Source organism: Eretmochelys imbricata, chromosome 1 (assembly GCF_965152235.1).
Source record: "Eretmochelys imbricata isolate rEreImb1 chromosome 1, rEreImb1.hap1, whole genome shotgun sequence".
NCBI classification, from domain to species: domain Eukaryota; kingdom Metazoa; phylum Chordata; order Testudines; family Cheloniidae; genus Eretmochelys; species Eretmochelys imbricata.
Genome location: NC_135572.1, coordinates 6,085,990 through 6,157,357, shown reverse-complemented (window position 1 = coordinate 6,157,357; position 71,368 = coordinate 6,085,990). Strand labels below are relative to the sequence as shown.

Sequence of the window (71,368 nt, the reverse complement as noted above, 5' to 3'; positions counted from 1 at the left end):
GGGAGGGGGAGGAGTAGGGACTCTGGCTCCCCGCTCCTCCCAGAAGTGGCTGGCTCATCCCTGTGGCCCTTGGGGGTTTCCAGGGGGGCCTCTGCCCCGCCTCAAACGCCTACTCCACAGCTCCCATTGGCTGAAACCATGAAACCCAGCTCCCTTTCTTTGAATCCCTCATCGCCTATCCCCGCTCTCCGGCGTTCTGTTTGTAACTGTTTCCTGTTTCCACAGTTGTACTTCAGAGAATACTGACATTCCTGGCCCAAGGCCTGGGCTAAGCTGTTGGTAAAAGCGCTGCACATCAAGAATAAGGAAACTTATTTCTTTTATTCCCATCTCTGACTTCAGTGTGTGAGTGTGACATCAAGTTTCAGGCCCTTAAACTGAGAGATCTCTCTAATGGGGATAGACTCCCTCCCCACCCCTCTATTCCCTCCCCATACTTCCACCCTGCTGCTCTGGTGGCTTATAATTAGGCTTGGTAGAATTCAGTTTTTAGTTTCTTATAACTTTGCTGGGTAGTATCAACTGTTTGTTTTTAAGCTTTTTGGTATTTTTATAAATTTTAATTTTCACAGTTGTTGCCGGCACCCAGTGCCAGAGGCGAGCAACAGCAGGGGGTTCGCTGCCCAGTGTGCATCACCCAATAATCACAATGGGGTGGAGAAGCAGAAAAGTTTATTCGAAGCTTCAAAGAAGGTACAGGGAGATTAGAATCTCAATTCCTGCACACAGAGCAGGAAGTTACACAGGCTTTTATACATCCTTTCTTCAGCATACTTATCCAATAGCAAGCTGCCCTAAGTATCCATATAGCCAGCCAATCCAGTTACCAGCTAGTTCCCTTGTTCTCTATACCAACTGTTAAACCATACATAAAGCTGCTTTATTCAGCATTGTTCTTCCATATCTGTCTTGTTTGGCCTTGTTTAGTTTCAGGCAGTCTGACTCTGCAACATATTGTTGCAGATCCTCAGCATAACTGCTGCGAGTGCCTCCAGGCGGGGGCTCAAGGACACTTGGGCCTAGAGCGAGGGGGCTTCATCAACACTCGTGGTCTTCCATCCCCTCGAGTTACCTAGTGGCCATGCCCCAGTGTCCCCAGCACAGTTGTGGGAAATTAATGGGGGGAGGTCAGATACATTTTTAATGACAGTAGAAGTTGAGATTCAAAGAGTTCAAGCTTTTATACACAGAGAGACAAGGTGGGTGAGGTAATATCTCTGTTTGGGTCAACGTCGGTTGGTGAATGGAGGGAGGGATAGCTCAGTGGTTTGAGCATTGGCCTGCTAAACCCAGGATTGTGAGTTCAATCCTTGAGGGGACCATTTAGGGATCTGGGGCAAAAATTGGGGATTGGTCCTGCTTTGAGCAGGGGGTTGGACTAGATGACCTCCTGAGGTCCCTTCCAACCCTGATATTCTATGAATGAAAGAGACAAGCGTTTGAGCTCCACAGAGCTCATAGGCACTCAGACCCGGAGAAGAGCTCTGTGGCCCTTGAACACTTGTCTCTTTCACCAACAGAAGTTGGTCCAATAAAAGATATCACATCCCCCACCTTGTGGCTCTCATATCCTGGGACCAACAGGACTGCAAAAACCACAAGGTGCCAAGATATAACAAAGTAAATATCGCAAAAAGAAAAGGAGTACTTGTGGCACCTTAGAGACTAACCAGTTTATTTGAGCATGAGCTTTCGTGAGCTACAGCTCACTTCATCAGATACATACCGTGGAAACTGCAGCAGACTTTATATATACACAGAGAATATGAAACAATACCTCCTCCCACCCCACTGTCCTGCTGGTAACTCAGAAATGATTTGTTGAGTTATCATTCACTAGTCCATTTGTAACAAGCCTAACTCAGAGTCTAAATTACTGGATTTCGACTCTAAGACTATGTCTACACTTTTGTTGGTATAACTTATGTCACTCAGGGGGTGTGAAAAAAATACACCCCCGGAGCAACATAAGTTTCACCAAAAGAAGCGTCCGTGTGGACAGCGCTATGTCGGTGGGAGAGCTTCGTCCACCAACATAGATACCGCCGCTCATTGGAGGTGGTTTAATTATGTCAACGGGAGACCTCTCCCATCAGCACGGAGCAGCTACATGAGTGATCACACAGTGCAGCTGCAAGCTCACAAGTGTAGACATGGCCTGACAAGTTCTCAAGCAGCATTTTTCTGGCTTCCGCTTCCTGTAGATTTCAATTATGATCAATGGAAATATGTTGGTGGGTTTGTGTGGGTACAGTAAAATCAACAGCTAATTTCTACGTTATTATCTGCAAAAACCACAGAGTTTTCAGGTGCGAAGTTATCTTAGGTAACAGCCTAAGTCTTCAATTCAATTCAATTCAAGAGGGGATTCACTGCAAACCCTCTCTCAGGGATTATATTTCTATTTTTCCAGAGGCTCCACAGGAGTCCAGATGCCCCAGAGACATGCTGGCTGCCTATGGATCCTGGCCTGACACAAACCTCCCCACTGGACTTTCTACTGCAGGTACCTTGTGCAGTGCTTAATTTGTGCCAGGCCTTTCATTACAAATTAAGCCCTGGGAGGAGGCAGTGGGGCCCAGGTGCAATGAGGGGGTGGGAGCCCAGGGTGCCGTTTTCCTGAAGGCCAGCCCTGGCTCTGTCCAAGTCTATAGTTAAGAAAACAAGTCCAATATTTTTGAAAACTTTGAGATACAAGAATAAAAGACATGACCCAACACGGAGTTCAGCAGGGCAGAATGTGGGTAAAAATGTACCTCTCAAAAATACAGTAAGGGCCACATTTTCAGCAGGTGCTTATCAGCGTAGTGACTCTGACTTTAATGGAGCAATGCCAGTTTACACATGCTGAAGATCTGGTCCTTAGGTCCTACCAGCTTCCATTTGTGATCCTTTGTTTCTCTTTGTTTTCTAACTGCCATGCTTTAGTCTTAGGAGAGTCTCACAATTCCTCTGACCAGCAAACACTACACCATGGAGCCTGAGATGAGGAAGAGACCATCTAAAATGGTCTAACACAAAGTTGCCATTTCCTGACAGGCCTCACTGGAGCCCACAATTTCCATCTGGTTTATTTCTAAGGGGATAGCATCCCAGTCGCAGCATTCAGCACCGCTGCCCTGCCTTGAAGAGCAGGCGGACCACCTTTTCCCAAATTAGCTTCGTTTTCACTGCATAGACGATGGGGTTTAACATGGGTGGAAGGAGCACGTAGAGATTGGCCAGTAGGATGTGAAAGTTGTGGGGGACGTTGTGGCCAAACCGATGTGTGAAAAAGGTGAAGAATGCTGGCATGTAAAACATGGATATGACACAGATGTGGGAGCTGCAGGTCCCAATAGCTTTGAGCCGGGCGTCCTTGGTCGGGAGCCTAAAGACAGCCCTGAGGATGAGAACATAAGACACAACAATGAGCACAACATCCAATCCTGGTGATAAAAGAGTTGTAGTAAATCCATACCAGATGTTGACAGCTATATCGGCACAGGCCAGCCGGGCTATGCCCATATGCTCACAATACGTATGAGGCATAATGTTGTGTCCACAGAACGGTAGCCTCCAAAGGAGAAGAAGTGTTGGGAACATCACACAAAAGCTTCTAGCTAGAGCCGCCAGCCCTATTTTGGCTATTACTGAATGTGTTAGCACAGTCGTGTATCTCAAGGGATCACATATGGCAATATACCGATCATACGCCATGGCCAGCAGGATTGTTGACTCAGCAATAAAACTAATATGTGTAAAGAGCATCTGGGTCAGGCAGGCATCGAAAGAGATTTCCTTGGAATGTGCCCAGAATATACTCAGAGTTTTGGGCACTGTAGAGGAAGACAATATTAGATCAGAGACGGCCAGCATGGCCAGAAGAAGGTACATGGGCTCGTGGAGGCTTCGCTCCGTTACGATGACAAATAGTATGGTAAAATTTCCGAAAAGTGTGACGATGTACATCAGGCTGAATGGGATGGAGATCCAGATGTGCAGCTCCTCCATGCCTGGGATGCCAATCAGGAAGAAGGAGGCAGGATGAAAGCTGGTTTGATTGAGAGCTGACATGATGTGACGAGGCTTCCTGTCTGAATTCACCCAGGGTCCCTTCCCTATAGACAAAAAAAATATCATATGCCATCAATAATGAGAAGTACTTTGGATTTCTATAGCACCTTTCCTCTGGGGATCTGTGACAAAGTGGAAATGTTCTTAACGTTTTCTCTGAATACCGTGTGCCTCCGTTTCCCCTATGTGTTACTCAAGTATCTAGGTGGTGGGACAGGAGTGTGTGATCGTTGCAGAGACCCCTAGAGGGCAGATGTAACTGCACACTGGCTGCCTTGGCACAGACAATGGGTGACACTCTGTATCCTGGCAACTGATAGCCAGAGCCCATCCTCTGCAGGGAGCCAGCTGAAGGTGTTGGAGAACAAAGGGAGAGGTGTAGGCCAGGTGACCTGTTTGCCCAGGACAGATACAAAGCAGGGAGGCAGGGCAGCTGGGAGTGATGGAGCCCATCTCCTGGTTTGGGACTCAGGGGCAGAACCCAGGGCTCTGGATCCCCCCTCAAGGTGGACTTTGCTGTAACTTCCTGCTTTTTTGTGCTAAAAAGATCTGTTCTATGCTGTGTTTCCAACGACTAATTAACCCTTCTGTTTTACAGTGGTGGCTGGGTCGCTGCTGACTGCAAAGTTGGTGTGCAGGGTCCCTTTGGGGGTGTGTGAGGCTTCCCCAGGTATCCCCTTCAGGTGGACTCGCTGCAGGGCGCTCACGGGGTCAGCAGGGGCCTGAACGCTCAGAGGTCAAACCCAGGAGGCGTGGAAGCAGAGCAGGCTTCTTGCCCTGGTGATAGGTGCCCTGAGGGAGACGCTGCCCCAGAGTCCTGTTTGACTTCATTCAGAGCGACGCCAGAGCACCCAGCCTGTCACTCCGTGACAGGATCCCAAAGTGATTTACAAATATCGTTGAATTAGCACTCACAACCCACATCTGAGCTGAGGAGCCATCGATGTACATGTTTTCACTATAGAAAGTAATAAAGGCAATGCAAATACGTGCATTTTACGGATCGGGAAATTGAAGTACAGAGAAGATCATCGACTTGCCATGTGCACTGAGTAAATCAGTACTAGAGAGCAGAATAGAACCCAGGAGTCCTGACAGTTTCCTGCTCTAACCAGACCGGCTATTATTATTATGAATTTGTTTTCTAGTACCCAAAAGTCTACCTGCCAGGTGGCAGAAGATGATTACATCTTCTATTACATCTACAGGACAAAGCCCTGGCTGGGATGATTTAGTTGAGGATGGGTCCTGCTTTGAGCAGGGGGTGGGACTAGATGACCTCCTGAGGTCCCTTCCAACCCTGATATTCTATGATTCTATGATTACATAATAGTGGTGCATTGGGACTGATTGCTATTTACTGTGCATAACATGTTAATTCTGTTACCTATTCATCCACCCACCCTCTTTTGACTCATGTTTTTGCCTGTTTCTTCTGCCTCTCATGCCTTATCTTTGTCCCAGAGGGTGAGCCCTTTGAGGCTGGGACTGTGGTTGTGCAGAGCCCAGCCCAGAGGAGGTTTGATCATTGATCCGCAGCTCTCGGGACTGCTGTAATACAAATAATGACAATAATGCAAGCGTCTTTGCAGTACATATAGCAGACAAGGACCATGCCCTAAAGAGCTTGCAGTCTCAGACACCAAACCTGTAAAGGCCAGAAATAGAGGGAAAAAAATAGCTGAACTTTGAGGGCCAAATTCAGAAGCAGAGGTGTAAGGAGGTATAAGTCTGATGAGATGTGTCAGTTACACCGCTCAGGGAAAGTGAGCCGGCAAAGCAATTCAGGGGCTTAACATTTGCCCACCCCCAGTTTGTGCAGTCGGGGCTCAAACAGCAGCCTGCTGTCTAAAGAGCTGCCTGGTGGTTTGCATCACTGCCCTGACTGAGTGCTCTGCAGCTCTTTGCATGCCATTGGTGCAGACATTTAATCTGCCCCTTGCATTTCATAACATCTTCCTGCGTGGCCTCTGAATGTGCTCAGCTGACCAAGCCTGTACATCACACTGGCCAAATGTCACATTCCCCTCTAGTGACTGGGCCACTGGAGGATAAAAGCCTACTATTGCTCCCACCTAACAGAGTTACCTCTTCAGTGCAGATGGTAACCGTTCTGATGAGCCAGGCAGGGAGGTGTTACACCTACTTTCCTTTAATCCACACTCCAGTCCTTTTTGGTCTTGTCTACACAGGGGAGTTAATTTGCACTGAGTTAGTTCACACTAAGTGGTGCATATTAGATGGTACACACTGACTGTGTGCACATTGTCAACTGTTTTCTTATTCAGTATGTATCTCGATGGCTGGGCAGTGTAAATGCTCAGCATTCTGGGTGAGTATCCGATGGTGCTTTGCTTCACGGCTGGGCTCTATGTATTCTGGGACTTTTCTCTTTGCAATTGTGGGATTCGTAGCAGCACTTTGCCAGAAGGGAGTGGAATCCTTAGACCTCCTTCCACCTGCTTTGCCAGTTGTTTGCACTGTACCCCATGGTTGCATGCACGCCTCTAAAAAACAGCAAAACCACTAATATGGACAATATTTAATTAAACTAATAAAGTTCTGGTGATTAAAAACTGGGGTATAGAGAGATTTAGGGACTCACCCAAGGCCACACAGGATGTCAGTTGCAGAGTCTCGACCGGAGCTCGGACTGTCCAGGCTCCTAGTCCCTTGTCTATCCATCAGCGCAAGAGACTCTGCTGCTATTTGCCTGTTGCATTGAAAGAAATATCCTATTCCTATCCTAACTTTACAGTGAGGACAAAAAACAAACAAACAGATGATGTGGTCATATTATACGGTAACACTCTTTCCATTCCACTAGAATCTCAGGAGGACACTAAACAGAAGATACTAACTACCGCAATGTTTAAATCAACAGCTCCAGATAACTTGCCACCAAGAGTTTTCAGAGCTGGCTGAGCAGTTCACCGGACCATTAATATTGATTTTCAAGATGTCTCAAAATGCCAGGGAATTTCCAGAAGACTGGAAGAAAGCAAATGTTGTGATAATATTTAAAAAGGGTAAATGAAATGACTGGGTAATTATAGGCTTGTAGGTCTGACAGATCCCGGGTGAGATAATGGAGCAGCTGATATGAGATTCAATTAATAAAGGAGGTTAATATAATTAATGTCAATCAACATGGGTTTACAGAAAACAGATTCTGTTGAACTAACTTGATATCTTTTTTTGAGTTTGGTTGATAAAGGTAATAGTGTTGACGCAACAGACTTAGACTTCCATAATTCATTTGGCTTGATACTTCATGACATTTTGATTAAAAAACTAGAAAGATAGAAAATTAACACTGCACACAACAAGTGACTAAAAACCTGGTTAACAAATATGTCTCCAAATGTAATGTAAACAGGGAATCATCATCAAATGCTTCTAGTGGGATCCCACAGGGATCAGTTTTTGGCCCTACGCTATTTCACATTTTTATCAATGGCCTGAAAGAAAACGTAAAATCATTGCTGATAAAGTTGGCAGACAATACAAAGATAAGGAGAGCGGTAAGTAATGAAGAGGTCACGTCAATGATTTGGTGACTGATTTGGTGAGCTGAGCGCAAGCCAACACTATACGTAAATGTATATATCTAGTAACATAGCAGGCAGGCCATACTTACGGGATGGGGGACTCTATGCTGGGAAGCAGTGACTCTGAAAAAGATTTGGGGGTCGTGGTGGATAATCAGCTGAAAATGAGCTCCCACTGCAACGCTGTGGCCAAAAGGACAAATGCAATTCTCGGATGCATAAATGGGAATCTAGATTAGGAACAGAGGGGTTATTTTACCCCTGTATTTGGCACTTGTGCAACAACTGCAGGAATCCTGTGTCCAGTTCTGGTACCACAATCTAAGCATGATGTCAATACATTGGAAAGGATTCAGAGCAAAGCCACAAGAATGATTACAGGATTAGAAAACATGCCTTATCATGATAAACTTTAGGAGCTTGACCTATTTAGCTCAGCGGTTCTCAAACTATGGAGCAGGGTGCAGGAATGTGTCAAGGGAGGCACAAGCTCTGTGGGCGCTTTTTAAAGAGCTCTGGCTGTCAGCCCTGGGTGGCTGGGGCTCATGCAGAAGGGCCGTGCACACCCAGGAGGTGAGGATAAAGGGGATAGACAGAGCCCCACCACCCAGGCTCTGGCTATTCTGCCCCCCAAATCACTCAGCCCCCAGGTGGCAGGACTCCAGCTGTCAGCCCTGGAGGTGGGGTAGCGGGGCAGCAGGAGTACAGAAGTAAGGGTGGCAATGGAGTGCTAAGCCTGCTGTAGGGTGACCAAATATCCTGATTTTATAGGGATCGTCCTGATTTTGGGGTCTTTTTCTTTTGTAGGCTCCTATTACCCCCCACCCCTGTCCCGATTTTGCACATTTGCTGTCTGGTCACCCTAGTCTGCTGTGAAAAATTTCATATTGCCACCCTTGCGAACTGGTGCAGCACTGCCCTTGTAACGCCGACAGATCCCAGGCATCGGTGGGCAGGATCGAACCAGGGACCTCAGTGCCTGAGCCTCTACAGCATGAGCTCAAAGCCAATGGGCTGCTAGCTAAGGCTGTAAAGCAAACTCATTAATCTCGTTCTCTAAGTGGTCTCAGTGCCACTAGATGGGACAGAGCACCATACCCAGGAGGTGGGTGGGTTACACCTTCACAGCTGGGCACCTAGCCATCAGCCACTGCTCTCCACTTTGCCTTCACAGCTGGCGGGCAGTATATGTACTGGGAGGAGGGCATGAAGGACTACAGACACGAAGAAGGGGAGCCCGATCAAATGAGGTTGAGAACCACTGATTTAGCTTCTACTTTGAACTGGAACTTCCAATGGTCCCAAAATTTGACTGGCCGTTTGGGGCAAAAAGGGGCAACGTTATGAATCCGTCCGGAAGCAGGGACTGAGTTCTCTCTTGCATGGGTTTGTGCAGCACATGGCACAAAGGGCACTAAGCCCAGTTGGCACTTTTGGTGATATAAATGTTAAATGATAATGAGCAGGTCAGAAAATGGCTGTGTGTCCCCCTGAGCGGGCAAGTGACATGCCCCCCAGCTTTGGGCCTAGAAGCTGCATCTCCCGAAGGCATTACCCTCCCATCTGCAGATCCCTGCCTCTCTAATCACTATCCCCATCCCACTGAACCCTGCTGAATGCCGGAGACCTGCCCTGAACCCAAACGTTTCATGCAATCGACTCACCAGGCTCCTGCCCCGGCCGGGGATGAGGAATCTCTGCCTGTATCCGGGTGGGGAGTGGCCGGTGGTGAGGAATCTGCACTGACCAGGGCTGAGACACAGGGATATTTATACTGCCACCCTGGGAATCCCAGCAGGTGGCTCAGAGCCAGTAGGGAGCCCAGGGTCAACATGACTTTAACCCTGACTCAGGTGGTGAAGTGGAGCAGCAAATTAACTGTCTGAGCCTGAACTCCCTTTTCGCCTGGCTGCAGGATATCTCCTTGGATTATATCATGGAACATGAGGAGCAGGCCCCAGGGCCATCCCAAAGCATTACATCGTGCTGTGCTTCACATCAGGCATGATGCAATGTACGAGCTTAAAGTGAGCAGGTTATATTGCCTGCCTCCAGCTGGGCCCACAGGGAGGATAATGGACCAAATGTTATCATGGCTTGCAGGGGATGTTGCTATTTTTTCATCTCATGTGCTAGAGGCCTGTGATTTGGAGCCAAAGGGTGCCAGGTTCTAGTCTCAGGTCCCCAAGTGTGTACGTGCTATTGTGTCTGTTATCTGCCGCATGTCATTTTGTTACCATGGGCGTGTTGGTACGAAGGTTCAGCTTGAAAGTGAATGTCCTGAGGACTCCTTCTGCTTAGGAGACACTGCTGTGAGAGCAGAGATGATAGAAACAATCCAATGGAGAGCCAGGGTGGGAAATGGAGAACTGAGGGCTAGGCCACGCGAGAAACAAATACAGAGAGGTTGTGCAAAAGGAGCAGAGAGCAATTCTGATGAAAAAGGAAAGAAGCCCAAATCTGGATTCCTAACATTAGGCATCTAAAATCTGGTAAAAGAGGCCTGGTTGCCATTAGCTCGAATGTCATACTTCTTACTTTCTCAAATTGAATCAGAATTCGGTGAGTTTAAATTTTCAGGAAACAAAATTGCAAAATTAGATTTGCCCAAAGAATCAAGCTGTTCACAGAGCACTGAACTCCTTGCAGTTTGTTTATTCCTCGCTTATATCAGCAGTAAAAGGCTTCTAACAGCTGTGTAAATGTTTAGCAGAACAGGATTCTGCCCGTAGATGTAGAATCACAGAATCATAGAAATGAAGGGCTGGAAAGGACCTCAAGAGGTCACCTAGTTCAGCCCCCACCCGTGCTGAGGCCAAGAAAACCTAGATCATCCCTGACAGGGGTTTGTCCAACCTGTTCTTCAAAACCTCCAGTGACAGGGATTTTACAAAAAGAAAAGGAGTACTTGTGGCACCTAAGAGACTAACCAATTTATTTGAGCATGAGCTTTCGTGAGCTACAGCTCACTTCATCGGATGCATACCGTGGAAACTGCAGAAGACATTATATACATACAGAGACCATGAAACAATACCTCCTCCTACCCCACTGTCCTGCAGGACAGTGGGGTAGGGGGAGGTATTGTTTCATGGTCTCTGTATGTATATAATGTCTTCTGCAGTTTCCACGGTATGCATCCGATGAAGTGAGCTGTAGCTCACGAAAGCTCATGCTCAAATAAATTGGTTAGTCTCTTAGGTGCCACAAGTACTCCTTTTCTTTTTGCGAAGACAGACTAACACAGCTGTTACTCTGAAACCAGGGATTTTACAATCTCCCTTTGAAGCCCATTGCAGAGCTTAACTGCCCTTAGAGCTACCAGGTTTTCCTAATGTCTCACCTAAATCTCCCTTGCTGCAGATTAAGCCCATTAAAATTTGTCCCACCTTCAGTGGACATAGAGAACAATTGACCAAAGTCCTCTTGATAACAGCCCTTCACATACTTGAATACTGTTACCTGGTCCCATCTGAGTCTTCTCTTCTCAAGACTATATATGCTCAGGCTTGTTTTAACCTTTCTTCACAGGTCAGATTTTTAAAAACTTTTATCATTTCATGTTGCTCTCATCTGGAATCTCTCCAATTTGTCCAATTCTTTCTTAAAGCGTGATTCCCAAAATGGATGCAATACTCTAGCTGAGGACTCACCCGTGCTGAATAGAGTGGGACAATTCCCTCCTGTGGCTTACGTATGACACTCCTGTGAATACCCCGCAGAATGATACTAGCCTTTTTTGCAGCTGCACCATATTATTAACTCATATTTAACTTGTGATCCATTATAGCCTCCTGGCCCTTTTCTGCAGCATGACTGCCTAGTCAGTTATTCTCCATTGTGTAGTTCTGCATTTGATTTTTTTTCCTTCCTCAGTGTAGTACTTTGCACTTCTCTTTATTGAATTTCATCTGGCTGATTTCAGATCAGTTCTGTAATGTGTCAATGTCACTTTGAATTCTAATCCTGGCCTCCAAAGTGCTTGCCACCCCTCCCAGGTTGGTGTCGTCTGTAAATTCTATGAGCACACTCTCCACTCCATTATCCAAGTTATTCATGAAAATGCTGATTAGTGTGGGACCCAAGATAGATCCCTGCAGGAACCAAGCAGATACGTCCTCCCAGTTTGACAGTGAACCATGGTCTTTGAGTGCAGTTTTTCCACCAGTTGAGCACCAACCTTAGAGTAATTTCATCGAGAACACATATCTCTAGTTTGCTTATGAGAATGTCATGTGGATTGTACAGAAGCACCCAGAGGCCCCAAATAAAAAAAAGGCTGCCTTGTTCTGGAGGCTGTCCAAACATCTAGTAAAAAACAGTCCTTGCCCAGAAGACGACAAAACAAAGAGCGGGAGGGGAAGTGACGTGCCCAATGTCCTGCAGCCGTTCAGTGCCAGAGTGAGGAATAGAACCCAGGCCTAATGCCCTTAGCCACCCTGATTTCCAGCCTCCTTTTCCCTGGTGTGATTCTCTGGCCTTAACAAATGCAATCTGACCGCCCCCCTCAGCTCCATTCAAAATACTGCTGCAAAGATCTTTCTCCTAGCCTGTTGCCCTTACCATGTTGCCGATCCCTGCATCTGTTCACCGGCTCCCACTTCGTTGTGGCATCAAACACAAACTACCTGTCTTCACTTCGTCAACCCTTCGCTGGCTGTCCCCATCCAGTGACAGAGATGGCAATTTCCTGCATTATCCTTGGAAAAACCGTACTGAATTGGAGTTTGTCGTATTAGAGGCAAAGGTTCTGTGTGATTGTGGAGTGCAATTGCATGTAACCTCTCTAGGGGAGAGATGGGATGTGGACCCTGGAAAACGCTATGAACTTCAAAGGAGTATACTGAACAATGGGCCAGATAAGAATGGGTTTTGGGGGCAAACAAGGCTAAATGGCTTTCTGGGGATCTCTACCAGGAGGTGAATGCAAATTTCCCTTCCCCGATTATGTGAAAACCCAGCCCTTTGAAGCCTTTGAAGGCTCAAGGACAAAGTCCCAAGCTATATAAGGGAAAGACTGAGCTATTCATGGGGTGTGAGTTCTAAGCTAAGGCTGTTAACTGGTAAACCCTTTGTGGGCTTTGAAGTGATCACACACCCCACCTTCCCTGCCCCAGTTCATAGCCTTCGAAGAGGAAGCAAAGCACAGATGCTGGCCTGTTTTAATTTATGCCCCTTTCTTTTGGAGCCGCTTAGGCTGGATTTCCACTTCCAAATCACATGCATCAATTCCGTGGGTGCTCTGGAGCTAGAGCACCCACGCGAAAAAAAGGTGGGTGCTGAGCACCCACTGACAGCCCCCCTGATCAGCACCTCCCCCTCCCTCCCAACACTTCCCACCCCCTGCAATCAGCTGTTCCACGGTGTGCAGGAGGTCCTGGGAGGAAGGGGAGGAGCAGGGGCAGGAAGAGGTGGGGGAGGGAGAGGAATGGGGGTGGGAAGAGGCGAGGCGGGGTGGAGGCTTGGGGGAAGAGGTGGAGAGAGGGCAGGGTCCGGGGTGGAGCAGGGGTTGAGCACCCATTGGGAACTAAAAAGTCAGCGCCTATATTCCAAATGATACTTATTTGGCTTGACTAATCCCTTGAACCTTTCAGAGTAGCAGCCGTGTTAGTCTGTATTCGCAAAAAGAAGAGGAGTACTTGTGGCACCTTAGAGACTAACCAATTTATTTGAGCATAAGCTTTCGTGAGCTACAGCTCACTTCATCGGATGCATACTGTGGAAAGTGTAGAAGATCTTTTTATATACACACAAAGCATGAAAAAATACCTCCTCCCACCCCACTCTCCTGCTGGTAATAGCTTATCTAAAGTGATCACTCTCCTTACAATGTGTATGATAGTCAAGGTGGGCCATTTCCAGCACAAATACAGGGTTTAACAAGAACGTCTGGGGGGGGGGGGGAGGGGGTAGGAAAAAACAAGGGGAAATAGGTTACCTTGCATAATGACTTAGCCACTCCCAGTCTCTATTCAAGCCTAAGTTAATTGCATCCAATTTGCAAATGAATTCCAATTCAACAGTTTCTCGCTGGAGTCTGGATTTGAAGTTTTTTTGTTGTAATATAGCAACTTTCATGTCTGTAATCGCGTAACCAGAGAGATTGAAGTGTTCTCCGACTGGTTTACGAATGTTATAATTCTTGACAAATTATAACATTCATAAACCAGTCGGAGAATACTTTGGATACTTTAGATAATAGCTAATGCTCCCCAGGTCTTCACTAATCCCCAGTGACTAGAGGCGGAGATTTTGGGAGCCGTGGGAGAGTTGGAATGGGATCTTGGATTGCAGTCGCAAATTTACTTGAAAATTGGGGAACAGTTTGTGCCCTTTTTAGTGGATACGAGAGCAACCCTTTCCACTTTTGTTCCGGGCTCTCTTTCTAATACCAAGGTCTGGGTAGAGGGTATTGAGGGCAACCTGTGCCCGGCTCCCCTATCCTGCCCCGTCCCTGTGGAGCTGGGCTCTTTAAAGTTGTCACATAGATTTGTTGTCATGCCAAAAGGCCTCACTGACCTTCTTGGGCGGGACGTGCTTAGCAAGCTGGGAGCCCACATATATTGTGCCCCCGAAAGATTTCGCATGTCCGTCCCGCACTTGGCGGTTGCTTCTCTTATGGCCTCGGTTACCCCGATTCCCGATCTCCCCACAGAATTGTCCAGCGTTCCACCCAATTTGTGCAGCGTGAGTTCCACCAATGTGGGCCTCCTTAAATCAGACACTCCAGTCAGTCTGCAGGTGAGGGATGGGTCGCCTCCCTCCGTAAAACAATATTCCTTGCCGAAGGAAGCGGAGGAAGGTATTTCCCTTCTTATCTCTAGCTACTTAACCCAGGAGGTTTTGGTTTTGTGTAGTTCTCCTTGTAATGCTCCTATCCTTCCTGTGAAAAAGCCAAGACTGGGCCCGGATGGGCACCCAATTTATCAGTTCGTTCAAGATCTGTGTGCGATAAATAGTTACGGTATAACCCCCCACCCAGTGGTCCCTGATCCGACTACTGTCCTGACACTGATTCCCCAGTCGGCTACTTCTTTCACGGTTGTAGACTTGTGTGCTGCATTTTTCAGTATTCCTTTGCACCCTGACTCCCAATATCTGTTTGCGTTCACTTGGGGGGGCCAGCAGCTAACCTGGATGCGCCTCCCCCAAGGGTTCTCAGGCTCCCCCACTATTTTTTCCCAAATTCTAGACGATGATTTGAAAGACATTGTTTTGCCCAGCTCCTCTGTTCTAGTCCAACATGTGGATGATTTGTGGACTGCTAGCTCTGATTATAATGCATGTTTAGCTGATTCTGTTACTCTGCTTACTGCATTAGCTAATAAGGGCCACCGTGCATCTCCATCCAAGCTGCAGCTGTGCCGAACCCCAGTGATCTATTTAGGTTTTGTGATTCAGCCTGGAGAGCGTTTACTCTCCCCTGATAGGGTGCAGGCAATCCAGGATTACCCATGCCCGATACAAAAAAGTGGGCTTTCCTGGGGGCTGCGGGGTTCTGCCGACCCTGGATAGTGGCCTTCGGGGAATTGGTGAAACTGTTAGTCCAGGCCACCACAACTCCTAACCCCGATCCTGTTCTCTGGACCCCGGAGATGGAAGCTGCTTTCACGTCCACAAAGAAAGCCCTGATCTCTGCACCCGCCGTGGGACTCCCGGATTACAGTAAACCATTTTTTCTCTTCAGTCACGAGCAGCGGGGAGTGGCCAGCGGTGTCCTATTGCAGTACCTAGGGGATCGCCCACGCCCCATAGCTTACGATTCCATACAATTAGACCCTGTCATTCGGAGATCAGTCTCCTGTGTGCGGTCCACAGCCGCTGCAGCCCTTATGGTGGACCGGTCACGCCCTATTGTTCTGGGGCACCCTTTGACTGTCTGGGTCCCCCACGAGGTTGAGGTTCTCTTAAAACACCATACAACACAGGCGCTGTCTCCACTGCGGGCACACAAATACAAGTGGATTCTGCTGGCCGCTGACAACATCACCCTTTGCCGCTGCAACATCCTCAACCCTGCTACACCGACACCCCTTCCGGAGGATGGCACGCCTCACCATGTATGTATGGACGTCGTCACTGAGAGCGGTAAGCCTTGCCTGGATTTATGCGACCTCCCTCTGAAAAACCCGGACCTGTCCCTTTTTACCGATGGCTCCTCCTTCTATCTGGAGGGCCAGCGGGTATCTGGCTATTCCATCACTACTCAAACAACCGTTGTAGAAGCAGCCCCCCTTCCACCTTCCTTTAGTGCTCAGGGCACGGAATTACACGCTCTTAGTAGGGCTTGCTTGTTGTCTGTTGGGAAATCTGTTACCGTGTATACAGACTCTAGATATGCCTTCGGGGTTTGCCATGCTATGGGCCAGCTCTGGAAACAGCGAGGGTTTCTAACCTCCTCAGGCACTAAGATTGCAAATGGCTCTTTAATCTCTGCACTTTGGGGCACCATTCAAGATCCTCTCGAACTGGCTGTTGTCCACTGTTATGCTCATCAGCACTCTGAGAATCCTGACTCTCAAGGTAATGCCTTGGCTGATGCAGCCGCAAAGACTGCTGCCCTTCAGCCCCTCCTGGTGTCAGCAACTCTTCTTCTGGATGCGTCCTTCCCGCCAACGGACTGGACACACTTGTATGCTGATGTGCTGCCTGACAAGCTCCAGGACTGGAAATGTTGGTAAGGCTCTGAAGGCGTCAATAAGGTTTGGCGAATCGGGAACAAACCTATTCTCCCCCGTCACTATCTGCTCTCAGCCACCCACTATTTTCATTCTTTGGGACATGCCAGCATTCAGGCAACTGCAGCTGCTATTCTTAAATGTTGGGCAGCGCCGCATGTCTATCCGGCGGTGAAAAGAGCTCTTGGCTCCTGCTCTACTTGCCTGGCCTTCTCTGCTCGGTCTCGGCTCGATGCCAACACTTGTGGGGGGTGAGGAGGGGGAGACCTTGGGCTAACTTCCCATTTCAGCGATTACAGATGGACTATGCAGAAATGCCTAAAAACTCGGGGTTTCGCCACCTCCTTGTAATAGTGGATCAACTTTCCAGATGGCCCGAAGCAGTACCAACCAGAAAAGCAGATGCCAGATCTGTGGTGAAATTTCTACTGAAAGACATTATGCCCAGGTTTGGAGTCCCTGAAGTCATCGACTCGGATCGAGGATCACACTTCACTGCAAGGATTTTAGAGGAGCTGTACCGGTGCCTGGGGATTGCGCGACAACTCCACACCCCTTACCACTCCCAGTCGGCAGGGCAGGTGGAGCGCATGAATCGAACCCTGAGGATGATGGTAGCAAAGTTTTGCAAAGAGACTGAAGTGGCCAGAGGTTTTGCCCATAGTCCTGTGGCACATAAGGTGGGCCCCATGCATGCCCCTGGGCTTGTCCCCATTCAAGGTATTGTTGGGAGGCCAGCTTTGGTTCTGGGAACCTATGTTCCCACTCACACTAGCCTTTTGGATGGAGATGAGACCTTGACCAGGTAGGTAGCCAGATTACAAATAGAGCTCAATAACAACCAGTCTGGGGCTCAATTGTTTCAAACCACGCCATTTGGGTTACAGGTTCATCCCTTCAAACCAGGGGATTGGGTGGTGGTAAAAAAATTCCCCCGTACAGACCCCTTAGAACCCCGCTGCGAGGGGCAGTACCAGGTTCTGTTATGTACTTATTCTGCTTTAAAAGTTGCAGGTAGAAGTTCCTGGATCCATCACAGCTACGCTAAGTTGGCGCAGGGACACCCGCCTGGGCCTGATGAGCTCTCTGACGAGCCGCTCCGCAAATGAACACCACTGGCAGTCCCTGGGCTGAACTCCCCAACTATTGGGATCTTGAGACTCCATCAGGACTTCTTGTTTTCTTGTTACCTGGACTTATATTTGTTGTCCTGTTTTTTGCGTGGTACACGGGAGGATGCAAATACTGGTATGAGTGGCCAGTGGAATCCCCTCTCTATTCTTGAGTTCGGTTCACGGATGGGAAGGCAACAGCTTCCTGCATTTAACCCATGCTATAGCACAGGGGGTTAACCGAACGCAGTGTTGGGTCTGTATTCATACGCCCATGTACATAGGTCAGGGAATCCCATTGGTAGGGATGCCTATCCCTCTCAACCGAACCCTCCTGGCTGGATTATGGACAGACACTCCATTTAACTGGAATGTTACAATCCAAACTTGGTCTATTGATATGGTGGCCCAGGGTGATTATGCTTTATGTGTGTCACAACGTAAGAATTTCGAAAATACAGTTTTTGTGGGTAACTTTGTAGGGTGCAATGATAGCACCCGCATTAGCTCTGGTGCGGCAAGTTCCCCCAAGTATTCCAGGGCGCCGTGGCCAGTCCCTGAGGGATCAGGCTGGTTCTGGTTGTGCAACCACACGGCTTATAAGGTCCCCCCGGCAGGTTGGTGTGGTACATGCACCTTAGGAGCCATAGTAGCCACTGATGCAATACACCAGATGCTGGCCCAGGGGGAAATTCGGAACCTGGTATGGAGGAACCGACTAAATGTCCCATTAAACCCTCTCTCTGAACAGCCTACAGGCTTTCACTCCTTTGTTCGTTGGTTTTTGCCCTGGGTGGGGGTGAGTGAATTGGAAAAGGCTATAGTTAATATTTCTGCAGCCTTAGAATTAATGGCAAATGCCACGGCAGACGCCTTGTCTAACCTTCAAATTGAGGTGACTCAGTTATCTCAGACCACACTGCAGAACCGCTTAGCCTATCTCCTTGCAAACCGGTGGGGGGGGGGGAAGTGTTGCGCTCTTGTTAACTCAATCTGTTGTGTCTTTGTGAATCAACACCGCAGGGTGAAAACCGATATCCACACCCTTATGCAGCAGGCCACCTCGCTTCACCGTGTCACCCTTGACGACACCAGCACCGGATTCCATGATGCCTGGAGCTGGCTCACCTCCTGGCTGCCAGACTTGGGAAAGGTGTATTTTGTACCTCATTCTTATGGCTGTTTCTGTTTTTGTATTATTCTTTGTATGCCTACAATGCTGTGGTATGTGCTGCTGGCAAATTTTAATCTTGCATCGAGGTTATTCTGCCCCAATATAGTTTACTGATGTAACCCTTCTGCCTGTCAGAGTTGGCAGCAACAAGGGCCGGGTTCAATATCTAGGGGCTCCATTCCAGTAACACAATGCAAAACCAGCTCAAGCCCCCACCCAGTGACCTGGGACAAATATATACCACCCCCCCGGGTGCCTCCAAGAGGCAATACTTCCCCTCTCGCAAGCACAGAATCTGAGTGTAGCAAAAGGCCTTTTAATAACAGAGAGAAACAATGTGGCATTATGTTGGGGAAACACCACCAACAGGATTCATAACACAACCCATGAGCAAAAAACCCACCCCAAGCAAATTGGGGCGTGTCCTTTCCCTTTGGTTCTTGAGTCCAGCAACCCAAAATCACCCAAAGTCCCAAAAGTCCAATAACCCCAAAGTCTCTGTCCCTGGTCAGGGCAGCCCCAGAGTTTGAAAGTTTATCTGCAGAGTTTTACCTCCCAACCTGGATGGAGATTGCGGGGGGGGTGGGGGGGGGGTTAAGGAGTTTGCCTGGGAGTTCGCCTGGAGTGAGCCCGGTGAGGCTTACGTCTTGCAAACTGCTCTGAGGAAGCTCATAGTAGGAAGGTGATATGGAAGGGGTGGTTCAGCTGTTGTGACCTGCACTGGATGTGCCATGTTTGTCTTTCTTCCACAGGACAGAAGCAACTTTGTCTGTACAAAGTGCAAGCTGGTCTCCATATTGGAAGAGAAGATTGAAGGTCTGGAGCAACAGATAACGACCCTGTGTTGCATACGAGAAACTGAGGATTTTCTAGACAAAACTCAGATATAGAGCAGGTTGCACAGAGGAGCCAAGAGGCCAGTGAAGAAGCTTGGCAACATGTGACCTCCAGAAGAGGTAAGCGGAATGTCCAGGTTCCAGTAACACAGACACAGGTAACTAACCGCTTTCATGTTCTCTCCGCAGGTACCGTTGCGGAGAGTGGACCAGATGATATGTCTGGGGCGAGAAAGCAGAAGGAGACTCCGCTGGTTGGAAGGCATGAGATGCGATGTCCTGAGGTTGGGGGTTCCACGACCACCACTCCCAAGAGGAGAAGGAGGGTGGTGGTGGTCGGGGACTCTCTCCTCCGGGGGACTGAGTCATCTATCTGCCGCCCTGACCGGGAAAACCGAGAAGTCTGCTGCTTGCCGGGGGCTAAGATTCGCGATGTGACGGAGAGACTGCCGAGACTCATCAAGCCCTCGGATCGCTACCCCTTCCTGCTTCTCCACGTGGGCACCAATGATACTGCCAAGAATGACCTTGAGCGGATCACTGCGGACTACGTGGCTCTGGGAAGAAGGATAAAGGAGTTTGAGGTGCAAGTGGTGTTCTCGTCCATCCTCCCCGTGGAAGGAAAAGGCCTGGGTAGGGACCGTCAAATCGTGGAAGTCAACGAATGGCTACGCAGGTGATGTCGGAGAGAAGGCTTTGGATTCTTTGACCATGGGATGGTGTTCCATGAAGGAGGAGTGCTGGGCAGAGACGGGCTCCATCTTACGAAGAGAGGGAAGAGCATCTTTGCCAGCAGGCTGGCTAACCTAGTGAGGAGGGCTTTAAACTAGGTTCACTGGGGGAAGGAGACCAAAGCCCTGAGGTAAGTGGGAAAGCGGGATACCGGGAGGAAGCACAGGCAGAAATGTCTGTGAGGGGAGGGCTCCTGCCTCATACTGGGAATGAGGGGCGATCAACAGGTTATCTCAAGTGTTTATATACGAATGCACAAAGCCTTGGAAACAAGCAGGGAGAACTGGAGGTCCTGGTGATGTCAAGGAACTATGATGTGATTGGAATCACAGAGACTTGGTGGGATAACTCACATGACTGGAGTACTGTCATGGATGGTTATAAACTGTTCAGGAAGGACAGGCAGGGCAAAAAAGGTGGGGGAGTAGCACTGTATGTAAGGGAGCAGTATGACTGCTCAGAGCTCCGGTACGAAACTGTAGAAAAACCTGAGTGTCTCTGGATTAAGTTTAGAAGTGTGTGCAACAAGAGTGATGTAGTGGTGGGAGTCTGCTATAGACCACCGGACCAGGGGGATGAGGTAGATGAGGCTTTCTTCCGGCAGCTCACGGAAGCTACTAGATCGCATGCCCTGATTCTCATGGGTGACTTTAATTTTCCTGATATCTGCTGGGAGAGCAATACTGCGGTGCATAGACAATCCAGGAAGTTTTTGGAAAGCGTAGGGGACAATTTCCTGGCGCAAGTGCTAGAGGAGCCAATTAGGGGGGGCGCTTTTCTTGACCTGCTGCTCACAAACCGGGTAGAATTAGTGGGGGAAGCAAAAGTGGATGGGAATCTGGGAGGCAGTGACCATGAGTTGGTTGAGTTCAGGATCCTGACACAGGGAAGAAAGGTAAGCAGCAGGATACGGACCCTGGACTTCAGGAAAGCAGACTTCGACTCCCTCAGGGAAGGGATGGCCAGGATCCCCTGGGGGACTAACTTGAAGGGGAAAGGAGTCCAGGAGAGCTGGCTCTATTTCAAGGAATCCCTGTTGAGGTTACAGGGACAAACCATCCCAATGAGTCGAAAGAATAGTAAATATGGCAGGCGACCAGCTTGGCTTAATGGTGAAATCCTAGCGGATCTTAAACATAAAAAAGAAGCTTACAAGAAGTGGAAGGTTGGACATATGACCAGGGAAGAGTATAAAAATATTGCTCGGGCATGTAGGAATGAAATCAGGAGGGCCAAATCGCACCTGGAGCTGCAGCTAGCGAGAGATGTCAAGAGTAACAAGAAGGGTTTCTTCAGGTATGTTGGCAACAAGAAGAAAGCCAAGGAAAGTGTGGGCCCCTTACTGAATGAGGGAGGCAACCTAGTGACAGAGGATGTGGAAAAAGCTAATGTACTCAATGCTTTTTTTGCCTCTGTTTTCACTGACAAGGTCAGCTCCCAGACTGCTACGCTGGGCATCACAAAATGGGGAAGAGATGGCCAGCCCTCTGTGGAGATAGAGGTGGTTAGGGACTATTTAGAAAAGCTGGACGTGCACAAGTCCATGGGGCCGGACGAGTTGCATCCAAGACTGCTGAAGGAATTGGCGGCTGTGATTGCAGAGCCATTGGCCATTATCTTTGAAAACTCGTGGCGAACCGGGGAAGTCCCGGATGACTGGAAAAAGGCTAATGTAGTGCCAATCTTTAAAAAAGGGAAGAAGGAGGATCCTGGGAACTACAGGCCAATCAGCCTCACCTCAGTCCCTGGAAAAATCATGGAGCAGGTCCTCAAAGAATCAATCTTGAAGTACTTGCATGAGAGGAAAGTGATCAGGAAGAGCCAGCATGGATTCACCAAGGGAAGGTCATGCCTGACTAATCTAATCGCCTTTTATCATGAGATTACTGGTTCTGTGGATGAAGGGAAAGCAGTGGATGTATTGTTTCTTGACTTTAGCAAAGCTTTTGACACGGTCTCCCACAGTATTCTTGTCAGCAAGTTAAGGAAGTATGGGCTGGATGAATGCACTATAGGGTGGGTAGAAAGCTGGCTAGATTGTCGGGCTCAACGGGTAGTGATCAATGGCTCCATGTCTAGTTGGCAGCCGGTGTCAAGTGGAGTGCCCCAGGGGTCGGTCCTGGGGCCGGTTTTGTTCAATATCTTCATAAATGATCTGGAGGATGGTGTGGATTGCACTCTCAGCAAATTTGCGGACGATACTAAACTGGGAGGAGTGGTAGATACGCTGGAGGGGAGGGATAGGATACAGAAGGACCTAGACAAATTGGAGGACTGGGCCAAAAGAAATCTGATGAGGTTCAATAAGGATAAGTGCAGGGTCCTGCACTTAGGACGGAAGAATCCAATGCACCGCTACAGACTAGGGACCGAATGGCTAGGCAGCAGTTCTGCGGAAAAGGACCTAGGGGTGACAGTGGACGAGAAGCTGGATATGAGTCAGCAGTGTGCCCCTGTTGCCAAGAAGGCCAATGGCATTTTGGGATGTATAAGTAGGGGCATAGCGAGCAGATCGAGGGACGTGATCGTCCCCCTCTATTCGACATTGGTGAGGCCTCATCTGGAGTACTGTGTCCAGTTTTGGGCCCCACACTACAAGAAGGATGTGGATAAATTGGAGAGAGTCCAGCGAAGGGCAACAAAAATGATTAGGGGTCTAGAACACATGACTTATGAGGAGAGGCTGAGGGAGCTGGGATTGTTTAGCCTGCAGAAGAGAAGAATGAGAGGGGATTTGATAGCTGCTTTCAACTACCTGAAAGGGGGTTCCAAAGAGGATGGCTCTAGACTGTTCTCAATGGTAGCAGATGACAGAACGAGGAGTAATGGTCTCAAGTTGCAGTGGGGGAGGTTTAGATTGGATATTAGGAAAAACTTTTTCACTAAGAGGGTGGTGAAACACTGGAATGCGTTGCCTAGGGAGGTGGTGGAATCTCCTTCCTTGGAAGTTTTTAAGGTCAGGCTTGACAAAGCCCTGGCTGGGATGATTTAACTGGGAACTGGTCCTGCTTCGAGCAGGGGGTTGGACTAGATGACCTTCAGGGGTCCCTTCCAACCCTGATATTCTATGATTCTATGATTCTAAGGGGCACCTTACGTGGTCCAAAGCTGATGGCCCCACCTCTCCGTAGGGCTCCGCTCCGCCAGCCGCCCCATGAGCTGCTCTAGGCATCCAACAAACTGCTCTGCTCCACCAGCTGCTCTGCTCCGCTCGCCGTCCCGCAAACTGCTCCACAATATATCTTCAGGCTCCCCCACTACTTAACACAACACTCACTGATTTCAGCTCTTAGTAAGTTTAGCTCTTTTGTGGTTTCAGCTTGTAGTAGAGGAGCCTCAGTGCTGGTACACCATTAGCCCAAAGTGAATTCAGCTCAGCAGCCTGTAACTAGACTCCTAATAGAATCAAAATTAGCTCTGATATTCCACAGTAGAGAGAGGAAGAAGGGCAATTAGCACTAAAGACCCTCACCAGGGGGCTCATACCACCAAATATTAATACCTGTCCCCAGCCTCTCTCAATTCACAGAGTTTTGTAACCATAGAATTTCAGGGTTGGAAGGCAGCCCAGTAGATCATCTAGTCCAACCCCCTGCTCAAAGCAGGACCAATCCCCAATTTTTGCCTCAATCCCTAAATAGCCCCCTCAAGGATTGAACTCACAACCCTGGGTTTAGCAGGCCAATGCTCAAACCACTGAGCTATCCCTCCCCCATGTCCCTTGCCTAGCGAGTGCTACTTAGTTGATGGCGAGTCCCGCCATCATAACAAAAGGCCAAGTACATTTCCACTGTCCTTGATTCCCATAATCAGTGTAATAACAATTTATTTTTCCTGCCCCAATAACAGAGACACTGGGGATCCCACAGCAGCTAAAGTGACCATTTGGGCAGCTATGGCCTCATTCTAGGCAGGGTGGGTGTGCCTATGCAAATGAGATCAGTCCCTGAAGTTCTTTTCCACAACTTGCCACACCTCTCCACCAGATGTCAGAGTGGAGCTCATCCTGACTCTGCTTACACTGACGTACATAAGAAAAGGAGGGACTGTTAGGGGAAATCAACCTAGTTAGTATATGTGACTCCATTTTGGGTTTCCTCTTGGCCATTAACTAGAAGCGAGCATATCACGTACCAAGGGAGGATCCGTCAAGGTGGACAGCTGGACAGTTTCAAGATAAGGGAAACAAAGGAGACAGGAACCAGCCGACATGCCTGAAATAGTTCCTAATTCAGCTTTTTTGCATGGGAAAGGTGGCTGCAGGGGATTGGTAATAGATAAGGAGAAGGCCTGTTTATTGGTTTAGGCCCCCCCGAGGCACACAGGCAGGATGTTTTGCCAACAGTATATAATCTTTGTGTAACCTGTAATCGGGGACCCATTCTGCTTAACAGAACGGTACCACTCTCGAGCGCAATAAACCTACCAACTTTGAGACACTCTGCAGTCTGTCTTTATTTGGTTGCCTCAGCCTAGAAGTGAACTGTACGTGTCCTAACTGGAATAATTTGTAACGATGGCTATTAGCTAGGATGGGCAGGGATGATGACCCCAGTCTCTGTTTGCCAGTAGTTGGGAATGGGTGACCGGGCATGGATCACTGGATGATTACCAGTTCTGTTCATTTCCTCTGGGACACCTACCATTGGCCACTGTCAGAAGACAGGATACTGGACTAGATGGACCTTTGGTCTGACCCAGTGTGGCCGTTCTTATGTTTCTCATGTTCTTATGCTCTATAGAGCATGGGCCGTATAAGTGGGTTTGTCTACACATCCTTTAACTTGAAGTCTGTGTTACATTTTACAGTTCATTTCTGCTCCCCATCCAGTTCTGAGTTGAATGGCAGGAGCTGCTTCCTTTGGCAGAAACAGAGAAGACACAGCTGGCTGGGTCAAGTGAGCTCAGCACAGGTGTGAGGAGAAGGGGAGAGCCAGCATCAGCAAGTGGGGGCTAATCAAGTAAAAAGCAGAATTAGCCAGGGAGGGGAAGGGGAAGCTGAGAGGAGGCAGAACCCAGGGAGGCCAGTTAGTGCCTGGCTGAACCAGGTGAGGTGTGTGTGAGCCTGACAGCACCCACACCTGAGTGCTGAACCCAGCAGGTCTCAGCTAAGAAGCCTGGTGCCAGCAAAGTCAGCACCAGCCCAGGCCCCCCCGGCAAGGGGAGGGACAGGATTATGTTATGGATATTCATGCAGCATGGTTCACAGGGCACTGCAGAGCGACAGAGGGGATGGGGCCCTGCTTTGGATTGAGGCTAAGAGCAGGTCTAGCTGCTGGGTTCCTCCAGCATCACCCCCGCTACAATCAACCTCACTGAGACCGTAGAAACTAGGAGACCCGGTGTTGCTGGGTTGAGACTCCTCTGCCCCTATTCTTGCTTCCTCCAGGGACAGCAATGCCAAGTGCACAGGGTGCTGTGAGCAGCACCGGGCAGCGTCCATACAGAATTGGTCTCTCCTTTGGCTTGGTCTCCCTTCCCTGTTTTATTGTGTCCTTATTCACAGGCAGTGTGAGCTGCAGTGAACACAGCTGGAGAACCAGGGGCCGGCCATGGCTGCTACCAACCTGACACCTTCAAACCCTGCCATGTTCCTGCTGCTGGGCATCCCCAGGCTGGAAGAAGCTCACGTTTGGATCTCGATGCCCATGTGAACGATGTACTTGGTGATCATCGTCAGGAACTGCGCTATTCTCCTAGCCATCGCCACAGAGCCAGCCCTGCACCGACCCATGTGCTATTTCCTCTGCATGCTGGTAGCCATCGACCTGGGAGCCTCCACCTGCACCCTGCCGAAATTGCTCTGCATCTTCTGGTTTCAGGCCAGGGAGATCAATGCCGGGGCCTGCCTGGCCCAGATGTTCTTCATTCACTCCCTCTCCATGATGGAGTCGTCTGTGCTGTTGGCCATGGCCCTGGATCACTATGTGGCCATCTGTGCTCCCTTGGGCTACACCTCTGTCTTCACCGGCCGCCTCGTTGCCAAACTGGGTGTGGTGGCCATAGCCAGGGGGGCACTGCTCATGAGCCCCTGCCCCTTTCTGATTTAAAGGATGTCCTTCTGCTGGACCAACGTCATCCCACACACTTACTGCGAGCACATGGCTAAGGTGAAGCTGGCCTGTGGAGACACCAGCATTAACCATGCCTACGGCCTCAGTGTGGCATTGCGAGTCATAGGTGGGGACCTGCTGTTTATCGGTCTGTCCTATTTCCTGATTGTCCGTGCTGTTCTGCACCTCTCGTGCTGGGAGGCCCGGCTCAAGGCCTTTGGTACCTGCAGCTCCCACATCTGTGTCATCCTGATCTCCTACACCCCGGCCCTCTTCTCCTTCTTCACACACCGCTTTGGCCACCAAGTGGCTCCCCCTATCCACATCATCCTGGCCAATCTCTACCTCCTGTTCCCACCCATGTTGAACCCCATCGTGTATGGGGTGAGGACCAGGGATATCCGGGAGCGAGTGTTCAGGGTGATCCTGCAGAGCACAGGTACCCCCAAACCTAGGCCCGACAGGGGCTCCGTCCTCCAAAGGCCACCCAGCCAGTTCCTCCAGGCAGAGATTCCTGTGCACGCGGTGCCCCCTCCCAGGGGCCTCGTCTCAGGGTCTGTAAAGCAATAACTTCCTATGGCTCCCTGATAGATTGCGCCAGCCAGGAGGGGCCCATATTCTGGCTGCGAGGCACGGCAGCCCTGAGTTCTCCCAGAGCCACAGAGAGTGAACCTGTCTGGGACTCCAGGGGAGAATCCATTGCCTCTGATTCCCACCCTGACCCAGAGACCCCAGGGCCATAGGCACAGCATGGGAGACTATATCCTGGAAAGCAGTGACTGAAAAGGACTTAGGTCAGCATGGGCAAGCAACTCGACATGAGTTCCCAGTTGGATGCTGTGGAACAAAGGGCTAATGTGGCATTTGGGTATATAAATTGCAGAAGCGAGGAGCAGGGAGGTGATTTTCACATCTGTAGGGGGCTTCGGTGATGGATACTGCATCCAGTCCATATTTTACAGAGCTGGTGATAAATTGGAGAGGGGAAGAAAAGAGCCACAAAAATTATTTGAGGGCCTATATAGCAAGAGACTTAAAAAGCTCAACCTTTTAGCTTATCGAACAGGAGACTGAGAAGGGACTTGATTACACTGTGTAAAGACCTTCTTGGGGAGAAAATCCTAAATACTAAAGGGCTCTGTAATCTAGTGGAGAAATGCAGAACAAGAACTCATGGCTGGAAGCTGAAGCCAGACAAATTTAAATTAGAAATAAGGCACAATTTTTAAATAGTGAGGTGCTTAACCTTGGAACAGTCAACCAAGGGAGGTTTGGTGCATTCCCCAGCTCTTGTTGTCTCCAGATCAAGGCTTAGCTACCTTCCTGGAAAATACTCTTCAATCAAACACAAGTTACTGGGCTCAATGTAAGCGTAACTGGGTGAAAGTCTGTGGCCTGTGCTATACAGGAGGCCAGATTGGATGATCTAATGGTCCCTTCTGGCCCTAAACTCTATGAATCCATGAAGCAGTGGCCCAGCGTGAATCCACCCCACCTGCTCCATGGGCAAAACACATCACAGCAGGAGGCACTTGGTTCTGCATTCAAAGGGAGGCAGCCCGATGCCTTACTCACATGCATGTCAGCCCCAAGCATAACTGCTCCTACTCTGATATCCTCACCCTCCTTTCATCACTCTGAATTCACTCGTGTTTGTGACAAAGCGGGAATTTTCTATCATATTTTTTATGAATCCTATATGTTCCTCAGTTTCCCCTACGTGCTGCATGGTTACCTAGGGGATGGAATAGGGTTGTTTGTCTTCAGGGCAGGCTGAGACACAGGTGTGAATGGTGCCTAGTTGTCCGGGACTTGGACCCCATATCAATGGAGCTTTTGGATATGTCTACACAGCAACTAGATACCTGCAGCTGGCCTGTGCCAGCCAACTCAGGCTTGCAGGGCTGTTTCATTGTCCTCTTCATTTACCTCTTTCCCAATTTTTGCAATTCCTGCAAACTTGATCAGGGAAGATTTTATATTTGTTTCCAGGTCATTGATAAAAGTATTACATAGCGTAGGGTTAAAAACTGATCCTTACAGGACCCCACTAGAAAAATACCTACTCAGTGATGATTTCCCATTACATCTTGAGACCTATGTATTAGCCAGTTTTGAATTAATTGAATGTGCATCATGTTGATTTTGTATTTTTAATTTTTTATCAAAATGTCATGCAGCACCAAGTCAACTGCCTTACAGAAGTCTAAGTATATTACACTGGCATTATTACCTCTCTCAACCAACCAGTTAATCTTGTTTTAAAAAAAACTAAGAGACTTGACAAGAGTAACTGTCTCAAGTTGCAGTGAGGGAGGTTTAGGTTGGATATTAGGAAAAACTTTTTCACTAGGAGGGTGGTGAAACACTGGAATGGGTTCCCTAGGGAGGTGGCGGAATCTCCATCCTTAGAGGTTTTTAAGGTGAGGCTTGACAAAGCCCTGGCTGGGATGATTTAGTGGGGGATTGGTTCTGCTTTAAGCAGGGGCTTGGACTAGATGATCTCCTGAGGTCCCTTCTGTCATAAATATAAAAGGAAAGGTAAACCCCTTTAAAACGGAACCAGTCCCAGAACCAGCAGAACAAACAGCACCAGACCCATTGCGAACACTGAATCCAGTACTTGCAACCTCAACACCAGAGGGCCCCACCAAACCTGAACCGGCAGCAGCCCATAACCCTACACAAGAGGCTCAGCCGGAGCCTGAACCCCAACATAGTGTCCCAGCGGAGAGCGGTTCAGTCAACGGAAACAGCCCCATCCCCTACATCGCTTCAAGAGGGACCAAACATAGGTCCACAATCCCATGAGGAACTGACGTCCCCAGCATCAAGGGAACAGTTCCAGACTGAACAGGAAGCAGATGAAAGCCTCCAGAGAGCTTGGACGGCGGCATGGAGCAATCCACCGCCCCTCAGCTCTTCTAATGGATCCAGGTTTGTTGTAGAAAGAGGACTTTTATACAAGGAAACTCTTTCTGGTGGACACCAGGAAGACTGGCATCCTCAGAGACAGTTGGTAGTTCCAACTAAATACCGGGCCAAGCTCTTGAGCTTAGCCCATGATCACCCTACTGGCCATGCTGGGGTGAAGAGGACCAAAGACCGTTTGGGGGGAGTCATTCCACTGGGAGGGAATGGGCAAGGATATTTCTACCTATGTCCGGTCTTGTGAAGTATGCCAAAGAGTGGGAAAACCCCAAGACCAGGTCAAAGCCCCTCTCCAGCCACTCCCCATCATTGGGGTTCCATTTCAGCAAGTAGCTGTGGATATTCTGGGTCCTTTTCCAAAAAAGACACCCAGAGGAAAGCAGTCCATACTGACTTACATTGATTTTGCCGATGGCCAGAAGCAGTAGCTCTAAGCAACCCAAGGGCTAAAAGTGTGTGCCAGGCAATAGCAGACATTTTTGCCAGGGTAGGTTGGCCCTCCGACATCCTCACAGATGCAGGGACTAATTTCCTGGCAGAAACTATGGAAAACCGCTGGGAAGCTCATGGGGTAAGTCACTTGGTTGCCACTTCTTACCACCATCAAACAAATGGCCTGGTGGAGAAGTTTAATGGAACTTTGGGGGCCATGATACGTTAATTCATAAATGAGCACTCCAATGATTGGGACCTAGCATTGCAGTAGTTGCTCTTTGCCTACAGAGCTGTACCACATCCTAGTTTACGGTTTTCCCCATTTGAACTTGTATATGGCCGTGAGGTTAAGTGGCCATTACAGTTGGTGAAGCAGCAATGGGAGGGATTTACACCTTCTCCAGGAACTAATATTCTGGACTTTGTAACCAACCTACAAAACACCCTCCGAACCTCTTTAGCCCTTGCTAAAGGAAACTTACAGAATGCTCAAAAAGAGCAAAGCGCCTGGTATGATAAACATACCAGAGAGCGTTCCTTTAAAGTAGGAGACCAGGTCATGATCTTAAAGGCGCTCCAGGACCATAAAATGGAAGCATCGTGGGAAGGGCCATTCACGGTCCAGGAGCGCCTGGGAGCTGTTTATTATCTCATAGCATTCCCCACCTCCAACCCAAAGCCTAAGGTGTACCATATTAATTCTCTAAAGCCCTTTTATTCCGGAGAATTAAAGATTTGTCAGTTTACAGCCCAGGGAGGAGACGACGCTGAGTGGCCTGAAGGTGTCTACTACGAAGGGAAAAGTGCTGGTGGTGTGGAAGAGGTGAACCTCTCCATGACCCTTGGGCATATGCAGTGACAGCAGATCAAGGAGCTGTGCACTAGCTACGCGCCAACTTTCTCAGCCACCCAGGACTGACTGAACGGGCATATCTCTCCATTGACACAGGTAATGCTCACCCAGTTAAAGTCCAACCTTACCAGGTGTCTCCTCAAGCTAAAACTGTTATAGAATGGGAGATCCAGGATATGTTACAGATGGGTGTAATCCGCCCCTCTGGAAGTCCATGGGCATCTCCAGTGGTTCTAGTTCCCAAACCAGATGCAAATGGGGAAATATGTTTTTGCGTGGACTACCGTAAGCTAAATCCTGTAACTCGCCCAGACAACTATCCAATGCCACACACAGATGAACTATTAGAGAAACTGGGACGGGCCCAGTTCATCTCTACCTTGGACTTAACCAAGGGGTACTGGCAAGTACCACTAGATGAATCCGCCAAGGAAAGGTCAGTCTTCATCACACATCTCGGGCTGTATGAATTTCATGTACTCCCTTTCGGGCTGCGAAATGCACCCGCCACCTTCCAAAAACTTATAGATGGTCTCCTAGCGGGATTAGGAGAATATGCAGTCGCCTACCTTGACGATGTGGCCATATTTTCGGATTCCTGGGCAAAACACCTGGAACATCTACAAAAAGTCCTTGAGTGCATAAGGGAGGCAGGACTAACTGTTAAGGCTAAGAAGTGTCAAATAGGCCTAAACAGAGTGACTTACCTTGGACACCAGGTGGGTCAAGGAACTATCAGCCCCCTACAGGCCAAAGTGGATGCTATCCAAAAGTGGCCTGTCCCAAAGTCAAAGAAACAGGTTCAATCCTTCTTAGGCTTGGCCAATTATTACAGACAATCTGTACTGCAATACAGCCAAATCGCTGACCCACTGACAGACCTAACCAAAAAGAAACAGCCAAATGCCGTTCAGTGGACCGAAATGTGTCAGGTGGTCTTTAACCAGCTTAAAGCTACACTCATGTCTGACCCTGTACTAAGGGCCCCAGACTTTGACAAACCGTTCCTAGTAACCACAGATGCGTCCGAGCATGGTGTGGGAGCAGTTTTAATGCAGAAAGGACCTGATCAAGAATTCCACCCTGTAGTGTTTCTCAGCAAAAAACTGTCTGAGAAGTTACACCATTGTCTATGCCCTGGGAAAGCTACACCCATATGTTTGGGGACGGCGTTTCCACCTGCAAACCGACCATAGTGCGCTACAGTGGCTTCATACCACCACGGGAAATAAGAAAAAACTTCTTTGGTGGAGTTTAGCTCTCCAAGATTTTGATTTTGACATCCAACACATCTCAGGAGCTTCTAACAAAGTGGCTGATGCACTCTCCCGTGAAAGTTTCCCAGAATCAACTGGTTAAAATCATCCTTGAGATGTAGAAAATATTGTTAGTTTTATGTACTTAGTAGTATATTTAGAGGTGCATGTCTCATTAACTCTGTTTTTCCTAGAGCTCCAGGAAGAAATCCCAGCCAGCATTTCACCCTAGCTGAGATTTGGTGAGCGAGTCATAAAATAAAGGGAAGGGTAAACCCCTTTAAAATCCCTCCTGGCCAGAGGAAAAATCCTCACCTGTAAAGGGTTAAGAAGCTAAAGGTAACCTCCCTGGCACCTGACCAAAATGACCAATGAGGAGACAAGATACTTTCAAAAGCTGGGAGGAGGGAGAGAAAGGGTCTGTGTCTGTCTGCATGCTGCTTTTGTCGGGGACAGAACAGGAATGGAGTCTTAGAACTTTTAGTAAGTAATCTAGCTAGGTATGCATTAGATTATGATTTCTTGAAATGGCTGAGAAAAGAACTGTGCTGAATAGAATGACTATTCCTGTCTGTGTGTCTTTTTTGTAACTTAAGGTTTTGCCTAGAGGGATTCTCTATGTTTTGAATCTAATTACCCTGTAAGGTATCTACCATCCTGATTTGACAGAGGTGATTTCATTTTACTTGTATTAAAAGTCTTCTTGTAAGAAAACTGAATGATTTTTCATTGTTCCCAGATCCAAGGGTTTGGGTCTGTGGTCACCTATGCAAATTGGTGAGGATTTTTACCAAACCTTCCCCAGGAAGTGGGGTGCAAGGGTTGGGAGGATTTCTGGGGGGGAGACGTGTCCAAACTACGCTTCCCAGTAAACCCAGTTAAAGTTTGGTGGTGGCAGTGGAAATCCAGGGGCAAAGGATAAAATTAATTTGTACCTTGGGGAAGTTTTAACCTAAGCTGGTGAAAGTAAGCTTAGGAGGTTTTCATGCAGGTCCCCACATCTGTACCCTAGAGTTCAGAGTGGGGAAGGAACCTTGACACCTTCCAACCCTGATATTCTATGAGTCTAAGATTCATTTTCATAAACCCACATGGATGGGCGTTAGTTACGTTACCATCCTCTATATCTTTGTTAACTGAGTCCCATATCAGCCATCCTATTGTTTTCCCAATATTAATGTCAGGTCTCTAATTATTCAGGTGTGGCTTTTGGTCACACCAGTTCAGCCACTTTACAGAAGCTATGCTGAGCTGCTGGGCTCTTAGGCACCCAGGAATAGCTTTGCTTGCTGATGGGAGAGACCTTTGCCTGCAGCAGCACTGACTGGATGCAGCCCAAGGCCAGCACATTGAGTACGCAGACACAGGGCTTCAGCCCAGCCAAAATCCCCTCACTGCGAAAACATCCAGAGCACTAGCACTGCTGGGCACTCCCTCTTTCACCTGCACCGGCCTTCAGGCCCACAACAGTCAGCCAGCCATCTGGTCTTCTGTGATTACCAGGCTTAGAGATTTATCGTAGTTGTGAGCTCAACTGTGTAAACTAAACATTCTTAATATGTCATAATAACCTTGAACAATAAACTCATGGAAAAAAGGTGCAAAAGGGACTTAATTTAAACAAAAAGGCTTCCTGATATAACTCAAGGCATATGTTAAGATCGTGCTTCGTAAACAAAAGTGGGAGACTGGACATCAATATAGCAAAACTGATTTATCAGAAATTAGACCTACTTGGTGAACAAAAGGATGAGTGGATGGGCTATTCCACCCACGATCACTCCCCTTCGGAGTCCCTACAAAAAAACGACAAAAGGGAGTTTGAGAGGATAGACACAGGGTTACATTAACACCCTTCACTCTTTGGGCCCATATCGTCCCTCAGTTTAAAGTAATACAACAGTGTGACGGCAAAATCTTTCCCTTTTCTCCTCCCACAGTTTACACTCCTCCTCCCTCAGGCTGTCTGACCCAGTGTTCTGCATGTGACAGAAGCCCAACCACCCTTTCTCTACCTTTTGAGAGACAGTTTCTACTACCAGGCTCTTTCCCAGCATGGCACACAATTCCCATAGTCCCTCTGGAAACTATGGACTACAAGTGCATGAGTTCCATGCTGACCCAGGGCAAGGGTGATGCAGGGGCCCAGGCCTGCTTTAAATAGGTAGCAAGCGCCTCTTCTAGAGCTTGGACACCCCTGGGCATGTCCCACCCAGACAAAGGGCTAGAAAGGCCATGGCACAGAGCTCTCTGTGACCCACCTGAGCTCTCCAACCCAGCTCAGCGCTGTTAGCCATGCAGCCCAAACCACGTTCAGCTTCACCTAGTGCAGCAACAATCCCCCCTCAGAAGGTCCTGTAGCAAACTCTTTGTAATTATGTATTCTGGCTGCTGCAAAGGCTTCTGGCCACCCAGGGAAGGAAAACGGGACAGTTAGGCTATGTCTACATGACCGTGGTAAGTCATCCTACGCTACACAAGTCCAGCTACATGAACAACAGAGCTGGAGTCGATGTACCTTAGGTCGAATTACTGCAGGGTCTACTCCGCGGGAGGTCGACCAGAGAAAATCTCCCTTAACTTACCTTACTCTTCTCCTCTGGGGGCAGAGTACAGGGGTCCACTGCAGAGCAATCTGCAGTCACTTTGGTGGGTCTTTACTCAACCTGCTAACTCGACTGCTAGTCTCAAAGACACAACACTTTGAGAATCACAGCACCTAGCAAAACCACAGGAACACCGAACCCCAAAGCCAAGTTAGGCTCCTTATGCAATTCCCAAAGCTAGCCCAGGCAGGGAGAAATTAAGCTAGCCCAGGGAAGACAACAGGGGTATGTGCTAGACCCCACATTCTCTCATAGACAGACACCTAAGTCCAGGGATACTCCTGTTTTGCAAGCCACCAATGGGAACTTCGTGGCTGGAGTAAGGTGGTTGACACCTAAGCTACCTTTTAAGGAAACAAGTTATATACCTGCCTCACTCCACAGGACATGGTGAGGAGTGAGTGTGGTGCCCACCTTGTAACTTTCAGCCCAGGCAGAGCATCCAGCTGGGATGAGAGAACTAGGTTTAATTCCCCCCTCAGCTTGATGGGGAAAAAGTGCTCCCCCACCACTGAGATATAGGATGTTTGATGTAGGGCTCACTCATCTCTTGCTGAAGCTGCTCCACTACGGACAGAGCAGGGGGACTAGAGGCAGGGTCTCCCCACCACTTGACTTTAGGCACCCACTAAAATATTTATCCAGAGCAAAACCATTATTAGGCTAGAGAGAGCAAGAGAAGCAATGACTAACCCTAATGTGGGCAACATGAATCCAGTCTAGCCTTTCATTGAAGGATGAAATTTTATACAAAGTTTAATCTACAGCCATTGGCTAGCAGCATTCCAATTTTTGGCATGGATATGTAGGAACTGGGGAAGTGACCTTGTAGCATCAATATACAGTAGAACCTCAGTTACAAACACCACACCTCCTTAAGAACCAGAAGAAGGTAGTCATACAACAACAAAAGACCAAAAAACCAACCAAATACAGTACAGTGTTAAAAAAAGATTTGACAAGGCAAGGAACTGTTTGTGCTTGTTTCATTTAAATTAATTTTGTTAAAAGCAGAATTTTTCTTCTGCATAGTAAAGTTTCAAAGCTGTATTAAGTCAACGTTCACCTGTAAGCTTTTGAAAGAACCACCATAAAGTTTTGTTCTGAGTTACAAATATTTCAGTTATGAACAACCTCCATTCTCAAGGTGTTTAACTGATGTTTTACTGTACCTAAAGCACCCCTTCTTTTTTTTTTAAAGAAAAACCTATTTTTTGATATTAGAAATTTTGGTCTTATTCAGACTTTCACAGAAGACTATGAAAGTCTTGAACTAGCAGGGCTAGGACAGGAAGAAGTGAAGCCTGATTGAAAAAGGAAGTGAATACACTTAAAGGCAAACACATCTGGGAGAAGAGTTTCACTAAAAATGGAACCCCACCTCTCTGAAATCTCACTAGATTGTTCAGCTGGCTGGTACCATGGAGCAAGCAAAGATTTGTATGTGGAAAGAGGAGTCCTACAGGGAAGCCAAAAACCCATTCATACCTTCTTTGTAGATAAGCATGCAAAGCCCTCCTCCCCACCTTTTTTTGAGCACTTAGAAGTAAGATGGGCCAAGTAGCACCCCTGGAGATACCCTAGGACCTGGAGCAAGACCACTATATCCTTTTCTAGAGTCCTGCAATCTCATGCCCCTTAGATTGCCATCCCTGCTCATTTCAGATCACAAACTGAACAGGTTTTTACAAAAGTTTTATTCATCCTGATCATCCATTTGTCGCCTTTAAAACTTCTGGAACTGCTTCTTGGTGCCAGCAGCCTTTGTGACCTTTAGGACGTTGAACCGGACTGTCTTGCTGAGGGGACGGCATTCCCCCACAGTCACAATATCCCCAATCTGGACATCCCTGGAAAAAAGCACAGCTGCTTTTAGATAGCTAAACAGCAGATTCTTTGCCACCAGAAATTTGTTCCTGCAGCACAAATGTGCCAGCCCAGCACTGAAGAGACTAAAGGCAAGTGAGCAAGACAACACTGAGAAACAGATTTCATGAAGACACCTTCTGCTGTTATTTAAGTGCCAAACAGGTGGCATTTCAGTAAGTGAGAGGTCCTCCATCCACCTCTAAACAAGGTCCTTCTAACCATTGGTTTTGGCATGTGTGAAGCAAGCTCCAATATGTAAGACAGATAGCACACAAAGTTCCCACAGGAGACGATCAATCAAAATTAAAAACAAATACTTGAGGATCCATTGCCCAGGCAAAGACTAGGTGTTTCCCTTGCAATCTTCATCTAGATATTTGGAAAAAAGCTTCTTGCTTGGTTCTCAGGCACCTGAATTTGGACTGAAATGCTAATCAAGGACCTCCCAGAGACAAGATGATCAGAGTGGTGTTAAGCTACAGGACCCCCTCTCCCTACTCTCAGTACTTTTATCTTCACATCATTTGAAAGATTCCCTATATTCTGCTCTAGTACCTTTCTTCTAAGGATCTGAAAGAGCTTTATAAATACTTATTTCAGAGTAACAGCCATGTTAGTCTGTATTCGCAAAAAGAAAAGGAGTACTTGTGGCACCTTAGAGACTAACCAATTTATTTGAGCATGACCTTTCGTGAGCTACAGCTCACTTCATCGGATGCATCCGATGAAGTGAGCTGTAGCTCACGAAAGCTCATGCTCAAATAAATTGGTTAGTCTCTAAGGTGCCACAAGTACTCCTTTTCTTTTTATAAAAACTTATGAAACTTTACAATCTTCAGGGAGGTAGGCAAGTAATGCTTGGTTACCGAGGGATAAATAAAGATTAGAGATGAAGTGACTTACTCAAGATCACAGAGTAAGTCAGACAGCACCAACAATAGGGATTCAGTCTTTACTCTAAGTTCCCTGTGGTAAGTACTGCAAGAAGGCTTCCTCCCAGGAAAACTCAAAATCTTTGACATTTACTAACTGGACACAAGTCACATGCAGACAGCTCACTTTATAAACTTCCCTACACATACAGGTTTGACAGTTTGCCAGAAAGTACCTGCACAGAGAAGCATTTGCTACTAGGGGCAGCCAGACCAGAACATGTTTTATGGTTCAGCATTGCCAGACTGGCATTTTCAGCAGTCCCCCTTCATCACAGGGGGCTCTGCAGACCATCGTGAGTTTAGACATCACCACCACCAAACAGGCTCTAGGTCAGGAGTGGCAAAAGCACAGTGCATGTAGTTTTACAGTGTTGCCTCACTTCATTTAAGTTTCTAGACAGAAGTGCAGTCACCAACTACAATTCTGGGTCTCTCACTCCCCCTTTGATCGGAACAGCTTTCTGTTTGGGCCGAGATTGAGCATAGTATAGCTCTTGCAGCACATCTCAACTTCGAAGCACAGGCATGCTTTAACCTTAACACCACACTCGCAAGACAGGTGAGCGATTTCTATTTTACATATAGGAAAATGGAGGTAGAAGATAACCAGCTTGCCCATGGTCACAGTCTCTATCAGAATGGATTAATACAAATAACCTGACTCCTCATCTTGAGCCCATCATTGCACTCTGGGGTCTGTAGTCTCCAGGGCTTCTATCTGGGTTAGTGAATGGCACAGGCCTGGTCTACGCTAGCAGGGGAGGAGGATCAATCTAACTTCACTATGTTATGTGAATAACAGCTGAAGTCGACCTACTTAGATCTACTCACCATCTTCACTGCGGTGAGCCTACTGCTGGCACTCCCCCGTCGACTCCGCCTGCACCTGTCGCTAAGGTGGAGTAACGGAGTTGACGGAAGCGCGCTCTGGGGTCGATTTATCGCATCTAGACTCAACAAGATAAATCAACCCCCGCTGGATCAATCGCTGCCCGCCGATCCAGCGGGTAGTATAGACACCAACAGATGGACTATGTAATGACCTATGTAGAGCCATCAGGGCTCAGATTAGTGGTGCTGTGTTCCTCCCTTCAAATCACTGCTAGACAGTGTAGCCCCCAGAACTACTCCTGCGCTCACCTGAAGCAGGGGGAGAGATGTACAGACATATTCTTGTGGCGTTTCTCAAAACGGTTGTACTTGCGGATATAGTGTAAATAATCCCTGCGGATGACGATGGTACGCTGCATCTTCATCTTGGTAACCACACCTGCAGGAATAAGGGGGGGTGGAGCGGGAAAGAATGTAAAGCACTCTTAGTTGTGGTGTTTGGTCTACAAAGTTATTCTGGTCATGGTTTTTTTTGTTTTTTTTATTTAAAACCAACACAGCTTTGCTGGTATCAGCCCCAGTGCAGACACGTACCACTCTAATTGTGCTTCTGCCAGTATACTTTTGCTGGTTCAGAGAACTGATATAATTGGATCCACACTAGAAGGGCTTTGCAAGTTTAGATACACCAGCATAAGTACAATGGCAAAAGCCTCCTAGTATAGATAAGGCCAGAGACTTCCCAAAAGAAGCTCCGGTCTGGAGAGTAACACTCAGGTAATATAGACTCAGGCAGGAGACCGTCAAGGTTATGTAGCAAATTTTCCTATTATGCTACCTTGTAACTCATACCAATGGTTTATAGTAAAATAAATCCAATACAATATAGTGCACTTACATAACTCCTTACAAAGCTTAAACCATCGACCTTGACTGTACAGACTGGAGACAGAGGAAGAGACTTCTCCCCTACCTTTCCCTGGAATGTTCAATAGGACCCTATACTTGGAGCTATTGATTACCTGCCCCACTGCTTTACCCATCCTCCTTCACGCATTAACAAAGGCACTACATTCCCCTCTATCCTACCCCGTATTACATTCAGAAGATGGCAGCTAATTAGTTATTCCTAATACTTGGTAAGGATTGGTTAGCTCTCTGAAATCCACTGTAGATTAGAAATGGATTACTCAGAATTTAAGCTTCAAAGGATGGTATCAGATAATTTGGGGCAACATTAGCAAGTCTGTAGCCTCTGCATGCATTTTTCAACAGCAACATGCCCCCTGAAGTTGATGTTCTCCTCACTATTGGGTCAATCAAAACAGTTCTATTTCAGTGTAAGGGGCTTCTCCTAAGAAGGGTACTGCCACTGTCTCCTGGGTCCTTTCGCCAGGCATCAGCAAAGCCATTTGGCAGTGTCGTCAGAGTCCCTTCACCATGAGACTTGGAAGACCATCGTGAGAATAGCATCATTTGCAGCTCAGGACCAGAGCAGCAGTGAAAAGAGGAGATAGTAATTATTTCTGGTAGGGAGCATACAAACCCAAAGGAGGCATTTATTGTCTTGGGATCTGAAATCCTAAAGAGTGGGCTGCACATTAAAGGCAAGAAATGGCTACCACCTTTAACAATAACCCCATATGGTGGGGTCTCTAGTTCCAGCAGGCTCAGACACAAGGACATCTGCAACGTGCTCTAGTCTATGCAAGTTCCAAACAATCCTGTTTTCCATTAATAAGCTCATATGCCTACATTTTGTTTAACTGATGGATCCAGATTCAAAATAGCTCTACTCACGCAGGCCTGCAAAGGCCATTCCCCACAGGGTGTTCACATAACCAAAAGGTTTTGAAATTTATCCGAAGTAATAATTCTACTCACAGAACAGAAACGTTTCTTAGGCCTTACCTGACAGGATACGACCACGAATAGAGACATTACCAGTGAACGGGCATTTCTTGTCAATGTAAGTGCCCTCAATGGCCTGAAAACAGAGAAATCTGACATCAGTGCTCTGGAGCTAAAAAGTTAGTGAGTGCTGCAAAAATCTACCATCAATGAAAACTTGTTGCACCCCAGAAGGTGAATCTGGGTGCTACAAGAGGACTGGTACCGCAAGTCTGAGGCACATTGCCTCCTTTATTCCTGTCTGTCTGAACTGACATCAGCAAGGCCACTCGGCAACTATCCTCAAAGCCCCTTCACCTGTGGGACTTGGAAGACCATCGTGAGAAAAAACATCACATGTCAGCATGGAAAAGAAACTGCTTTTCGTAACCTCCTGGGTTATTCCCTGGCTGTTAACCTGCTACTTGGACAGAAATATTCTGGCCATTGACAGTCTGAATTTATTATCTCTATCCTACTGGATTTTAGTCTCCTAACCCAAACGTAGTACTATCTCTAGACTAACCCTTTCATGAAGATATTAAAAGGCTTAACAAGCGCTCCTCAAAGCGTCAGCCTCCGCGGGAAGAACAAGTGAAGGAGTCACCCCCAAGGAACAGCCAGCCAAAGCCAGGGCCGGCCGCGGCGTGGCTCACGTCTATCCACCCACAAGGGCACTGTTACCTCCTTGGGGGTCTTGAAGCCCAGGCCGATGTTCCTGTAGTAGCGGGGCAGCTTCTCCTTGCCCCCCTCCCCCAGCAGCACGCGCTTCTTGTTCTGGAAGATGGTGGGCTGCTTCTGGTAGGCCCGCTCCGTCTGCGCGGGGGCGGCCGAAGGAAAGCCGCGTTAGGGTGAGGGCGGCCGCCACGGCAGCGCGGCCCCGCTCGGCGCCGGCCCCGCGAAGGGCAGCGGGAGACGCGGCGCGGGCCGGCCACGTCCCCAGGGCTCCGCGTGGGGCAGCCCCCTCCCCCTCCCCCTCCCCTCTCCCCACCCGCTCCCCGCCCCCCACCCCCCCGCTCCCCTCCGCACCCCTCTCCCCCGAGTCCCGGCGCGGGCCGCGTCCCCGCCTCAGCCCCGGGCCGAGCCGAGCCGCCCCCCTGCGGCCCAGGGGCTGGTCCCGGCGGCGGCTGCGTGTCCCCCGAGCCGGCCCGCCGCGCCAGACCCCAGCAGGCCCCGCCTCGGAGCAGAGCCCTGACCTGCGTGTCCGCCATCTTGCACGTCGCGAGGCAAAAGAGGCCGCAAGTGCCACACGGGGCCGCTTATCCGCCGCCGCGCCGGAAGTGACCTCACGACGCACCGCTCCGCCGGAGCAGGGGGCGGTGCTGATTCAGAAAGGGAGTCCGGTTCTCACCCCGCCCCCCGGAATGTGCGCGGGCCGCCCCTCAGCAGCCATCGCTCTGTGGGGATAGCCCACTCCCAGCTCCTAGCAGCCATCGCTTTGTGGGGATAGTCCTCTCCCCACCCCCGGCAGCCATCGCTCTGTGGGGATAGCCCACTCCCAGTTCCTAGCTGCCATCGCTTTGTGGGGATAGCCCTCTCCCCACCCCCGGCAGCCATTGCTCTGTGGGGATAGCCCACTCCCAGCTCCTAGCAGCCATCGCTTTGTGGGGATAGCCCTCTCCCCACCCCCGGCAGCCATTGCTCTGTGGGGATAGCCCACTCCCAGCTCCTAGCAGCCATCGCTCTGTGAGGCTAGCCCTCTCCCCACCCCCGGCAGCCATCGCTCTGTGGGGCTAGCCCTCTCCCCACCCCCGGCAGCCATCGCTCTGTGGGGCTAGCCCTCTCCCCACCCCCGGCAACCATCGCTTTGTGGGGATAGCCCTTCCCCACCCCCGGCAGCCATGGCTCAGATACAGCGGTCTGCAGTTGGGTTCGTTGTTTCACAGGCGCTGCAGGCTGCCAGTAGCTTCTTGCCCTGATGCCACGGCTGGTGCAAGAGAAAATCGAGCAATGCGTGGGCGAGATGGTGGGTGTGAAGGGGCAGGGTTGCATTGACGGTTGTAGCTTCAAAGCCAGCCCACCGGATCCCAGATCGCTGCCGGCAATAGACAGGGACTGAGCACGTGGGGTGGGGCATTTTCAGGCCTAGCTGAGGAGAGCAGAGGGAGCTGGGCGGTTTCCAAGTGTATTATTTTAAGAGAGACAGTTCTGGAGGTGGGAAAGTCCGGCGAGGGAAGATGGCAGCAGCTCATCTGGAACAGACCTGTCTGGGCCCCAGCAGCCTCCTCCCCAGCACCAGACAGACCCAAGCAATGTTCGTGGCTCAGGTTCATAGAATCTCCGGCTGGAAGGGACCTCAGGAGGTCATCTAGTCCAACCCCCTGCTCAAAGCAGGGCCAACCCCCAATTTTTGCCCCAGATCCCTAAATGGCCCCCTCAAGGATTGAACTCGCAACCCTGGGTTTAGCAGGCCAGTGCTCAAACCACTGAGCCATCCCTCCCCCCTCCTGCTGCTGCGGCTGCGGCTTGGGCTGCTGAGATGAGGGGAGAGGCATAGCCGCCGACTTCTACTCGCACCGATGGGTGCTCGACCCCCACCCCGCCTCCACCCCGCTCCCCCACATTCAAAAGTCCCCGCTTCAACTCCGTCCCCTCCCTGCCCCTATTCCAACTCCTTCCCCAAATCCCCACCCAGGCCCCACCTCCTCCCCTGACTGCGCCACGTTCCCGCTCCTCCCGCCTGCCTCCCAGAGCATGCTACGTCGCCAAAGAGCTGTTTGGCGGTGGCAAGAGCCGGGAGGTAGGCGGAGGAGTGGGGACACGGCACGCTCAGGGGAGGAGGAGGAGGTGAGGTCGTGGGGGTGGGGGCTTGGCTGCCGGTGGGTGCAGAGCACCCCCTAATTTTTCCCCGTGGGTGCTCCAGGATGTTGGGGCTGCAGAGAAGCCATCCCCTCCCCCCAAGTTCTGCCCTCTCAGGAGTCTGTTTCCAGTCATGACCGGGGAAAACGTTGCCCTCACCCCCAATGCACGTGATTATTTAAGGTTTTAGATTCAATCATATACAAAAATATGGGTCTGCTGGCTAGCTGCTCAGAGTGGGGGGCTGTCTTACCCTCTCCTAACCTCTGAGGTTGGGGAACAGCCATTTTATCCCTATTCATCCTCCCACCCACTCTCCTCCCCTCCCCCCGTGATCCCCAAAATGGGGTGATTCCAGCTGCCAAAAAATCATGAGATGATGAGTAGCTTTAAAAATACCCAGCCCATTCACCAACCTCACAGTGAATATCAGCAGCTTGGAACACACAGGAGCTGGGTAAATTCAAGGTCTCTGCAGCAGTCTTCATTCCACAGCAATAGTTCTTGTCACCCCTCAGTGAGGGGGGGTAAATACTCCCCTCCCCACTATGTGAGAGGCTCAGAAAGTGACTGGTTTCTCTGTTGTGCTCAAGATTGACTAAAACTTTCACTCCTGCCCACTGTGCATATGGCCCTGTTGTGAGATGTTCTCTTCAGGACTCTCGTCCACTGGTCTGTATGGAGCTGGTCATGGCTGGAAACAGACTCCTGAGAGGGCAGAACTTGGGGAGGGGATGGCTTCTCTGCAGCTCCAACCTCCTGCTGTTTGAGCCCCCCACAGCAGAGTCAATGCAATGTTTTCTAAAGCACACAGAGACCCAAGACACTCTGTTCCTCCCCCCCGCCACCTTCTTCTTCTGCAGGTGGGGAAGGGATGGCTGGAGGGGACACTGCTCCAGTGGGGCATTTTCAGGAAGATGCTGATGGGTGTGTACAGTGACGAGAGGAGTCAGGTATGAAAACCTGCTGAAGCCTGTTTGAAATGGAGTCTAATGTTCGGTACAAGCTCATTGTGGGTTGGGAGGCGGAATTCCCTGCACTTTGGAGCAGGAAACCTCTCCTCTGGAGTAGAAAGAGAGAGCCTGAGACATGAGGCCTGGTATAAGAGGCCCAGTATGAGGCCTGAACTAAAGTCGTGGTCAAGGCTGGCTAATATAAAGCAAAGTTAGCAAAAGTGAGGCTCTAAGCAGAAGTCGGGCTCTGCCCGTGTAACCTGGCAAGAACAGAGCTGGTATTGCAAAAACACACATTCGAAAGAAGTGCTAGACATAGGACACTCACGTAAAACATTTCAGAAGGGTGGTACCAGAACACCCCTATACCAAGGATGATACAAACACACTCCCCAAAGGTGATGCTAGGACACACCACATCAGAGGGGCAGTACGTAACTTGTTTGTATCAGTGTATAAAGAGGGGTTTCAGAGGGGGCCTCTTTGGCTGGCCCCATAGGGAATGGAAAATCTCGCTGCTCACTGAGTTGGTCCATTGTCACAGGCATTCATGTGATGGTGTACCTGTAACCACTGAACTGAGCATCTGCTGTGACGGCTATCTGTGCAGAGCTGGGACAGCACACAGAAGGAACACACACATGCAGCCAACAACTAACTACACCCTCCAAAGGAACCATCGGCCATTACCTGAGACCCAGTGCTTCACTCTGTGGGAGAAGCGGCTTCTGGATGTGTCTCCAGCCTTAGAAGGGTGAATAACAGTGTCACCAGGAAACATCTGACCAGGTCCCTCAGCACTGCCAAGGCCAAAAGGTAGCCTCAGAGAGGAAGCCAAAGGAATGAAAGTGCGGGGAGGAATTCTGTTAGTGCAAAAGCATTTTTGGTGCCATCGAATTACAGTAATCATGAGGGGAGAGAGACTGAGCTGTGCAGGGACATGAGGGGAGTGTGGGTTTGGAATAAGGGACACACCCTGGGAAGAAGGGGTCAATAGGTAGGTGACTCTGACCTGGGATTTAAGTGAAGTACTGTATTCCTTTCAATAAGAAGCACTAGATAAGGAAGAACAGACTTGAAGTGTCATCCCAGCACATCTGAAATGCAGTTTATGGTGAATCCTGCAAGCATCAAGCTGATTATGTGGGGAGAGAGCGCAAACCATTTAGGGTATGTTGGCACTGCAGTTGTTCAAGTCATAGAATCATAGAATATCAGGGTTGGAAGGGACCTCAGGAGGTTTTTGTTGCCCTCCGCTGGACTCTTTCCAATTTTTCCACATCCTTCTTGTAGTGTGGGGCCCAAAACTGGACACAGTACTCCAGATGAGCCTCACCAATGTCGAATAGAGGGGAACGATCACGTCCCTCGATCTGCTGGCAATGCCCCTACTTATACATCCCAAAATGCCACAGGGCACAGGTCACTTGCTGGAGGATTCTCTGAACTTTTAAGTCTTTAAACCATGATTTGAGGACTTCAATAGCTCAGACATAGGTGAGAGGTTTATCGCAGGAGTGGGTGGGTGAGATTCTGTGGCCTGCGTTGTGCAGGAGGTCGGACTAGATGATCATAATGGTCCCTTCTGACCTTAATATCTATGAATCTATTAATCTATTTGGGCTGCTGTGGGCTCATGCTAGGTGGGGTGGGTGTGCCTATGCAAACAAGATCAGCCCCTGAAGTTCTTTTCCACAACTCGCCACAATTCACCACCAGATGTCAGGGTAGAGCTCATTCTGACTCTGCTTACAACTATCCGATGAAGTGAGCTGTAGCTCAGGAAAGCTTATGCGCAAATAAATTGGTTAGTCTCTAAGGTGCCACAAGTACTCCTTTTCTATTTGCGGATTCAGACTAACACGGCTGCTACTCTGAAAACTATAAAATATTTACCGTACTATTTGTGATAAAGTGTGTAACCCCCCTCACTTTGCTTCTCTCCCTTCACAGGCAACTTGAGCATTTCTGAGCCCGACCAACACGTCAACCACCTCATGGCAGTTTTCAACCTCACAGCCTCTGACCCTTCAACATTCACCCTAACAGGCATCCCTAGCTTGGAAGCTACTCACCTCTGGATTTCCATCCCTTTCTCTAGATTCTACATTATCAGCCTGTTGGGAAATTTCACAGTTCTATTTGTTGTAGGCAAAGAGCAGACCCTGCACAAGCCGATGTACCTGCTGCTCTGCATGCTGACGCTCACAGACATCGCCACATCTACCTTGGTTGTGCCTGTTTGGTCCTTGGGGCTACTACCCCTGGATGGATCTTTAATGGCTCCCAGCAGAGCAGATTACTGTCATACCAATGAAAGAGGTCCACAGTAATTAACTTACATACACGGCAGTTTATTTGAGAAGGAATTACACAAGCTGTAAAAGGTTCCATTAAGCACATAACTCCTATGTTAGACATTAAAGAATGATACATTAAGAGCTATACATTCCTCTCAGTGAGCCTCTCTTTCACAAACATACACAAACAGACCCTGTGCTAGCCTCACACAGTTCCTGCTTGGCAAACCGAGAAGTAGTTACCAAGTCTACAGATGACTTCTTCCCTCCAGGTCTGCTCTCCTCAGCACTCTGGTCTGTCTCAGATTCCTTCGAGGCAAGGCCTTGTCTGCCTGGAAACCCCTTTGGTCACAGTCCTACTCGAGCCCACAGAGCAGAGTTTTGACTACTCTGTCTAGCAGGGTCTTCAAGAGTCAATTAAGGAATCCCTCTCCCTTTTCTCCTCCTTCTCGTCTCTTAGGAATTTACTTTACTTGACGCTTACACTCTTTTTCCCTCAAAGGAGTCACATATCTCAAAAGTATGCCCAGTGGGCATGTAGTTATTAATTGTAGCTGATTAGTATTTTGGAAGGGGTTGGGGGGGTGGGGGGGTACTGAACTTTATGCATGTGATATTTACTTTTGCATGGGCCCATATTTCCCGACCAATAGGTTCAATATCGATCTTGCAGACTTTTCCAGTCCTTTATCAGATCTGCTTTTGCTTAAAGGGACCCTGCTCCTAGGTTCCTATGCAGTTCTTCACCCATGTTTAAGTCATGTCAAGTTGTGTTCACACCATTCATTCAGCACAGCCACACCAATTTGCCACCATTCCTAGAGTGCCATGTATATTTAGTTTCAATTGTAAAGGCATTTCTGTAGGTGGCCGCCTCACCGAGATGTTCTTCCTTCATGCAGTTCCTGTTATGGAGTCAGTCACCCTTGTGACAATGGCCTTTGATCGCTATGTTGCCATATGTAACCCTCTGAGTTATGCCACCATCCTCACCAACGCATGAATAGCTAAACTAGGGCTTGCAGGTTTGATAAGAGCTGTTCTCTTCATTCTGCCCCTACCCCTGCTCATGACACAGCAGCCATTCTGTGCCAACCGCATTATGCCCCACATGCAATGCAAGTACATAGCTGTAGCGAAGATGGTGTGTGGGGACATCACAGTCACCAGAATATATGCCATGGTTCTAATGTTTGTAATCAATAGGTTTGACCTAATGCTCATTGCCCTGTCCTACGGTCTGATCATCAGGGCTGTCCTCAGAATCTCCTCTAAGAGAGCCCACCAGAAAGCTCTCAACACCTGCACAGCCCACATCTGTGTGATGCTGACATATTATACCCCTGGCCTCTTCTCCAGTCTCACACACCAGTTCAGTCAAGGCATTGTTCCCCATGTTTACATCATCTTGGCCGACCTCTATCTACTCATCCCTCCCGTGCTCAACCCTATCGTTTATGGGGTCAAAACCAAAGAGCTTCGTGACAAATGGAAAGAGGGGACAGACAAGTAAATAAGTGAAAATGAAAGAAGATAAGTGGTTTAAAACCTTCAGTCTAGACGCTTCTGATATTATATGTTTATTGAAGGTTAGTAAATGTGATGATCCAGTAGGGTTCCCTAAGGCCTCTGTGTTTTGTAGAAGTTATACAAGATTAGCTAATACGGTGTACTTTGGAGCAGTCCTCCAAAACCATCTTGAGAGACCTTTCTTTTGACATCCTTTCTCCCTGGCAGGTGAGCAACTGGCTACTGTGAGCCTGCTGTTAATTATTCAGTATCATTCCAGATGCTGGGTAATTATCTGGGATGTTCTCTACCTGTTGCGTATGTCTGTGTGTGCTTAAATCTAATAATCTGCAGCGTTAGACAATAGCATGCTTACTTCACCCTGGAGTCAAATAACTTACTGCTGTGTGCAGTCAATTTTGGAGTCGCTTTCAGCTGGAACTTTCAAAATACACACTAACCATTCCTGTTGCCCAAGACGTCAGAAGTGGGTGTCGAGATTTCATGTTGGAGTTTGTGAAACATATGAAACAGAGACTTCCATCAAATGTCCAGGTGATCGAATCACTTGCAGTACTAAGTCCTTCATGACCTAGATTAATTCACTGGCCCTGTACTCAGAACAACCAAGTAGAGCAGTTTTGGGTTGAAGGTCTTGAACATGGATGCCACTGAGGATGAAGATTTTAGTGAACTTGGCTTGTTTGCTCTTTCATTGCTGTTGCTGCCTTTTAGCAACTCTGCAGTTGACAGATTTTTCTCAGGTGAACTTTATAATTACAAAACTGTGCAACAAAATGCAAGAAGAACTTTTAGAAAACATTCTTCATGTTAGGGGTTACATGCAACAACGCAAAATCTCTTGTGAAGAGTTTGCACCAATGAAAGAAAAGATTGCACTAGTCACTGCTGATATGTATGAAGATCAGCAGAAGCATTCTACTTCCAAAGAAGACAGCAAGGATGAAATGTTGCCATTTAGAGTCTAATAGTAACAAACCAATTCAATTCTCAATGTGGACATTGACTACCATAATTGAATGCAATTAGAAATAAATAATATAATAATCTTATTGTTCTTTTCAGATTACATCGGTTTTGCGCTCCTTTTGAGCTATTTTTAACATGGTCATTTGCCGTTTTTTGTTTGAAACACCTGCTAACTCTCAATCAGAATACAAGTACCTGTATTGGGGGTTTGATTTTGAATATCTTTTTTCATCTCAAAGCTTTGTTGCTAATGTGGACAAACTTGTCCTAGGGCTTATAGCTTTCTTTTTTTTTTTTTTTTTTCCAATCAAATCTCTACCAGGTATCTAACAAAAGCTTTCAAGAAATAGATTAGGCTACTTTTGGGTTAGTTTTCAAGTGATTTTGGGTTATTAATTCAGTAGAAATGTGGCAATCTTTTGAGCTGAGCTGGTGGCAGAGCAGCAGCAGCTAGAAACGCAAGGGCTAGAGAAGCAGCCCAGAAGGCCGAGCTGGGCTGGAGCCAGAGAAGCAGCACTCAGCCAGAAGGTTGGCCTGAAGAGCTGGGGAGCTGCAGCTGGAGCAGACCAGAGCAGGGAGCTGGGTTGGCACCGACCAGCTGCACCAACGGGGAGCCTGGGCTGAGCTACAGGGGGGAGCTGCGGGGCCAGAGCCAGGATAGTGGATGCCGGCCGTGCCACAAGTAAGATGGCAGCCGAGTACAAAGAGCAAGGTGGGACCCTGGGCAGAGGGCCCAACGCAGGGAGAAGTCACCAGACAAGAGGGCCTTGAAGGCTGGACTCAGAAGGGGGGACATGAATCTGATGGGAGGGAGAAGAGTCCTGCAACCTAGAGCCTGAGGGCATGTGGCCACTGCCAGAGCAAGTGTCTGACCCACAATATCACAGCAGCAAAGCCAGGGCCTGGGTAGGAGTCCTAGGATGTGCCCAGCCACGTCACCATTACGAGGATTCTGCCACACAGAAGACTGGAAGGGGAAACTCAGGCAGGCCTCTGGGTAAAAGGAGGGGGAGTGGCGACTCAGACACTTTCCCTAGCCAATTCCCCTGGGGTAATGCAGAAGCCAGGAAAGTTCCCCACAATAGTTCCCACTTTCACTGGGGAATGCAACTGACTACACAATTGATCAACAATCAGTATGAATCACTCCTTCTCTCAGATTCGGTATTTAGACACAATGAAGGCGTCCACAGAAATAATTCTCCTGAGCAAAAATGCCATTGAAGTTTGCCAGCCTTCAGCATTAAAGAAATTAATGGAAAAATTTAGTTTTGTTTTTCTCATTATGCATCAAAGAAAGATTCTGGAAGTGGTAAATGCTATTTTAAAACTGCTACAATCCAAAGACACAGAGCTATACAAAGAAGCAATAGTACTTCCGAAAGCCACTGATCTTGTAGCTTCATTTCAAAATGAGTTCAAAGAAGCTCAATGTTCAGCAAGTAAATTATCAGGAAAATGGGGCAGACAAATCAAGTCTGAGGAAAAGTGTTTGAGGAAGGCAAAAAAGCAGGGGAGCAGCTCATTTGTGGCAGACCAGGGAGGATAGCAGACCTATTACCGGCCGCTCCAGGGGAGATGAACTGAGGGAAGGCAGAATCTCCCTGTGAACAACTGCCCAAAGGTCCTTCCCTGAGGGAAGTGAGCTCCTGCTGCAGGGACATTCTGAGAGGGAAGCACTCATCTCTCATATGAATGCTGGGTTGTTTGCTGTTTGGACTATCTCAGCAGGGGAAAATCCTTGGACTGAGCTGGCTCTCAGAGCTTGGTCCATACAGCTAGTAGAGGCAGTTACTGCCCGAGAGCAAAGGAGAATGACCTCCCTACATGCAGCCACCAGAAGGTGCCTTCGGGCGAGGAGACACCCTTCATGCTGCACTTCCGCAGATGGAGACCTTGAGACTTTCACAGGGAGGTGGTAGGAAGTGGCCCAGGGAGGGCTGCCTTACATAGGTGGCATGTATAGTAGGCCAGGGGAGGCTAAACTTCCCCTGTGGTACAGCCGGTGACCTGCTGCCTTTGAGAGCATGGACGCCTTGGCTGTGGTGGCCCCCACCTGCACTCTGTCCCAAGGCTTACTCCTGCTTTTCCCCCATGGCCCTGTTCATGCTCCATCTCCTCCTGTCCCTGATCCACCCTTCATCAAGACCCCTTTCACTTCTTGCTGTGTCCCTCCTCTTCTCCCCCAGGAGGACCCCTGTTCACTGAATTTCTCCCCTCCTCCACTCCCTGCATCCTCCTGCTCGAGTCCCCACTCGCTCTTCTCTTCCACGCTGCCTCCCCTGTGCCCTCCTGCCCACCGCTCGCTCAGTTCCTCCTCTTCTCAACCCCTGGCCCCGAGGCCCCCACTGCCTGCTGCCCACCAGTGGAAAAGAGAACCATATTTAAAAGTGGGCCCTAACTGCTGATCCCCTGTGTTTCAGTGCCCTTAGCTGAGTGGCTCTACCATGAGCAGGCAAGGCAGCAGGAGGAGGATACCCCCCAAAGCTGAGCCAGCCAATGAAAAACAGAACCACATTTAAAAATGGGCCCTGACCCCCCATGTTCCAGTGCCCTCAGCTGAGTTGCTCCAGCATCAGAAGGCAGAACAGCAAGAGGAGTCCCACAGCTGGGCCAGGTATAGGAGCCAGAGATCAACCAAAAGAGCAGAGGCATGCAAATGCCACAGGTGACTAAATGGCACAAAGTCCAAAGAATAAAAGTGAACTAGGCCACTAGAATAAGCCAAGTTGTATTGCAGTCTTTCTCATTTACATCAGAATGTTAGAAGATAGTTTCATTTCTAGAGTATAGCAAGCAGGCAGATGCAGTTTTATGCTTTCCTTGCGGACAGTTTTCCACTGGTTTTGGAGACCCTGTATTCACCGAAAACGGAGTCAGGAATTGGAAAAATGTAGGAAAAAAGCTTCAGAAACATATATGACCTCCAATACACAAGCAGTGTCCTGAAAGGTGGCATTTTTTCAAACCATCAAAAGAAGGGCTCTGTAGTGGCATAGTTGTCACATTCTCACAAGATGGCGTTACTGTGATAACTGCTGATATTGTGAAAAGCACAACCATTCGGAAAGTCCAGGAGAACGGTTTTTGTATTTTTCTTGTTGACCAAGCACAGTTTTAAACAAGAAGAAATGACAGTCTGTGTGAGAGACGATTTCTAGGATTCATTGATTGCTCTGAGTGAGGGGATGCTGGCACCATCTATCACCACATTAAGCATTTCTCACAAACATCGGGGATTGCAAACTTGCCGGTCGTAGCATAGTCTTATGATGCGGCCACTGTCATGGCGGGCCAATCATTCCGATCGGACATTTGTCATTCTTTTCCTGAACCGTTGCTTTCAGTCAGATCTGTTTAGGGCTCCAGTTCTCAAACTATGGGAGGCACAGGAATGTGTAAAGGGAGGTGCAAGCTATGTGGTTCTTTTTGTAAGAGCTCCGGCTCTCAGCCTTGGGCAGCTGGGGCTTGTGCAGAAAGGCCGTGCACACCCAGGGGATGGGATAAATGGGATGGCGGGAGCCCTAGCCACCACTGAGCTCTACACTATTCCCACGCAGGGCTCTCTTAGCAACTGTGACACATTGGATGTCCACTGTGTGGTTCCCCCAAGTACTTTAAAACAATCTTAAAACCATTAGCAGCTGAATGCTTACCTGAGAAATGGATCATTTTGTGACAAAGAGAGAAAAGCGTACAAGACAAACTGAAGTAAGGGTAGCAGTGGAAGTTCCAGCAAAATGCAGAAGCCTAAAATATGACAATGTTTATTTTAAACTGGGCTATACATGGAGTGGGTCCCGCAATGCACTGAGGCCTCAATGTGTTGTATGCAGTGAAGTACTGGCAAATGACAGTATGGGGAACTGCAAGCTACACCAGCGTCTCAAAACAAGACACACAACCTTAGTATGTAATCCTGTCGAGTTTTTTCAGAGGAAGCTCATAAGTTGACATGACAAAAAAAGTTGTTCAAGTGCACAGCACTGTTAAAATGAAGGCTACCAAACTTCTTACTGTGTGGTTTTGCACATTGCCAAAGCTGGTAAGTCACAAAGCATAGATTATTAACTACTACTTCCAGCTGTAAAGGATACGTGCGTGGTGATGATAGGAGAGAAAGTAGCATCACAGCAAGACTTGATGCCACTTTCTAATGACACAGTTTCACGCTGTATTGTGGAGATGGCCACTGATGTAAAAGAGCAGCTCCTAAAAGTTTTTGACAGAGTCTATATTATTCAATTCAGATAGATGAGTTGACCGAAACAGTACAACCTCAGAGTTACGAACACCAGAGTTGCAAACTGACCAGTCAACAACACACCTCATTTGGAACCAGAAGTACTCTATCAGGCAGCAGCAGAGATAAAAAAAAAAAAAAAAAAACAGTACAGTCATGTGTTAAATGTAAACTATTAAAAAATAAAGGAAAAGCAGCATTTTTTTCCTGCATGGTAAAGTTTCAAAGCTGTATTAAGTCAATGTTCAGTTGTAACCTTTGGAAAGAACAACCATAAAGTTTGGTTCAGAGTTATGAAAATTTCAGAGTTACGAACAACCTTCATTCCCAACGTGTACATAACTCTGAGGTTCTGCTGTATAGCAAATGCTGCACAGCTGCTGGTGTACATTCACTTTCCTACAGCAATAGAATTAAAAGAAAAGGAGTACTTGTGGCACCTTAGAGACTAACCAATTTATTTGAGCATGAGCTTTCGTGAAGTGAGCTGTAGCTCACGAAAGCTCATGCTCAAATAAATTGGTTAGTCTCTAAGGTGCCACAAGTACTCCTTTTCTTTTTGCGAATACAGACTAACACGGCTGTTACTCTGAAACCTGTCAGAATTAAAAGAGAAATTTCTGTTTTGCTGCCCATTTCCAACACGAGCAACTGGTGAAGAGCTTTCTAAACAATTAAATAATTTTATCCAAGACACAGGCCTTGATTGGGGACATTGTTTTGGAATTTGCAGCAATGGAGCACAGTCTATGATAGGATGACATCACAGGCCTGTGAGAAGGGAAAAAGAAGTGGCTCCCTCAGTAACCTGGAATCATTGTATGATCCAAAGACAGGCATTCACAGAATATAAGGGTTGGAAGGGACCTCAGGAGGTCATCTAGTCCAACCCCCTGCTCTAAGCAGGACCAATCCCCAACTAAATCATCCCAGCCAGGGATTTTTCAAGCCTGACCTTAAAAACTTCTAAGGAAGGAGATTCCACCACCTCCCAAGGTAACGCATTTCAGTGTTTCACCACCCTCCTAGTGAAAAAAGTTTTTCCTAATATCCAACCTTCACCTCCCCCACTACAACTTGAGACCATTACTCCTTGTTCTGTCATCTGCTACCACTGAGAACAGTCTAGATCCCTCCTCTTTGGAACCCCCTTTCAGGTAGTTGAAAGCAGCTATCAAATCCCCCCTCATTCTTTTCTTCCGTAGACTAAACATCCCCAGTTCCCTCAGCCTCTCCTCATAAGTCATGTGTTCCAGTCCCCTAATAATTTTTGACAGGTTTCAGAGTAGCAGCCGTGTTAGTTAGTCTCTAAGGTGCCACAAGTACTCCTTTTCTTTTTCCTAATAATTTTCGTTGCCCTCCGCTGGACTCTTTCCAATTTTTCCACATCCTTCTTCTAGTGTGGGGCCCAAAACTGGACACAGTACTCCACATGAGGCCTCACCAAAGTCGAATAGAGGGGAATGATAACGTCTCTCTATCTGCTGGTAATGCCCCTACTTATACATCCCAAAATGCCATTGGCCTTCTTGGCAACAAGGGCACACTGTTGACTCATATCCAGCTTCTCGCCCACTGTAACCCCTAGGTCCTTTTCTGCAGAACTGCTGCCGAGCCATTCGGTCCCTAGTCTGTAGCGGTGAATTGGATTCTTCCGTCCTAAGTGCAGGACTCTGCACTTGTCCTTGTTGAACCTCATCAGATTTCTTTTGGCCCAATCCTCCAATTCGTCTAGGTCCCTCTGTATTCTATCCCTACCCTCCAGCGTATCTACCTCTCCTCCCAGTTTAGTGTCATCTGCAAACTTGCTGAGGGTGCAATCCACACCATCCTCCAGATCATTTATGAAGATATTGAATAAAACCGACCCCAGGACCGACCTCTGGGGCACTCCACTTGATACCGGCTGCCATCTAGACATGGAGCCATTGATCACTACCCATTGAGCCCGACAATCTAGCCAGCTTTCTGTCCACCTTATAGTCATTCATCCAGCCCATACTTCTTTAAATTGCTGGCAAGAACACTGTGGGAGACAGTGTCAAAAGCTTTGCTAAAGTCAAGGAACAACGCGTCCACTGCTTTCCCTTCATCCACAGAACCAGTTATCTTGTCATAGAAGGCAATTAGATTAGTCAGGCATGACTTGCCCTTGGTGAATCCATACTGACCGTTCCTGATCACTTTCCTCTCCTCTAAGTGCTTCAGAATTGATTCTTTGAGGACTTGCTACATGATTTTTCCAGGGACTGAGGTGAGGCTGATTGGCCTGTAGTTCCCCAGATCCTCCATCTTCCCTTTTTTAAAGATGGGCACTACATTAGCCTTTTTCCAGTCATCTGGGACCTCCCCCGATCCCCATGAGTTTTCAAAGATAATGGCCAATGGCTCTGCAATCACATCCGCCAACTCCTTTAGCACTCTCGGATGCAGCGCATCCGGCACCATGGACTTGTGCTCGTCCACCTTTTCTAAATAGTCCCGAACCACTTCTTTCTCCACAGAGGGCTGGTCATCTCCTCCCCATGCTGTGCTGCCCAGTGCAGCAGTCTGGGAGCTAACCTTCTTCGTGAAGACAGAGGCAAAAAAAGCACTGAGTACATTAGCTTTTTCCATATCCTCTGTCACTAGGTTGCCTCCCTCATTTAGTAAGGTCCCACACTTTCCTTGACTTTCTTCTTGTTGCTAACATACCTGAAGGAACCCTTCTTGTTACTCTTAACATCTCTGGCTAGCTGCAACTCCAGCTGTGATTTGGCCTTCCTGATTTCACTCCTGCATGTCAGAGCAATATTTTTATACTCTTCCGTGGTCATTTTTCCAATCTTCCACTTCTTGTAAGCTTCTTTTTTGTGTTTAAGATCAGCAAGGATTTCACTGTTAAGCCAAGCTGGTCGCCTGCCATATTTACTATTCTTTCTACACATTGGGATGGTTTGTCCCTGTAACCTCAACAAGTATTCTTTAAAATACAGCCAGGTCTCCTGGACTCCTTTCCCCCTCATGTTATTCTCCCAGGGGATCCTGCCCATCAGTTCCCTGAGGTTGCCAAAGTCTACTTTTCTGAAGTCCAGGGTCTGTATTCTGCTGCTCTCCTTTCTTCCCTGTGTCAGGATCCTGAACTCGACCATCCCATGGTCACTGCCTCCCAGGTTCCCATCCACTTTTGCTTCCCCTACTAATTCTTCCCAGTTTGTGAGCAGCAGGTCAAGAAGAGCACTGCCCCTAGTTGGTTTCTCCAGCACTTGCACCAGGAAATTGTCCTCTGCCCTTTCCAAAATCTTCCTGGATTGTCTGTGCACTGCTGTATTGCTCTCCCAGCAGATATCAGGGTGATTGAAGTCTCCCATAAGAACCAGGCCTGTGATCTAGTAACTTCCGTGAGTTGCCGGAAGAAAGCCTCGTCCACCTCATCCCCCTGGTCCAGTGGTCTATAGCAGACTCCCACCACGACATCACCTTTGTTACTCATGCTTCTAAACTTAATCCAGAGACACTCAGGTTTTTCTGCAGTTCATACCGGAGCTCTGAGCAGTCATACTGCTCTCTTACATACAATGCAACTCCCCCACCTTTTCTGCCCTGTATTGGCTGCTAAGAAGATGGCAGAGGAGCTCAGCAATGTTCATTCAGGTGCAGTAAATATTATAAACTGTATAATGTTGTGCCCGATTAATTCAAGGGTTTTTGCCCTTTTATGCAAAAAGATGGGGGCAAACTTCATACAGTGGTTGTTACATGCAGAAATTTGTTGGCTGTCCAGGGGCAACAAGCTTACAAGACCATGTGAACTGCATAGAATCATAGAATCATAGAATATCAGGGCTGGAAGGGACCTCAGGAGGTCATCTAGTCCAACCCCCTGCTCTAAGCAGGACCAATCCCCAACTAAATCATCCCAGCCAAGGCTTTGTCAAGCCTGACCTTAAAAATATCTAAGGAAGGAGATTCCACCACCTCCCTAGGTAATGCATTCCAGTGTTCCACCACCCTCCTAGTGAAAAAGTTTTTCCTAATATCCAACCTAAACCTCCCGCACTGTAACTTGAGACCATTACTTCTTGTTATGTCATCAGCTACCACTGAGAACAGTCTAGATCCATCCTCTTTGGAACCCCCTTTCAGGTAGTTGAAAGCAGCGTTCAGATCCCCCCTCATTCTTCTCTTCTGCAGACTAAACAATCCCAGTTCCCTCAGCCTCTCCTCATAAGTCATGTGTTCCAGTCCCCTAATCTTTTTTGTTGCCCTCCGCTGGACTCTTTCCATTTTTTCCACATCTTTCTTGTAGTGTGGGGCTCAAAACAGGACACAGTACTCCAGATGAGGCCTCACCAATGTCGAATAGAGGGGAATGATCACGTCCCTCGATCTGCTGGCAATGCCCCTACTTATACAGCCCAAATGCCATTAGCCTTCTTGGCAACAAGGACACACTGTTGACTCATATCCAGCTTCTCGTCCACTGTAACCCCTAGGTCCTTTTCTGCAGAACTGCTGCCGAGCCATTCGGTCCCTAGTCTGTAGCGGTGCATTGGATTCTTCCATCCTAAGTGCAGGACTCTGCACTTCTCCTTGTTGAAACTCATCAGATTTCTTTTGGCCCAATCCTCTAATTTGTCTTGGGCCCTCTGTATCCTATCCCTACCCTCCAGCGTATCTACCTCTCCTCCCAGTTTAGTGTCATCTGCAAACTTGCTGAGGGTGCAATCCACACCATCCTCCAGATCATTAATGAATTTATTGAACAAAACCGGCCCCAGGACCGACCCTTGGGGCACTCCACTTGATACCGGCTGCCAACTAGACATGGAGCCATTGATCACTACCCGTTGAGTCCGACAATCTAGCCAGCTTTTTATCCACCTTATAGTCCATTTATCCAGCCCATACTTCTTTAAGTTGCTGGCAAGAATACTGTGGGAGACTGTGTCAAAAGCTTTGCTAAAGTCAAGGAACAACACGTCCACCGCTTTCCCCTCATCCACAGAGTAAGTTATCTCATCATAGAAGGCAATTAGATTAGTCAGGCATGACTTGTGCTTGGTGAATCCATGCTGACTATTCCTGATCAAGGAAGGAACATGAGGAAGTCGAACATTATTGCCGATACTATGGATATGGCAGCCAGATATGACAACAAGGATATTCAACAAGTGTCACAGAAATGCTATACAAGTGGAGAGCGACAGAATTCTCTGAATCTGTCTGTCGTAGAAAGCAGGGGCGTGGTGCAAGACCTGAGGCCTGAACAAAAGTCAGCAAAGTTTTGCTATGAGCAACACCCAGGGCCTGTGAAAAGCAGATGCTTCCCTGAAAGTCAGTGTCCAGTGCATGAACTCGGCACCGGCATCGCTAGCATTGCGAGAACACACTGAACATGTAAACACATTCCAGCAGGCCAGCACAAGAGCACCCCAACCTAGCATCGCCCTTCACTGCAGAGGATGTGAGGGAGATTCCCAAACCTGAGCCATTCTTTTTAGGTGACAAATCTGAGGAACTGTCCCAGACTGAGGTGTCGTTAGAAGAGGTTTTGGAACAAATGGATAAATTAAACAGTAATAAGTCACCAGGACCAGATGGTATACTGGGACTACTACTATTCAACATATTCATTAATGATCTGGGAAAAGGGGTAAACAATGAGTTAGCAATGTTTGCAGCTGATATAACACTACGCAAGATAGTGAAGTCCAAAGCAGACTGCAAAGAGTTACAAAGGGATCTAAAAAAACTGAGTGACTGGGCAATAAAATGGCAGAGGAAATTCAATGTTGAGAAATGCAAAGTAATGCACATTGGAAAACATAATCCCAACTATACCTAAAAAATGATGGGGTCTAAATGAGCTGTTACCACTCAAGAAAGAGATCTCAGAGTCACTGTGGATAATTCTCTGAAAACATCCACTCACTGTACAGCAGAAGTCAAAAAACCAAACAGAATGTTGGGAATGATTAGGAAAGGGACAGATAATAAGACAGAAAATATCATGTTGACTCTTATATAAACCCCTGGTATGCTGACATCATGAATACTGCGTGCAGATCTGATCAGCCCATCTCAAAAAGGATGTGTTGGAATTGGGAAAGGCAAGGAGTTCCACAGTTTCTGTGTTCTGTGTAGTACTTCCTTTTCTTTGTTTTAAACCTGCTGCCTATTAATTTCCTTGGCTGACCCCTGGTTCTTGTGTTATGTGAAGGAGCATACAAGACTTCCATGTTCACTTTCTCCACACCATTCATGATTTTATAAACCTCTGTCATATCTCATCTCAGTTGAAAAGTCCCAGTCTGTTTAATCTCTCCTCAGATGGAACTGTTCCATGCCCCTGATCAGTTTCGTTGCCCTTCTTTGTACCTTTTCCATTGCTAAGATATCTATTTTGAGATGAGGTGACCAGAACTCCACGCAGTATTCATGTTGTGGTATTTATATAGTGGTATCATCATATTTTCTGTCTTCTTATCTATTCCTTTCCTAATGATTTCTAACACTGTTAGTTTTTTGATGGCTGCTGCACACTGAGCAGATGTTTTCAGAAAACTATCTACAATGACCCCTAGATCTCTTTCTTGAGTGGTAACAGCTAATTTAGACCCTATTGTTTGGTATGTATAGTTGGGATTATATTTGCCAATGTGCTTTACTGCTATGATTTGTTTCAGAGTAGCAGCTGTGTTAGTATTTACCAGCACTCCCAGCTACCTTCGAGACACCACTGACTTCCTGAGGAAACTATAATCCATTGGTGATCTTCCTGAAAACACCATCCTGGCCACTATGGATGTAGAAGCCCTCTACACCAACATTCCACACAAAGATGGACTACAAGCCATTGGGAACGGTATCCCTGATAAAAAGAAAAGGAGTACTTGTGGCACCTTAGAGACTAACCAATTTATTTGAGCATGAGCTTTTGTGAGCTACAGCTCACTTCATCGGATGCATACCGTGGAAACTGCAGCAGACTTTATATATACACAGAGAATATGAAACAATACCTCCTCCCACCCCACTGTCCTGCTGGTAATAGCTTATCTAAAGTGATCATCAGGTTAGGCCATTTCCAGCACAAATCCAGGTTTTCTCACCCTCCACCCCCCCACACAAATTCACTCTCTTGCTGGTGATAGCCCATCCAAAGTGACAACTCTTTACACAATGTGCATGATAATCAAGTTAGGCCATTTCCTGCACAAATCCAGGTTCTCTCACTCCCTCACCCCCCTCCAAAAACCCACCCCCATACACACACAAACTCACTCTCCTGCTGGTAATAGCTCAACCAAACTGACCACTCTCCAAGTTTAAATCCAAGTTAAACCAGAACATCGGGGGGGGGGGGGGAGTGTAGGAAAAAACAAGAGGAAATAGGCTACCTTGCATAATGACTTAGCCACTCCCAGTCTCTATTTAAGCCTAAATTAATAGTATCCTATTTGCAAATGAATTCCAATTCAGCAGTTTCTCGCTGGAGTCTGGATTTGAAGTTTTTTTGTTTTAAGATAGCGACCTTCATGTCTGTGATTGCGTGACCAGAGAGATTGAAGTGTTCTCTGATTGGTTTATGAATGTTATAATTCTTGACATCTGATTTGTGTCCATTTATTCTTTTACGTAGAGACTGTCCAGTTTGACCAATGTACATGGCAGAGGGGCATTGCTGGCACATGATGGCATATATCACATTGGTGGATGTGCAGGTGAACGAGCCTCTGATAGTGTGGCTGATGTTATTAGGCCCTGTGATGGTGTCCCCTGAATAGATATGTGGGCACAATTGGCAACGGGCTTTGTTGCAAGGATAAGTTCCTGGGTTAGTGGTTCTGTTGTGTGGTATGTGGTTGTTGGTGAGTATTTGCTTCAGGTTGCGGGGCTGTCTGTAGGCAAGGACTGGTCACTATCTTAAAACAAAAAAACTTCAGATCCAAACTCCAGCGAGAAACTGCTGAATTGGAATTCATTTGCAAATTGGATACTATTAATTTAGGCTTAAATAGAGACTGGGAGTGGCTAAGTCATTATGCAAGGTAGCCTATTTCCTCTTGTTTTTTCCTACCCCCCCCCAGCCCCCAGATGTTCTGGTTTAACTTGGATTTAAACTTGGAGAGTGGTCAGTTTGGATGAGCTATTACCAGCAGGAGAGTGAGTTTGTGTGTGTATGGGGGTGGGTTTTTGGAGGGGGGTGAGGGAGTGAGAGAACCTGGATTTGTGCAGGAAATGGCCTAACTTGATTATCATGCACATTGTGTAAAGAGTTGTCACTTTGGATGGGCTATCACCAGCAGGAGAGTGAATTTGTGTGGGGGGGTGGAGGGTGAGAAAACCTGGATTTGTGCTGGAAATGGCCTAACCTGATGATCACTTTAGATAAGCTATTACCAGCAGGACAGTGGGGTGGGAGGAGGTATTGTTTCATATTCTCTGTGTATATATAAAGTCTGCTGCAGTTTCCACGGTATGCATCTGATGAAGTGAGCTGTAGCTCACGAAAGCTCATGCTCAAATAAATTGGTTAGTCTCTAAAGTGCCACAAGTACTCCTTTTCTTTTTGCGAATACAGACTAACACGGCTGTTACTCTGAAACCTGGTATCCCTGATAATGTCACGGCAAATCTGGTGGCTGAACTTTGTGACTTTGTCCTCACCCATACCTATTTCACATTTGGGGACAATGCATACCTTCAAATCAGCGGCACTGCTATGGGTACCCGCATGGCCCCACAGTATGCCAACATTTTTTATGGCTGACTTAGAACAAAGCTTCCTCAGCTCTCGTCCCCTAATGCCCCTACTCTACTTGCGCTACGTTAATGACATCTTCATCATCTGGACCCATGGAAAAGAAGTCCTTGAGGAATTCCACCATGATTTCAACAATTTCCATCCCACCATCAACCTCAGCCTGGACCAGTCCACACAAGAGATCCACTTCCTGGACACTAAGGTGCTAATAAGCGATGGTCACATAAACACCACCCTATACCGGAAACCTACTGACCGCTATACCTACCTACATGCCTCCAGCTTTCACCCAGACCACACCACACGATCCATCGTCCACAGCCAAGCTCTATGATACAACCGCATTTGCTCCAACCCCTCAGACAGAGACAAACACCTACAAGATCTCTATCAAGCATTCTTGCAACTACAGTACCCACCTGCTGGAGTGAAGAAACAAATTGACAGAGCCAGAAGAGTACCCAGAAGTCACCTACTACAGGACTGGCCCAACAAAGATAATAACAGAATGCCACTAGCCATCACCTTCAGCCCCCAACTAAAACCTCTTCAACGCATCATCAAGGATCTACAACCTATCCTGAAGGACGACCCATTACTCTCACAAATCTTGGGAGACAGGCCAGTCCTTGCCTACAGACAGCCCCCCAACCAGAAGCAAATACTCACCAGCAACCACACACCACATAACAGAACCACTAACCCAGGAACCTATCCTTGCAACAAAGCCTGTTGACAACTGTGTCCACATATCTATTCAGGGGACACCATCATGGGGCCTAATAACATCAGCCACACTATCAGAGGCTCATTCACCCGCACATCTACCAATGTGATATATGCCATCATGTGCCAGCAATGCCCCTCTGCCATGTACATTGGTCAAACTGGACAGTCTCTACGTAAAAGAATAAATAGACACAAATCAAATGTCAAGAATTATAACATTCATAAACCAGTCGGAGAACACTTCAATCTCTCTGGTCACTCAATTTCAGACCTAAAGGTCGCAATATTACAACAAAAAGACTTCAGAAACAGACTCCAACAAGAGACTGCTGAATTGGAATTAATTTGCAAACTGGTTACAATTAACTTAGGCTTGAATAGAGACTGGGAGTGGATGTATCATTACACAAAGTAAAACTATTTCCCCATGTTTATTCCCCCCCTCCCCCAACTGCTCCTCAGACTTTCCTGTTAACTGCTGGAAATGGCCCACCTTGATTAACACTACAAAAGGTTTTCTTCCTCCCCCTGCCCCCCCGCTGCTCTCCTGCTGCTTTCTACTTTTTCAATATTGATTTCTATTACAACACAGAATACAAAGTGCACAGTGCTGACTTTATATTATTATTTTTGATTACAAATATATGAGTTGTAAAATTACAAACAATTTCAGTTCACCTGATACAAGTACGGAAGTGCAAACTGTAAAAATGATAAACAAAAGAAACTGTATTTTTCAATTCACCTCATAAAAGTACTGAAATACAATCTCTTTATCATGAAAGTGTAACTCACAAATGCGGATCTTTTTGGTTACATAACTGCACTCAAAAACAAAACAGTGTAAAACTTTAGAGCCTACAAGTCCACTCCTTCCTACTTCTTATTCTGCCAATTGCTAAGACAAACAAGTTTGTTTACATTGACGGGAGATAGTGCTGCCTGCTTCTTATTTACAATGTCACCTGAAAGTGAAAACAGGCATTCACATGGTACTTTTGTTGCCAGCTTTGCAAGGTATTTACATGCCAGACATGCTGAACATTCAGATGCCCCTTCATGCTTCTGCCACCAATCCAGAGGACATGCTTCCATGCTGATGATGCTTGTTAAAAAAATAATTCATCAATTAAATTTGTGACTGAACTCTTGGGGGGAGAATTGTATGTCTTCTGCTCTGTTTTACCCACTTTCTACATATATTTCATGTTATAGCAGTCTCGGATGATGACCCATCACATGTTTCTTCTAAGGACACTTTCACAGCAGATTTGACAAAACACAAAGAAGGTACCGATGTGAGATTTCCAAAAATTGCTACAGCACTCGACCCAAGGTTTAAGAATCTGAAGTGCCGTCCAAAATCTGAGAGGGATGATGTGTGAAGAATGCTTTTTGAAGTCTTAAAAGAGCAACACTCTGATGTGGAAACTACAGAACTGTTGCTGGCACCCAGTGCCAGAGGCGAGCAACAGTGGGGGGGTGGGTTCGCTACCCGGTGTGCTTCACCCAATAATCACAACGGGGTGGAGAAGCAGAAAAGTTTATTTGAAGCTTCAAAGAAGGTACAGGGAGAATAAAATCTCAAATCCTGCACACAAAGCAGGAAGTTACACAAGCTTTTCTACATCCTTTCTTCAGCATACTTATCCAATAGCAAGCTGCCCTAAATATCCATATAGCCAGCCAATCCAGTTACCAGCTAGTTCCCTTGTTTTCTGTACCAGCTGTTAAACCATACATAAAGCTGCTTTATTTAGCATTGTTCTTCCATATCTGCCCTTTTGGCCTTGTTTAGTTTCAGGCAGTCTGACTCTGCAACATATTGTTGCAGATCCTCAGCATAACTGCTGCGAGTGCCTCCAGGCGGGGGGCCAAGGACACTTGGGCCTAGTGCGCAGAGCTGCTGTGAGTGCCTCCAGGCGGGAGGGGGGGCCAAGGACACTTGGGCCTAGTGCGAGGGGGCTTTATCGACACTTGTGGTCTTCCATCCCCTCGAGTTACCTAGTGGCCATGCCCCAGTGTCCCCAACTACAGAACCCCAACTACCAAAAAAGAAAATGAACCTTCTGCTGGTGGCATCTGACTCAGGTGATGAAAATGAACATGCTTCAGTCTGCACTGCTTTGGATCATTATCAAGCAGAACCCATGATCAGCATGGAAGCATGTCCTCTGGAATGGTGGTTGAAGCATGAAGGGACATATGAATCTTTAGCACATCTGGCATATAAATATCTTGCAATGCCATCTACAACAATGCTATGCAAACGCCTGTCTTCATTGTCAGGTGACATTGTAAACAAGAAGCAGGCAGTATTATCTCCTGCAAATTATAACCAACCTTTCATGTCTGAGTGATTGGCTGACCAAGAAGTAGGACTGAGTGGACTTGTAGGCTCTAAAGTTTTACACTGTTTTATTTTTGAGTGCATTTTTTTAATATAATTCTACATTTGTAACTTCAACTTTCATGATAAAGAGATTGCACTACAGTACTTGTATAAGGTGAATTGAAAAATACATTTTTTTTTGTTTTTTACAGTGCAAATATTTGTAATAAAAATAAATATAAAGTGAGCACTGTACATTTTGTATTCTGTGTTGTAATTGAAATTAATATATTTGAAAATGTAGTAAACATCAAAAATATTTAAAATAAATGGTATTCCATTGTTGTTTAACAGCACAATTAATCACATGATTAATCACAATTATTATTTTAAAATTCCTTGACAGCCCTAATGCAAACACATTCCAGAAAGTTGGTAACAGAACACCTCAATACCAAAAACATTCCCCTAAAATAACAGGAACATGCTGACCCATCTTAAGAGATAAGGTCAGGATGACAGCGTAATGGATAGAGATGTTTTGATGGAACCAACTTGTACAAGGTAACGGACGGCCCCTGGATATGTCAATGGGTGGCACCCCAATACATCAGAGGGTGGCACCCTGATACATCAGGAGTAATACATAACTTGTTTGTATATGTGTATAAAGATCTATATCATAAGCAATGTCTTTGGCAGAGGGGAGAATAGAAAGTCTCGCCATTCACTGAGGAAGTCCATTGCCACGGGCATACATGTGTACCTCTAACCATTGAGCTGCGGCATTAGCACTTTGCCTCTGGCCATAAACCTGACCAAGCACCTTCGCTGAAAACCGAGTCTGTGGATTTACTGGGCAGTTCAATTGGAGCCTGCTGAGTGGGCTATCTGGCCAGAGTCACTACAGCAGGCAGAAAGAACAAATGCACACAGCCAAACATCTGTCAATAGGCTGAACAGTTTGGAAGACTCAGTTTGCCCTGACAATCTGAATCCCTGTTATCAGCGAATCATTTCTTCACTCCTGGAGAGGTTCTCAAGCTGAAGTTCTCTAGGGTCTATTTTCTGCTTTTCCCACTGCTCACAGAGTCCAGGGAATTCTACGGGAGTCCTGGCCAACCTGACAGTTCGTGGGGAGTGTTCAGGGGAATCATAAAGGTCGCTGTTCAGCACGCTGACAATCAGACATGTGAGATTCAGACACTGATTCTCAGGGCTCTGCCTTCCTGTCACCGTAAGGAGATTTCCTCTCTCTGCTGAGCAGGATTTTGGTGAGTTGCCTGCTTCTGCATTAAAGTTAGTGCTGAGGGTTCAGGGAGAGTTCCAGTGTTCATGTCAAGAACCATTTGAGCAGGAATTCATTAGCATGGCGACTTGAACTCTTTAATATTGTGAGAAACTCTAAGGGATTTACCTGGTAAAATTGGAACTACAAATGTACTGGAAACAGTTTAGACAAATATTTGTTTTTAAGATCAGTTCCTTGTCTCTTATTGTGTCCTTCTATCTGTCTCAGTAGCTTCCTTTTGCGGGGGGGGGGGGGGGGGAGGGGGAAGGAGGGAGGCTGTATGGTTTTTCCTCTGGTTTGCTCACATTTTCCAATTCAGGAACTTCACTGCCTCTGCAGTGGGTATCTGTGGTACCAGAGGGTTCACAACCAGAATGGGCCCCACACTGGCCAGATTCTGCTCTCACATTCTGCCTTCAGTGGCTCACTCCAGATTAACACTGCCCTCCCTGAGAGAAAAATCAGGGCCACTATGTTTTGAAATCCCGGTCTCAGAGCACCACATAAATTAGGAATAAGAACTAGGAGTACTTATGGCACCTTAGAGACTGATAAATTTATTTGGGCATAAGCTTTTGTGGGCTAGAACCCACTTCATCAGATGCATAGAGTGGAACATACAGTAGGAATAGATAGATAGATAGATAGATAGATAGAACATGAAAAGGTGGAGATGGTTGCCATACCTACTTTAAATGGCTAATTAATTAAGGTGAGCTATTGTCAAGAGAAAAAAAAAACTTTTGTAGTGATAATCAGGATGGCCTATTTCAAACAGTTGACAAGAAGGTGTGAGTAACAGTAGGGGGAAAATTAGCAAGGGGAAATAGTTTCAGTTTGTGTAATGACCCATCCACTCCCAGTCTCTATTCAAGCCTAATTTAATGGTATCCAGTTTGCAAATTAATTCCAGTTCAGCAGTTTCTCATTGGAGTCTGTTTTTGAAGGGTTTTTTTTTTGCACAATTGCCACTTCTAAGTCTGTTACTGAGTGACAAGAAAGACTGAAGTGTTCTCCTACGGGTTTTTGAATGTTATGATTCCTGATGTCTGATTTGTGTCCATTTATTTTTTTACGTAGAGACTGTCCAGTTTGGCCAATGTACATGGCAGAGGGGCATTACTGGCACATGATGGCATATATCACATTGGTAGATGTGCAGGTGAAAGAGCCTCTGATGGCATGGCTGAAGTGATTAGGCCCTGTGATGGTGTCACTTGAATAGATATGTGGACAGAGTTGGCAAAGGGCTTTGTTGCAGAAATAGGTTCCTGGGTTAGTGTTTTTGTTGTGTGGTGTGTGGTTGCTGGTGAGTATTTGCTGCAGGTTGGGGGGCTGTCTGTAGGCAAGGACTGGCCTGCCTCCCAAGATCTGTGAGAGTGATGGGTCATCCTTCAGGATAGGTTGTAGATCTCTGATGAAGCGCTGGAGAGGTTTTAGTTGGGGGCTGAAGGTGATGGCTAGTGGCGTTCTTTTACTTTCTTTGTTGGGCTTGTCCTGTAGCAGATGACTTCTGGGTACCCTTCTGGCTCTGTCAATCTGTTTCTTCACTTCAGCAGGTGGGTATTGTAGTTTTAAGAATGCTTGATAGAGATTTTGTAAGTATTTGTCTCTGTCTGAGGGATTGGGGCAAATGGGGTTGTATCTTACAGCTTGGCTGTAGACAATGGGTCATGTGGTGTGTCCTGGATGGAAGCTGGAGGCATGTAGGTAGGAATAGCAGTCAGTAGGTTTATGGTATAGGGTAATGTTTATGTGACCATCGCTTATTAGCACTGTAGTGTCCAGGAAGTGGATTGCTTGTGTGGATTGGTCCAGGCTGAGGTTGATAGTGGGGGTTTCCTTCACACTCTTTCAGCACCATAACAGAATAGCGCTCTCTGTAGCAGCACCCAAAGCCATGATTTTCGCAGCTGGGAGCTGAAATTTAAACACTGATGGGTGACATTTTGGTCCCATTGAGTTCAATGGCAAAACTCCCAACCAGCCAGGAGTTCTCACTAAATCCACATGTAGGGACATAACAAAATGGGCTCATTTACACCAGCTATGAGCCTTCAGTGACTTCAACTGGAGTCATCCCATGACCTATACGGATGGGTGAGCTCGTTTAGACGAAAGAAGAACTTACAGGAGAGATACTGAAATCTCAAACTCACAGGCTAAGATTTTCAGAACAATCAGGTTAATTTTTTTGTGTGGGGAGAGGGGTCTGCTCTCTCTGTGCCCCAGCATCTCTGGATCTGGAGAGGATGAGAAGCACAAAAAGGCAGTAAAAATAAAATCATGTTTCTGGTTTAGAGAAAACCATGTGGTGTTGGAAATCTCCCTGGGGGAGGTCCAGGAACACACAGTGTGTGTGTGTGGCGGGGGGGGGGGGGGGAGGCAGGGACATGCAGTATCCAGATCACAGTGGTGCGGAGTCCTGAAGCCAGGTGAAATAGGGAATGTACATCCTGCCTAATGCACAGATCAAAGAGGCGTAACGAGGCATCCTGAGGTGGAGGAGGTGTCTCAGACTGAAATGTAACATGGACCACACTGTAACAGGTTGTCTCTGACCCCAACTGGACCATCCCTCCTCCCATGAGTAATCCCGCTACAGCCTCGTGGCAATGTCAGCCATTGCCAACACAGAAAAGCAGCTTGAGGAATGTCTGGGTTTCCAATGGGCTGCAATACTTTAAAGGTTTGTATCATTTTGAGGAAGAGTTACTCATGCTGGCTCCTTTTAGTCTCCTTGTCCTCTCTCTCTCCCACTGGGTCTGTCCCTCTCTCCTTCCCTGCACAGGCTGAGCTGCTGCTGGTGTTCCCTTCACCCCCAGAAAGACAGTTCAGGCTGATCTCCCCCTTTTCCCTGGGGCAGACAGACACTGAGTTTAACCTAGTCTGAGGAGATATTTCTGTGAGCTGTCGCTGTGGGGTCTAGCACCAGGTTCTGGTCCTGGGTGAAGGGTATCACTTTGTGACAAGGCTGGATGTTCTGGGTGTGGGAGATGTACATGGAGAATTGGCCAGCACTGTGGGTTGTGGGGCAGGGTGTACACAGAGAATTGGACAGTGCTGCGGGTTTTTGGGGCAGGCAGGGGGTGTACAGGGACAGGCGGACAGTGCTGGGGGTTGTGGTGGCACGGAGAAGGGTGTACACAGACAGGCAGGCAGTGCTGCTGAAATTAAAATTTTCTTTGTGATTCTTGGTCCTAGGACAGCGCTGGGTCCTTTCCTGGCCCTGAGTGCATTTCAAAAGGTCTACTGTGACCCAGACTTTAAACCCGGGATGCTCTGGGATTATTCGCTAGTCAGCTCTGTTAGTCATTAATGGTGAGGGTCATTGTCATAAACATACAGCTAAGGGCAGCCTAAAATCCCTCCTTTACCTGTAAGGAGTTAAGAAGCTCAAATAACCTGGTTGGCACCTGACCAAAAGGACCAATAAGGAAAGAAGATACTTTCAAATCTGTGGGGGGAGGTTTTGTTTGTACTCTCTTTATTGTTCTCTCTCGGACAGAGACCAGGGCAGGAAAAAAATATCTCCTACTGAAATGATACATCTAAAGTTACTGAAATTTTAAGTAATAGCAAGGAAATGCATTAGATTATCTTTTGTTTTAGCTTGTGAATTTTCCCTATGCTAAGAGGGAGTTTTATTCCTGTTTTTTGTAACTTTGAAGCTAAGCCTAGAGGGGAATCCTCTGTGTTTTAAATCTTTTTATTTGCCCTGTAAAGTTATCTTCCATCCTGATTTTACAGGTGTCATTCTTTTACTTTAAAAAATAAAATAAAATTCTTCTTTTAAGAACCTGATTGATTTTCAGGGCCCTTAAGACAAAGGGTCTGGTCTGTGCTCACTTTGTCATTAATTGGTTAGTATATTATTCTCAAGCCTCCCCAGGAAAGGGTGTGAATGGGTTTGGGGGGATATTTTGGTGGAGATAGGGTTCCAAGTGGCCCCTCCTTGAATGTTTGTTTAAATCACTTGGTGGTGGCAGCAATACCGTCCAAGGACAAGGAAAGAATTTGAGCCTTGGGGAAGTTTTTAACCTAAGCTGGTGGAATATAAGCTTAGGGGGTCTTTCATGTGGGTCCCCAGATCTTCACCCCAGAGTTCAGAGTGGGGAGGGAAAGTTGACAGTTGTACATTAATCCTCAGTGTGGAGATTTTATGGGGTAAACTCATTATTTTTCTCACCTAAAGCTTTCATCCATTCAGTGCCTCACGGGATCCTCAGCCTCATGAAATACACACCTAGTGTAACATTTCCAAGGTGCTGCAGTCACATGAGTATTTCTTCCCATAGGGCTAATTTCAACATGGTCATGAACAGAAAAAATGCCTTCAGTAAGCTCAGGCAAAGTACCTCCATTTGACTCATGGAGACATGTTTGTAGATTTCACGGTCAGAAGGGACCATTGTGATCATCTAGTCTGTATAATACAGGCCTGAGTTTTTCCCCAAAATTATTCCTAGAGCAGATCTTTTAAGAAACATCCATCTTGATTTAAAAATGATCAGTGATGAGGAATCCGCCAAGACCCTTGGTAAATTGTTCCAATAGTTACTCTCATTAAAAAATATATGCCTTATTTTTAGTAAGAATTTCTTTAACTTCAACTTCCAGCCATTGGATCCTGTTACACCTCTGTATGCGAGGCCAGAAAAGACTATTATTAAATATTTGTTCCCCTTGTAGGTACTTATCGACTGTTCTCAAGTCACCCCTTAACCATCTTTGTTAAACTAAATAGATTGAGATCTTTGAGTCTATCACTATAGGGCAGGCTTTCTAATCTTTTAGTAATTCCTGTGATTCTTCTCTGAACCCTCTGCAGTGTATCAATATCCATTTTAAATCATGGACACTAGAACTGGACATGGGATTCCAGCAGTAGTCGCACCAATGCCAAATAAAGAGGTAAAATAACTTCTCTACCTCTCCTTGACATTCTCCTGGTTATCATCCAAGGATCACATTGGCTCTTTTGGACACATGGTCACACTGGGACCTCATGTTTAGCGAGTTATCCCATAATGCTCCCAAATCTTCTTCGGAATCCCACAATAGTTCACCATCGTGTTAGCATCACCTATTTTCTTTATTCCTATATGTAGATATCTACCTAGCTATCTTAGACACATATTGTTTGCTTCACCCCAGTTTACCAGTGAATCCTGATGGCTCTGAATCAGTGACGTGTCCTCTTCATTATTTACAATCCCCCAATGTTTGGGTCATCTGCAAACTTCTTCAATATTCAGGCATGAGAACAGTTAGCCGCTGAGTTGCTGATACATCTCTGCTTACACGTCAGTTATCACCTGTAACTTATGTCTCAGACAAAGCTGGGTGCCTCCGAGAAAGTGTCTCCCCAAAAGAAACAAGGGAAGTAACAGAGGTGCAGGCCTGTAGCCCTAAATACCAAGGCCCTTGTGCCCCTAGTGCCCATTTTGTTGAGCACAAAGCCGTAGCCCAACATGATTATGTCCATTTCCATGGGGAAAACTTGTATCCTTTCCAACATAGGAATTGGATCAGAGCTGTGGTCTGTCTAGTTTAGTGTCCTCTCTCTGGCAGTGACAGCCCCAGGTGTTGTAGAAGAAGGTGTAAGAAACCCAGCCGTGGGTGGATGGGGGGGATGACCTGACCATCCTGAGTGTGCCACTCTAATGCCTAAC

At 47.4% G+C, this 71,368-nt stretch overlaps 2 protein-coding genes, 3 non-coding genes and 1 pseudogene across 5 annotated transcripts; 1 reads left to right on the top strand and 5 right to left on the bottom strand.

The window, feature by feature from the left end:
* Positions 1-3,105: 3,105 nt before the first annotated feature.
* On the bottom strand, positions 3,106-4,056 carry LOC144278792 (olfactory receptor 52B2-like). Its single transcript, XM_077840145.1, has one exon. It carries the CDS (start codon positions 4,054-4,056, stop codon positions 3,106-3,108), a length of 951 nt encoding a protein of 316 aa, XP_077696271.1.
* Positions 4,057-25,691: 21,635 nt separating this feature from the next.
* On the top strand, positions 25,692-26,762 carry LOC144259674 (olfactory receptor 52P1-like; annotated as a pseudogene).
* Positions 26,763-35,951: 9,189 nt separating this feature from the next.
* On the bottom strand, positions 35,952-41,139 carry RPS11 (ribosomal protein S11). The gene is made up of 5 exons (XM_077816632.1): positions 40,995-41,139; positions 40,483-40,614; positions 39,820-39,895; positions 38,218-38,347; positions 35,952-36,123 (listed from the first exon to the last, which is right to left on the bottom strand). The coding sequence occupies exons 1-5, from the start codon at positions 41,007-41,009 to the stop codon at positions 36,000-36,002; spliced, it is 477 nt and encodes a 158-aa protein (XP_077672758.1). The 5' UTR covers positions 41,010-41,139; the 3' UTR covers positions 35,952-35,999.
* Positions 37,298-37,392, bottom strand: LOC144259783 (small nucleolar RNA SNORD35). Its single transcript, XR_013344916.1, has one exon. It is a non-coding gene; the product is annotated as a small nucleolar RNA SNORD35 (small nucleolar RNA).
* On the bottom strand, positions 39,299-39,389 carry LOC144259784 (small nucleolar RNA SNORD35). The gene has a single exon (XR_013344917.1). It is a non-coding gene; the product is annotated as a small nucleolar RNA SNORD35 (small nucleolar RNA).
* On the bottom strand, positions 40,067-40,160 carry LOC144259785 (small nucleolar RNA SNORD35). Its single transcript, XR_013344918.1, has one exon. It is a non-coding gene; the product is annotated as a small nucleolar RNA SNORD35 (small nucleolar RNA).
* Positions 41,140-71,368: the final 30,229 nt, after the last annotated feature.

Excerpts from the sequence above, each read along its gene's own strand:
- LOC144278792 (XM_077840145.1), bottom strand. The coding sequence starts at position 4,056 with ATGTCAGCTCTCAATCAAACCAGCTTTCATCCTGCCTCCTTCTTCCTG.
- RPS11 (XM_077816632.1), bottom strand. Across the intron at positions 39,896-40,482 it reads GCTTCAAGACCCCCAAGGAG|GCCATTGAGGGCACTTACAT; the intron begins GTAACAGTGCCC and ends CTCTGTTTTCAG. Across the intron at positions 36,124-38,217 it reads CATCTCTCCCCCTGCTTCAG|GGATGTCCAGATTGGGGATA; the intron begins GTGAGCGCAGGA and ends GCTTTTTTCCAG.